At 47.6% G+C, this 71,334-nt stretch overlaps 2 protein-coding genes across 2 annotated transcripts; one reads left to right on the top strand and one right to left on the bottom strand.

Annotated features, from left to right (window-relative positions):
- Positions 1 to 19,131: 19,131 nt before the first annotated feature.
- On the bottom strand, positions 19,132 to 39,663 carry RPP38 (ribonuclease P/MRP subunit p38). The gene is made up of 2 exons (XM_078664400.1): positions 39,511 to 39,663; positions 19,132 to 20,188 (listed from the first exon to the last, which is right to left on the bottom strand). The coding sequence occupies exon 2, from the start codon at positions 20,164 to 20,166 to the stop codon at positions 19,264 to 19,266; it is 903 nt and encodes a 300-aa protein (XP_078520526.1). The 5' UTR covers positions 20,167 to 20,188; positions 39,511 to 39,663; the 3' UTR covers positions 19,132 to 19,263.
- An 11,027-nt stretch (positions 39,664 to 50,690) lies between these two features.
- On the top strand, positions 50,691 to 52,893 carry LOC144785554 (uncharacterized). Its single transcript, XM_078664399.1, has 2 exons — positions 50,691 to 51,326; positions 51,615 to 52,893. The coding sequence occupies exons 1-2, from the start codon at positions 50,903 to 50,905 to the stop codon at positions 52,676 to 52,678; spliced, it is 1,488 nt and encodes a 495-aa protein (XP_078520525.1). The 5' UTR covers positions 50,691 to 50,902; the 3' UTR covers positions 52,679 to 52,893.
- Positions 52,894 to 71,334: the final 18,441 nt, after the last annotated feature.

Raw genomic sequence — 71,334 nt, 5'->3', positions numbered from 1 at the left:
AGGTGGTTCTGTGTAAGGCGGAGGTGGGTGGGGAGAGAATTCCAGGTCTTGGCCGCTAAGTAGGAGAAGGATCTTCCCCCCATGGTGGATCTTTGGATGCGTGGAATTGCGGCGAGGGCTTGATTGGACGATCTTAGTTGGCGGGAGGGGGTGTAAAAAGACAGGCGCGTGTTGAGGAATTCGGGTCCTAGGTCGTAGAGGGCTTTGTGTGCGTGGGTGAGGAGGCGGAACGTTATTCTCTTGTTGACGGGGAGCCAGTGGAGGTCTTTCAGGTGACCGGAAATGTGAGCCTGGCGGGGGATGTCTAGGATAAGTCTGGCCAAGGCGTTTTGGATGCGTTGGAGTTTTTTCTGTAGTTTGGCTGTGGTTCCGGCGTAAAGGGTGTTTCCGTAGTCCAGTCGGCTTGTGACCAGTGCATGGGTGACCGTCTTTCTTGTTTCGGTGGGGATCCAACGGAAGATTTTTTTGACCATACGTAGGATGTTGAAGCAAGATGATGAGACGGCGTTGACTTGTCTGGTCATCGAGAGGGAGGAGTCCAGGATGAAGCCCAGGTTCCCAGGGCCGGTGGCCACCATGAGTCGTCCCAGGCGGAGGGGGATGATCCTAAGATGAGGACTTCAGTTTTGTCCAAGTTCAGTTTTAAACGGCTGTTCTTCATCCATTGAGCTACTTCTTTCATCCCTTCGTGTAGGTTGGTTTTGGCGGTGTTTGGGTCTCTGGTGAGGGAGAGGATCAACTGAGTGTCGTCCGCGTAGGAGATGATGTTGAGGTTGTGTTGGCGCGCGATGGATGCGAGGGGACTCATGTATACGTTGAAGAGGGTGGGACTCAGTGATGATCCTTGTGGTACGCCGCAGATGACTTCGGTGGCTTCTGATCTAAAAGGGGGAGGCGGACTCTCTGCGTTCTTCCGGCGAGGAACGAGATGATCCAGTCCAGTGCTTTTCCTTGTATTCCGACGTTGCTGAGGCGTTGTATAAGGGTGCTATGACAGACTGTGTTGAAGGCTGCGGAGAGGTCAAGTAGGATGAGGGCAGCTGTTTCTCCGTTGTCCAGTAGAGTTCAAATGTCGTCTGTTGCTGCGATGAGGGCGGTCTCGGTGCTGTGTTTGGCTCTGAAGCCGGACTGTGAAGGGTCAAGGGCTTTGTTGGATTCGAGGAAGGCGGCGAGCTGATTGTTGACGGCTTTTTCGATGATTTTTGCAGGGAATGGGAGGAGCGAGATGGGGCGGTAGTTCTTAAGTTCAGTAGGGTCTGCTGTGGGTTTCTTCAGGAGGGCGCTGAGTTCGGCATGTTTCCAGCTTTCTGGGAAGGTAGCGGAGTTGAGGGAGCAGTTGATGACGTCTCGGAGATGGGGTGCGATAATGGAGTCAGCTTTGTTGAAAATGTGGTGGGGGCATGGGTCGGTTGGCGATCCTGAGTTGATGGTGTTCATTAGGCGGATGGTGTCTTCAGTGGTGATTGGGTTCCAGGCGCAAAGGTTGTTGGAGGGGGGTTTTAGTTCGGAGGTGGGTGGGGTGGACTGGTTTCCAAAGCTGTTATGTATGTCAGCGATTTTGTTGTGGAAGAATGAGGCTAGAGAGTCGCAGAGGTCTTGGGAGGGAGTGATGTCGTTGGTGCCGGCGGTGGGGTTGGTAAACTCTTTGACGATGTTGAATAGTTCCTTGCTGTTGTGGGCGTTGTTGTTGAGTCGATCCTTGAATGCTGATTTCTTGGTGGATCGGATCAGCTGGTGGTGTTTGCGGGTGGCGTTCTTGAGGGTGGCCAGGTTGTCAGTGGTTGGGTTTTTTCGCCAGGCTTTCTCGAGGGTGCGACAGATCTTCTTGGATTTCTTAAGGTCATCATTGAACCAGGGGGCTTTTTTGCTACCTTGCTTAGTTTGATTGTTTTTCAAGGGTGCTAATTCGTCAGCACTGTGGGTGATCCATTGTGTGAGGTTGGTGGCTGCTTGGTTTGGGTCCGATGAATTGGCAGGAGGGTTTTGGTGGAGTGATGTGAAGCGCTGGTCGGTGGTGATTTTGTTCCAGTTTCTGCGGGGAATTGGTTGTGGGTGGTTGTGGGTCGTAGTCTTTTTGTAGTTGAAGTGAACGCAGCTGTGGTCCGTCCAATGGAGAGCTGTGGTGTGATTGAAGGAGATGTGCTTGCTGGAGGTGAAGATTGGGTCGAGCGTGTGCCCGGCATAGTGGGTGGGGGTGTCAACAAGTTGTTTGAGTCCGAGATTGGCGAGGTTGTCTAGAAGGGTGGTGGTGTTGCTGTCGTTGTTCTTTTCCAGGTGGAAGTTGAGGTCTCCCAGTAGAATGTAGTCCTCGGAGGGGAGGGCGTGTGGGCTGATGAAGTCAGGGATGTATTCGCTGAATTGTGTGCGGGGTCCTGGTGGCCTGTAGAGGAGGGTGCCTCTGAGTGTGGACTTGGGGTCGGTGTGGATCTGGAAGTGAAGGTGTTCGGCGGCTGCGAGGTTATCGTCGGAACTGGTCGTGATACGGATGGTGTTCTTGTGGACGATGGCGATGCCTCCTCCTTTTTCGGATGATCTTGTAGCCGTCGGGATGGCTATGGCGATGTCGGGCGCTGATAAGGCGTTCATCCAGGTTTCTGTAAGAAAGGCGACGTCCGGCGATGTGGTGTCGAGTAGGTTCCAAAGTTCAATGGCGTGTCTGTGGACCGAGCGGGTGTTGAGCAGGATGCACTTCAGGTGGTTGTTGTCGGAGCTCTGTTTGGAGTTTGTGGATTTGGTGTGGGTCCTAATGCAGTCAAACTTGCAGGAGTGGCAGGTGAAGGGTCCATGGGTGTGTCCTGGGGCGGCTTGGTAGCAGTTTGGGAGTCTGCCGGGGTTAAGTGCTGAGAGGGTTGCGGCTTCGTACGTTATGCGGGTAGAGTGGAGTTTGCGGGGAACAGGGGGTCTGGCACTGGGCGTGGTCCAGGCGCGGACGGGCGTAGACAGGCTTACCTTTGGCGCGCCTTCGGCACGCATGGGGCACGTCCGCTGCACGTGGACGCTGCGCGTCTGTTGCTCTGACATATGTAGATAGTGGAGGGGGGCGGAGCGAGGGAGGAGCAGCTGGGAGGCGGGAGTGGGGTGGAGGGACGGGCTGGGAGGCAAACGAACAACAAAATGGCAGCAGAGACGAAAGCGAAACAAGGCGAGATTGGGGCACAGTCTGGGAAGTCGCAATGATGTGGGCAGAGGCACCGGCACAATCTGGCAAAAATTATTAAACAAGCAGTGCAATCTAGCGCTACGATATAAATCTGGCACAAGTTAATAAGCAGTCAATGCGATATAGCGCTACGATATAAATCTGGCACAAGTCAATATGCAGTCAATGCGGTATAGCGCTACGAAATAAATCTGGCACAAGTCAATATGCAGGCAATGTGAGCAATGCACAGAATGCTTAGATTTAGCAGTGAGCAGTCAAGCGCTACGATAGCGGGGAGCGTGGGGAGCGACCGCTTCTGCACGAGTCAGGACGGTCACCTTACCGAATCAGACCGGGTTTCTACCCCTAACCCTTGCTACACCACTATGTGTGGTAGGAGTATACCTAACAATTCTACTAATCAGTTAGTTCCGGCATTGTCCCATCCTTCACCTGGCATCATTCTAAACGTCAAGGACATACTAGATGCAACACTGTCCCCAGAAATGCTGCCCTGAAAAGACCTTGTATCAAGAGAGGGTTGAAACGTCGTCGACACTAACAAGAGAGAGCCTTATTGTTTATTTTTCCATTGTGTTCATGCTCGTCCTTTTGATATAACCAATAACCTGTTCCGTGCCTTTTCACAAATTTTCTCTTAGTACTCACCTAGATAGGTTATGGTCACTTCACTGGGGCTCACAAATCACCTGTTGATGTGCAGCTAATGCCATTTGTCGAATTCGTTTGTGTATAAGGAAATACAGCTGTGGTTGAGACTGTTACTGCAGAATACATTCTTCTTACTTCGGCTGAAGTAAGCATCAATTTAACGAAGTTGTGTTGGACTTCTTTAAGAAATTTTAATGAGTTTGTTGAAATTTACTAAGGTATTATACTGTGATCTATAAAAAGGTCAGAAATTGCATTTTTCCAAATTGATTAAATCTGAGCACGTTAAATCTAGCTTGCATATATTATATTGCCTTCATAAATGAGTTCCTTGTGAACATTGTTTTTTGCTTAAATTATATTGGATGGAGAGTCTGAAAATGTTAAAAAAATATTATTAACTTTATTGGAAAAAAAATTGGCACTTTTATTACACAGCTTGACTAGCTGGAATAGTCAGTGCGCGTGGGTTGGCTAGAGAGTTTACTATTTTAAAAAGCTCTTTAGGCGAGTTTTCGGCCGATTGGATTCTCATAGTAAAATAGTCTTGTTTTGTGCTTTTAAGCAGCTGTTTGTAATGTGCCAGGCCCATTTTATACACTTTTTTTTCTCTTTTCCTTGTATTCCTTCCTCCAATTTCTTTCCAGGAGTTTGCAGGCCATCTTTTGGTCCCTCAGCTCCTTCAAATACCAGGAGGAGGAAGGCTGCTGTCTTGTATGGCTAAGGCGTTTTATAGGTGCTAGCTTATTATATATGGTCAAAGGGATACTGTTGAGAATGACTGAGTCCTTGACTGGGTGTGTGAGATAGAGGAAGCGTGCACAAGATTGGGTGCATGAGTAAAAGTGTCGGTGAGGAGGAAGGGTGAGGTTTTAGTGATCTAATGTACAAGTATATCTGTGCATCTTTGCGATTCCTGCATGCGCTCATATCTAGAGGGTCTGGTGTGAATGAATACAAAATCAAAGTGAATTTATCAGAAACCGTACATATTTATCTTAAATGTACTGTAACGCACTAAAGCATAATAAATACATTACAATTTTATCATGCTTGATATTGGTTCATATTTGCCTTGAGGTTTTGGTAGGCTGCAGGTGCATTTCTGTATTCGTTTAAGGGCATATTTTAATGAAAGGGAAACATAGAAATCAAGGAATTCTGGTTTCATAATTGCACCATGGAGAAGCACATGAGAATAACACCACAATAAAGAAAACAAAACATCAAGGGCCATATGTATCAACATTCCGTTTTGCGATTCCTAAATAGCGATTTTTAAGGAATCGCTATTTAGAAATCGCAAAATGGTATGTATGTACAAATTCGCTTCTTTTTAGCGATTCCTTAAAATTCCTTAATTGCGATTAGAAAATTGCTAATCGCAATTAAGGAATAATTTCCCATTCATTTCTATGGGCCTGGAGGCCCATAGGAATGAAGGGGAAATTTGCGATTCGCAATTTGCTAATCGCAAATTGTGAATATTTTCAAGGGTGCAGGGGTGTCCAAAGGACACCCTGTTGCACCCCTGAAATCTGCATGGGTGCACATGTGGCGCACATACATGCCCTAAGGGCATGTCTGTGCGTCACATGGCACTTTGAAAAATGAAAAAATATTTAATAAAAATAAATAAATAAATAAAAAAATATTTAATATCGCAACTCACCACCAACTAGAAGTTGGTGGTAATTTGCGATTCCTTAAGGCCAATTTGCTATTTTTTTTTGCTTCTTACATTGCATTTAAGGAATCGCAAAATTTGCGATTCCTTAAATGCAATCGCAAAATAAAGAATCGCAAATTTTGTGATTCCTTATTTTGAACCACGTTTTGCTTAATACATACCATTTAGCAAATTCGCATTCTGCGAATTTCGGCCTTTGCGAATGTAAATTTGCTTGATACATATGGCCCATAGACAAGGTAATTCAGAAAAGTCATTATGCACAACTGGGCTTTGTTCATTCGGTAAAACCTTTAGACAGGTTACCCCAGAAGCACTTGTTCTGATGTTCCAAAGAAGAACTAGGGAATTACTTTAAAACACAGAGGTATGTAGCACAATGAAACATTCTAGGGACAGCAGGACTGTTGGGTATTGTCCTCCATTGTTCCATGCAGCATGCCTTGTATAAGCACTTTAGTGTTTCCCTCCGCTCCATTCAATTTTTATCTGAAAGGGTTATATGAATAGAATTATACTAATGGTTCCGGTCCAAGGCAGTTGCTGTTTGCTGCAGAGAGCCAGCTAATCTTAGGTAGTGCCTGCTCTCTCCCTTTTACGTATTAAGTGCATCTTTATAAGTGACAAGACACCACATCCGGTTTCCTCTCTGTTCTGAAAGCTGCGACGCCCTGTTCAGAACAACTTCCTGCTTACTTGAAGTTGGTTACATGACATGGGCAATGTCAGGGCAGCAGTTCTGCCTCACCCTCGGTGTTCTCAATGCTGCATGTTCCCAGGAGGTACAGGCACCTTGGTTTGTCATTTTGCAAACAAAGGCACCAATGATTTGTCTGACCGGTTATCGCTCGAGACGAGTGTGAAAAATATTCTTCAGCATCTTTAACGTGTGGTCACTGAGAAGCACCAAACACACAGAAGCTGGTCGGAGGATGCTTGCAATAAGTCTAACCACATGCAAGCGCTCGCGGTAACATTCAAACACACATTTATTTTGCCCGTCATGCCACCTCAGAAAAAACCTAGCCAGAAGCAAATCAGGCTTGACCGCACTCCAATAGGAACAGTCCAGCACTAACTGCAAAGCCAGGTCTTCCCTGAACTGAAACATAAGCATCCCAGGTTTCGCCCTAATTATCAGAGGCGGCTGCTGTGAAATTATAGTGGTGAGGGAGCTCTTGGGGTGAATTTTTTGACCCAGGGAACGGCACTGCCAGAAACATGCAATGCCCCTGGGCTCAACGCCAAAGCTCGCAATCGTGGTCTGTTCCAAATAGTGTTTATAACGTGCTTCGTCAGAGAGCTCTGGAGTTGCGAGTTTCCACGAGTGCCTGTCAGAGAGTCAAAAGAAACATTTAATTAAAACGAAAAAGTTTAAACTTGTACTTTTCCGCTGCCTCTGTGCTCCGCTCTGGCACCAGCATAGTGCCAATATCGGCGCACACACCATCCCCCCAAACTACAAGAACCCCATCAAAATAACTGGACAAGACAACTTGTTGTTGGGAAAAAGTAGTCGCAGGTTTATTAGCATATCATTGCTAAAACATGGTGGGTTAACTTACAGATGATCCAAGGCAAGCCGCCCCTCGCAGCTTGCCACCTGATAGGCCAAGTAGCCCGCGGCCTTGGCCATACGGTGCTTAGTGGTTGTGGTGAGAGGGTAGCCCCTCACCTGTCCGGTGAACCATTGGTCCACCCTCTAGCTCACACCCCCCCCTACGAGGGGCGGAGCGTTCAAGCAACCCCCGGTTGTCCAGGTAACCAACCGCCCGTAGGATAACGGGGCGCCGTCGCACCCCCAGGGTCCACCGCACGGATCTCCCAGGGATAATAGGCCTCAGCACCCTTTGTGCTTCTGCATAGGGTACTCCTAAGTACCTTTCGCCTCTGGATCATCATGTAACTCCTCCTGCAACACAAATAACAATTTATTAAATCATAGCACCCCCCCCCCCGCCACTCGAGATGTAGGGCAAGCGGCAGGGAGGGCAACATCGAGGGCAGCGAGAACAAAAGAGACTGCTCGGAGGCGTGGGGGAGATATAAATACCTTGTCCCCCACGCCCCCCAATAAAGCGCGATGACGTCATGGCCATGGCAGCGGCCTCCGGCCGCTGGACCCCTGAGGGCTGGTGCGCCGGCCATCCTGTGGCACTACAGTGCCCGCCCTCTTATGAGGGTCACCTGCGGCGACGTGTCGGGCGGCCTGCATAGTGCCAATATTGGCGCGCACACCATCCCCCCAAACTACAAGAACCCCATCAAAAAAACTGGACAAGACAACTTGTTGTTGGGAAAAAGTAGTCGCAGGTTTATTAGCATATCATTGCTAAAACATGGTGGGTTAACTTACAGATGATCCAAGGCAAGCCGCCCCTCGCAGCTTGCCACCTGATAGGCCAAGTAGCCCGCGGCCTTGGCCATACGGTGCTTAGCGGTTGTGGTGAGAGGGTAGCCCCTCACCTGTCCGGTGAACCATTGGTCCACCCTCTAGCTCACGCCCCCCCCCCTACGAGGGGCGGAGCGTTCAAGCAACCCCCGGTTGTAGGATAACGGGGCGCCGTCGCACCCCCAGGGTCCACCGCACGGATCTCCCAGGGATAATAGGCCTCAGCACCCTTTGTGCTTCTGCATAGGGTACTCCTAAGTACCTTTCGCCTCTGGATCATCATGTAACTCCTCCACAGCCCTGGATGTGGCGACCGTCACAGGCAGGGCCCCCCACCATATCTACCTCCTATATGCAGCCTGAAGAGCTTAGTGCCTCCTGAATGTCCAGAAGAAATAAGTCCATGCCTAGATTGGACAGGTGGACGCCTTCTTCGTCAAGGCAACCAGGGGCTTTGGCATGTAGATCCCCATGCCGAATGAAACCGAAGCCCATCAGCTCCGCGAATTTACGCATAGCGCAGTTTACTTTTCTTTGCGCCCCTTCTACTGCTTGCCCAGAGCGAGCACCCAACCACCACCGGCGTGGTGTGATTTCTGACCACCAAAGCTCACAAGGACCCAATAAATTGCTGATTTTGATGATGTTTACTTTCATGTCCCTTAAGAGAAATCTTTTCCCCAGGCAAGGCAGGTCGTTCCCTCCCACGTGCAGGATGAGCACGTCTGGGGGCTGAGCGTTCCCTTGTAATTCACGTGTTAGCAAGCCAAGCACCCCGCTCCATCGTAAGCCAGTGACTCCATGCCAAAGAAACCGACGCCAAGTCACTTCGTCCGCTCATGAGTCTGCCTTGTTTGCTTCTGCTTTTAGCCTAGCCTTCTTTGGCGCATTTAGAATCTCTGAGCTGGTGGCCAAGTCCAAACATGACGTGTCAGGGGTAGCATTGGCTCTGGCGGATGTACGGGTTTTGGGAGACACACTCAAGATTACTCTGCGCCAATCCAAGACTGATCAGAGGGGCAGGGGGGTTGAACTGTGGCTACAAAGCCTTGGCGCGCCAAACTTTTGCCCCGTAAGCCTCCTGTTGGATTACCTGGCCATTCGTCCTCAAGGGTTGGGTTACCTCCTCTTACATGCAGATGGCACGCCCTTGACCAAATTCCAGGTAGAACAGGTAATGCACGCATGCTTGTTGGCAGCAGGTGTCTCAACGGTGGGCAAAAAGTAGAGTTCCCATTCCTTCCGCATAGGCGCAGCCACGACTGCAGCCTCATGAGCGGACGAAGTGACTTGGGGCAAGCACAGGATCATACTCTGTAGAGTACCAAAGTCAATGGGTGATCTGCTATCAGGCTCCTTATGTTCTCCCCTAGCCCATCCTTTCAATGCTGACCTGGTGACAAATGCCCTGGTGGGGTCCGCCTGTCCTAACAACTTGGCCTTGTGACCGATAGCTGCTATGTGTCCAGAGATCCACGAATGGCTCTTGTTGTTGTCCTTAGCCCACAGGATGAAGGCCTGCACTTTCAATTCTGCCGCCTCCCCTGCAACTTCCCAGGTTCCCACGGTGGCACAAAATTTTTTAACACAAGCCTTGTATCTGTTAATCGTGGTCTTTGCCAGGGACATCTCCCCCAGAGCCCTCATCCTGTTCACCACTTCAGCAGGTACCAGAGGTGCGCAGGGAAAGGGGTGGCTTCCTCTCTCGCTCTTGGCCAGGCATCTCGGAACCGTTGCCACTGAAAACGAGAGAGAGCGTCAGCGGCGATGTTCTTGATGCCCTGAATGTGACGCGCCCTGCATTCCACATTGTTATACAAGCAAGCGCGCACCAGCTCGCGCAACAAACACAGAACCAAGGGGCAAGAGGCAGAGTGGGAGTTGATGGCCTGAACCACCGCTAGATTATCCGACCACAGCAGAACCCTTTTGGCAGACAGGATGGTGGGCCAAAGGTGGAAGGCCACCACGATGGGGAAGAGCTCCAAGACTGCAATCTTAGCAGTCACTTTTTTCTTGATCCACGCATTGGGCCACTTCTCTGTGCACCAGTCCCTGTCTAGAATGGCCCCAAATCCGTGCCTGCCGGAAGCGTCCGTGAACAGAGCAAGGTCAGTGCTGCCCGCCCAAGGAGCCCTCCATATCACTGCCCCATTGAAATCTCGCAGGAACTCTGCCCATACTGCCAAATCATGTCGAATACCTTTACTGAGCCTGACCATGTGGTGTTTGTTGGAGATGTTAGAAGTAGCCCTAGCAAGTCTTCTGGCAAAGACCCTACCTGCTGGAATTATTCTAGCAGCAAAGTTGAGCAGGCCTAGGATGCACTGGATACTGCCCAGGGAAGCTTTGTCAAGCCCTACCAGCGCCCGAATCCTGCAAGACAGGTCGCGCACCTTCTCCTCCGGCAATCTGGATTCCCCTGCAATTGTGTCAATCTCAATGCCCAGAAAGGTCAGGATTTGAGCTGGCCCGACTGTCTTACCGGGGGCCAGGGGTATCCCCAAATGGTCTGTAAGGCGGACAAAATTTTCCAGGGCCCGTGAGCACCGCTGTGTCCCGTCACTCCCGATGAACAGAAAGTCATCCAAGTAATGAGTCACCCCTTCTACACCGTACGTGTCTTGGAGTGCCCATTGCAAGAAACAACTGAAAGTTTCAAAGTATGCACAGGACACCGCGCAACCCATGGGCATGCATTTGTCATAGTAAAACATGCCGTCGAGCTTGAAACCTAGCAGGTGATAGCTGCTCGGGTGGACTGGTAGTAACCTGAATGCTGATTCGATGTCAGCTTTGGCTAACCAGGCCCCTCTGCCCGCTCTCCTGATCAGGTCCAATGCTACATCCAGCGTGGCATAAGACACAGAGCATGCTTCCACATCCAGCCCGTCGTTGACCGAAGTCCCTTTAAGGTAGGGGAGGTGGTGAATCAGCCTAAACGCACCTGGTTCCTTCTCGGGCACGACCCCCAAGGGAGATACCACAAAGTTCTCTAAAGGTGGGTGCAGGAAAGGACCCCCTACTCTGTCCAGAGCTCTCTCTTTCTCAACCTTTGTTCTTACTACCTCTGGTTGTTCCTTGGCAGATTTCAGGTTATCAGCATCCCTGCTTCCCAGCGAACCCGAGTAAGGAATCCTAAAACCTTCGTGGAAACCCACTAACAGCAAGCGGCTGTCCGTCTCTAAGGGGTAACGCCTTAGAAAAGTCCGTCTCTAAGGGGTAACGCCTTAGAAAAGGAGTAATGTTTTCAAGTATCACAGGAGACCCTCCCAGGGCCACCTGCCGGTGTGGACTTGTTGAGGGAGAGGAAGCGACTGGGGGAACAGGGTGCCCAGAAAGCTCGCTGACATGAAAATGCTGAGACACAGAGGGCGTGGGGGGGGAGGAACCAAACCTGGGGAGCTGACGCCTGACCCCAACTTACTGCCCCCCTTTGTTCGCTGGCTGGGAGCTCTGCTTGGATTGGCAAGATGCTGAGGTCGCGGGGTGTGGCCCCCCGCAGGTGTTACATGCATGGACAAACTTACATGTTTTCCCCCAGGAGCAAGACCCATTATTGAACAAGCGGCAGGTGCCGGGAGGAGAACACTTGAAGCCACCACTGGCACCACCTCCCCTGCGTCCCCCCCGAAAGGAATGCTTTCCTTTGCCCCGAAAAAAGGAAGTACCCCCCGAAGAAGCCTGCCCACTAGTAGTGCTGCTAGCTGGCACCACTGGAAGTTGGCCCTGAGCTCCCATGTGCTCCATCCATAGCTGCACTTCCTTCTGATCCCAGTTCATCTCTGGGCACTGAGGCATTTTTCTACGGAACTCCCTGTCGTAGTTGATCCACCCGTTTCCACCCCATTTCAATGCCTCATTGTGTATGATCCTGGAGTATTGAACAAGGCCTGGGCCCTGCTCGGGAAATCGTTCCATTGTGACAGCCGCTAATATTGAGAAAGCCTCTAGCCAGTTACCAATGTTTTTCTCAGGCCAGGGCTGGTACTTGACCTTTTTATCCTCTTCCTTAACGCCAAACTTCCTAGCATCCAAGCCCTCCTGCCCTAACATGAGAAGGGTGAAAATGTCGATGAACTCCCGTCTCCATATTGCCTCTTTGGCGATCGCAGGAACAGGCGTAGGGACGGGAGCAGTCAGAGTGCTGCTGACTGGGGGCAACACGGAGGGAGCGCTAGCGGGAACAGCGGGAGAGTTAGCCCCCGTAGTGGTCGGCGCTGGAGTGGTGGCGTCGGACTTAACCGGCGCTGCCCCGGTAGCCGCCCCACTCGAGCGAGCCGCCGGTGGTGAGGCAATAATCACTGCCTCCCCTTGCTTAGGTAGAGAGGCAGCCGCAACTGAATCCCCCTGTTTTGCCGCCTGCCCAGAAGACCAAACATACTCTGCGCCCAAGCCAGTCCCTTCAGCTTGGCCAGCTCCAAGAAGTCAGCCCACACTGCGTCCTGGGAGGTGCCCAGCAACGAGTCCTCCACCTGGGTATTTTCCTGGAAGAGGGGGGGGGAATTCTGGTTGTCCATTCGGACTTCGCAACGCTTGCCCGTACTATCCCAGTGATGCAACAAGCGGAAAGAAAGATTCGAGCGGCACGGAGGACTCCGAGAGTGAGCGTGAGAAGAGGCTATGGAGGGAAAAGGCGGACGTTAGTAGGAGTACTTGTAATAAACAATTTCTATGGGCCACAACTGACCAGCTCTCCTTTCCCCTATTGCCTCCCTGGCAACCCCCAGCAGCTTGTTCTACCAGTGTACCTGTCACTGGACCACACGCATCCACCTGTCCCCTTTTGTTTGATCGTCCGCTGATGACTTTTTACTTTCAATCTGAAAAATAAACAACAGTGTTACAACGTCCCTTCCCACTATAGATCTCCTTGGTTTGTTGCGCGCATTCCAGCTTTTAAGTGCCTTGACGCTGTGTTTCTGCTCCTTCCACTCCCGGCTTCCCCAGCCGTGTGCATTTCATCCTGCAAGATATGGATGTTAGTGCCACATACATGAATTCAATATCATCCCTTGTAAGTTTCTTTGCATTCCTCAAAAGCCATAAACCCTCCATAGCTTTCCCATGGCTACGCGCCCCGGGGGAAACCCGTTCCCAGTGCCTGATGGTACGGGCGCCGAAGTAGCCGTGGGGGGCCCCCTCTCTGCTCGTAAAATCCCCAGCGACGCCAGTAGTTAGCATCGAGGGCAGCGAGAACAAAAGAGACTGCTCGGAGGCGTGGGGGAGACATAAATACCTTGTCCCCCACGCCCCCCCAATAAAGCGCGATGACGTCATGGCCATGGCAGCGGCCTCTGGCCGCTGGACCCCTGAGGGCTGGTGCGCCGGCCATCCTGTGGCACTACGGTGCCCGCCCTCTTATGAGGGTCACCTGCGGCGACGTGTCGGGCGGCCTGCAGTTCGTGGCTCCAGCACAGGCTCCCAGAGCTTAGTGAACTCCCCTAACCAATCCAGATGCTGCTCTCATGCTGGCAATACTCTTATCCAGTATAAAAAAAGCGCCAGGATTGGTTGGAGCGGGCTGCCTTGGCACTCACTCAGGGACTGGGAGCCTGTGCCTGTTCTCCTTTCGGCTGTGCAACCAGTGGTAGAAGTGGGCGGGGACGGAAGGGCACGGCGTGCCCCTACTTCTAAAAATTGTTTCAGTCCGTTCCCCTACTTCTTATTTTCAAAAAAGCATCCCCGGACAGCAAGAATAGTCTGACTTAATTAGAAAACGACAACTTTTTTCATTCAGATTCCAGGGGCTCCTTGCACTTCTCTGTTGAACTCCGAGGCTGCAGCAGCCCCTCCCTGAGCTCTCTCAGGCTGAGGGCAGGCCCATTGTCATTCCGATTGAGGCTGATTATCCCTTTTCGAATGACAATGCGCCCGCACTCTGCCTTTAGCATATCATGCTGAGTTAGTGACTACAGAGGAGCTTTTCCCAGACAGAGTACTGTGGGGAACATGACACCTTGTGTGATTAGTTAATGTTGTACATGGAGTGAACGGGGCAGGAGCAGTGAACGGGGCAGGAGCAGTGAACGGGGCAGGAGAGGCGACAGGGCAGGAGAGGTGACGAAGAAGGAGAGGCAACAGGGCAGGAGAGGTGACCGGGCACAAGAAGTGATGGGCAGGTGACATGACAGGCAGGTGATGTGATGGGCAGGAGAGGGGATGGGGCAGGAGAGGGGACGGGGCAGGAGAGGGGACGGGGCAGGTGAAGTGACGAAACAGTAGAAGTAATGGGGCAGGAGCGGTGATTAGGCATGAGGAGCAGTGAACGGGGCAGGAGCAGTGAACGGGGCAGGAGCAGTGAACGAGGCAGGAGCAGTGAACGAGGCAGGAGCAGTGAACGAGGCAGGAGCAGTGAACGAGGCAGGAGCAGTGAACAGAGGAGAAGTGAGGGGACAGGAGAAGTGAGGGGACAGGAGAAGTGAGGGGGCAGGAGAAGTGAGGGGGCAGGAGAGGCGAGGGGGCAGGAGAGGCGAGGGGGCAGGAGAGGCGAGGGGGCAGGAGAGGCGAGGGGGCAGGAGAGGCGAGGGGGCAGGAGAGGCGAGGGGGCAGGAGAGGCGAGGGGGCAGGAGAGGCGAGGGGGCAGGAGAGGCGAGGGGGCAGGAGAGGCGAGGGGGCAGGAGAGGTGAGGGGGCAGGAGAGGCGAGGTGAGGGGGCAGGAGAGGCGAGGTGAGGGGGCAGGAGAGGCGAGGGGGCAGGAGAGGCGAGGGGGCAGGAGAGGCGAGGGGGCAGGAGAGGCGAGGGGGCAGGAGAGGCGAGGGGGCAGGAGAGGCGAGGGGGCAGGAGAGGCGAGGGGGCAGGAGAGGCGAGGGGGCAGGAGAGGCGAGGGGGCAGGAGAGGCGAGGGGGCAGGAGAGGCGAGGGGGCAGGAGAGGTGAGGGGGCAGGAGAGGTGAGGGGGCAGGAGAGGTGAGGGGGCAGGAGAGGTGAGGGGGCAGGAGAGGTGAGGGGGCAGGAGAGGTGAGGGGGCAGGAGCGGTGACGGGGCAGGAGCGGTGACGGGGCAGGAGCGGTGACGGGGCAGGAGCGGTGACGGGGCAGGAGCGGTGAACGGGGCAGGAGCGGTGAACGGGGCAGGAGCGGTGAACGGGGCAGGAGCGGTGAACGGGGCAGGAGCGGTGAACGGGACAGGAGCGGTGAACGGGACAGGAGCGGTGAACGGGGCAGGAGCGGTGAACGGGGCAGGAGAGGTGAACGGGGCAGGAGAGGTGAACGGGGCAGGAGCGGTGAACGGGGCAGGAGCAGTGAACGGACAGGAGCAGTGAACGGACAGGAGCAGTGAACGGACAGGAGCAGTGAACGGACAGGAGCAGTGAACGGACAGGAGCAGTGAACGGACAGGAGCAGTGAACGGACAGGAGCAGTGAACGGACAGGAGCAGTGAACGGGGCAGGAGCAGTGAACGGGGCAGGAGCAGTGAACGGGGCAGGAGCAGTGAACGGGGCAGGAGCAGTGAACGGGGCAGGAGCAGTGAACGGGGCAGGAGCAGTGAACGGGGCAGGAGCAATGAACGGGGCAGGAGTAGTGAACGGGGCAGGAGCAGTGAACGGGGCAGAAGTGACGGGACAGGAAAAGAGACAGGGCAGGAGAGGCGCCAGGGAAGGAAAGGTGACGGACAGGTGACGTGACGGGGCAGGAGAGGTGACGGGGCAGGAAAAATGACGAAGCAGGAGAAGTGATGGGGCAGGAGCGGTGATTAGGCATGAGCAAGTGCGGTAACCGGGCAGGAGCGGTGAACGGGGCAGGAGCGGTGAACGGGGCAGGAGCGGTGAACGGGGCAGGAGCAGTGAACGGGGCAGGAGCAGTGAACGGGGCTGGAGCAGTGAACGGGCAGGAGCAGTGAACGGGGCAGGAGCAGTGAACGGGGCAGGAGCAGTGAATGGGGCAGAAGTGGCGGGGCAGGAGCAGTGAACGGGACAGAAAAAGGGACAGAGCAGGAGATCCGACAGGGCAGGAGATCCGACAGGGCAGGAGAGGCGCCAGGGAAGGAGAGGCGCCAGGGAAGGAGAGGCGCCAGGGAAAGAGAGGTGACCGGGCAGAAGAAGTGATGGGTAGGAGAAGTGACGGGGCAGGAGAAGTGACGGGGCAGGAGAAGTGACAGGGCAGAAGCAGTGATTAGGCATGATCAGGAGCAGTAACTAGGCAGGAGCGGGGAACGGACAGGAGCAGTGAACGGGGCAGGAGCGGTGAACGGGGCAGGCGCGGTGAACGGGGCAGGCGCGGTGAACGGGGCAGGCGCGGTGAACGGGGCAGGCGCGGTGAACGGGGCAGGATCGGTGAACAGGGCAGAAGAAGTGGCGGGCCAGGAGAAGGGAGGGGGCAGGGGAATTGACGAAGCAGGAGTGTTGATCGAGCATGACCAAGAGTACTGACTGGACAGGAGCAGTGAAAGGGCAGGAGCAGGCGCCAGGGAAGGAGAGGCACCAGGGAAGGAGAGGTGACCGGGCAGGAGAAGTGAGAGGCAGGAGAAGTGATGGGCAGGAGAAGTGACGGGACGTACCATGCATATCAAAGAACAATATGTTACGTGCATAGTTCAGTGGGTACTGCTTTGTGTTCACTTCCTGAATGAAAGGACACTTGAAAACATATGGCCTGGCAGTTCAGGCTGGACTGTTCCCATTGGGTGGAGGATCAAGAATGATTTTTATATGGCTGGGTCCAAACTGGAATGGCATGGTGAGCAAAGAAACAATGTATTTAGGCCCATATCTCTGTACTGGGGTGAATGTATGATATTGTTCAGCATTCTGTCCACCAGTTGCTCTTTTTGCTATATTATGATTGAGCAGCTAGCTGGCTGACATGAATATGAAGAAGCCTTTGTGGGTGTCCGTGAGTCTAGATTCTCCTGAAGAGTCCCTTTCTCTTCCAAGCCCTGCTTAACACATGTGTACAGGAGGAGCCCTGTATTCATGACCTCAATGTTTGAGACAAAAAATAATCATGGATTTCCGAACAATGAGAGTAAAAGCATTAAGGTAACATGTTGTTCCTGCTTATATAATTCACACGCTTTACATAAACCTGTATTCCCTAGGAGTGCTTGCTTTTTCCGGAATTAAACCTCAAATAAACATGTTTATCATTGTTTTAATTAAATAACTTTATAAGCTGTAACTGGTCAGTGAAAAGCTAAACGTACTAAAAATTGGTATGTTTTGCTATTTCTAGCCACACCCTTGACTCCGCCCACTGATTCAATCTTCGGTTATTCCCAACCCCTGATTCTCCACCCACAGTTCCCCTACTTTTTTTTCCCCACTTCGACCACTGTGTGCAACACAGCTCAGGTTGGAGAGATTTAAAGTGCACATGTCGGGCTGGTCCTCATAAGTTAGCCAGCCAAACCAACATGCGCACTTGCAGTGCCCACCACTCCTCCTCCCTGCTGCTCTTCATCTCGAGCAATGGCCCACCCTGACCTTGGGCTTGTATGGCAAGATGAAAAATATAACTGTAATAAAAGTATTTTATTACCATTTTATTTTTTATGTTTGCTGTGCTCCCAGCAGTGAAGCGACGCTCCTCCGCACTGATGGAGGAGCCACTGCTACTGATTCCAGCTTTTCAGTCAGGTATAGCTTGGTTCCAATAGCTCAGTGAGCAAGGGACCCATGACTGGGAATACCCATAGCCATTTAGGGAGGAATATCAAACACACAAAAGTTGATGGGAAGATGATTGCAATATGTCTAACCACTGGCAAACGCTTGGGGTAGCATTCCAACCTGTTGGTTTTTTGGGGCACAAAACCACCTCAGATTAGCCCCAGCAACATGCAAATCAGTCTTGACCCTGTACAAACGGGAAATTCCAGCCTGAACTGCCAGGCCAGGATCCTTGCTTACTGGGCCACTGGAATCAAGCTGCACCCGACTGAAGAGCCCCAATCATAGCGAAACTGGTCTTGGGTTGCTTGTTTTCGGGTTCAGAGAAGACCTGGCTTTGATGTTCAGGCTGAAATATTCCTGATGGAGCGGGTCGGGACTGATTTGCATGTTGCTGGGTCTAATTACAGGTGGCATAGCTGGCAAAAGTACAATAGGTTGGAATGCTACCCTGAGCAATCACCAGCAGTTAGACTTAATGCAAGCATTCTCCCATTAATTTTTGTGTTTGATGTCAGTCCTAAGTGACTAAGGGTATGCCCAGGCGTGGGCCCCTTTCTCACTGTGCCATTGAAATCAAGCTGAACCAGACTGAAGTGCCCCAATAATGGCAGGGTTGCTTGTGTCCGGATTCAGGGAGGACCCGGCTTGGCAGTTCAGGCTGGATGGTTCCTGTTGGAGCGAGGTTAAGACTGATTTGCATATGGCTAGGTCTGATCTCAGGTGGTATGATGGACAAAAGAACGATGAGCTGGAATGCTACCCCAAGAGATTGCCAGAGGTTTGACTTATTGCAAGCATCCTTCCATCACCATCATTTTTTGTGTTTGATGTCACTGAGAAGCATAACAGTACTGTCAAACTAGTCACAGGCAGGGTCGGTCTTGCTCTCTCAATCAGGAAATAGTCGCTGTGGCCTCTTCATAAAGAAGCTAACCTTTTTGCAGAGAAGTTGCCATTTGAATACTGCAGGAAGGATCCACACTCCTTTAAATTACTCTAACTGCACTGTCGCTGAGATGCAGCAACATGTAAGGGGGATCCAGCCACTTCCTACTGAGGGGTCCAACAGAAGACAATGCCCTCACTACTTGAAGAGACAACGCTCCCCAAAATACACGAACGATCCCAGCGAGTTGCTTTAAACCCTCATACTCTTCTTGCATATCTCAGGCAGCTCATCAGTTTGAGTTCCACCAATTGATGTCAACAGAATGACTGTGGAAACATGAACTTGGCTACTTCTAGAGATGTGTGGCATTTGTTTGCAAGTCTATCTGGAATACTTGTGGTAAAGATTTCTGGTTCAAATTGCCAATATACAGGCAAAATCTTACTAAGAGTGTCTTCACCTTCATTGTCAAATGATTTTAAATGAGAAGCACAAAAGTAAAATCCTTTCTCGCCCCGGTGTAAAGCAATGGAAAAAACAACTTCCCTGTACCGTATCATAGTAAAGTGTTATTTGCCTTTTGCACAAGAGTCCAGTCAGCACTGCATTCTTTACCACTGCTCTTTGCCGACATTCCCTAGTGAAAAATGTCAGTTATGTATTTACATAATTAGACAAAAGGACAAATATGTACAATCAAGGTCAAATAGATAATGCAAAAAGAATGTCTCAGTCTATTTTGAAAAAATATTTACTGGATTTATTTGAAAAAAGTAGACCAACGTATGTCTTAATACACTGAAAATAAATTGCACGTTCACTTTGGTACACACTGGAAAACGAAAATAAGGCTTCATGGTGTGTTAACTACTTCTTAGAAATACTTTTCTTTATTTTGGGTGGTTTCCTTATTCTGTTGGGATTTGGAACCAGCTTTTTTATTTTCAATGGCTGTAAGGTTATTCCAGGTGTAGGTCTGGTCTCACTAGTCTCTATAAGACTTTCGTCTTGTTTTCGTTTAAGACTTTTTTGGGAAATGTTCACTGAACCCTCGGTGGCATCATTCATTTGCTCTTCCTCAGGAGCAGAAGTCTTTGTTTTATTTTCAACTGCTGTGTGATTAATCCACGCAATCTGGTGAGGAGGCACCTTTTTCTTTATGGCTTCCACTTCATCAGTAAAATGACTAGAGTTTTTTCTGAATCCCAGAGCCAAAATGGATTTTAAACCAAGAACAGGTGCCAGGCTCTCGCTGAGACGCGGGACCTGGCAAGCGGGCACAGCACGGCTGGCACTTAGTGCAATAAGGTGCATGGTGATCAGCGGAGGCTTGGCAGATTTGCACACAAGCACCAAATGCAGTTCATTCTTTTCCAAAGCTCGAGTGACTTCATTGATCCCAATGGCAAGCTGCTTCCTAAGATCAAAGTGCGTCCACCCAGGTTTATTTGAAGCCTCCTCTAAAGAAGATGTTTCTACCCCAGCAACTTCTGCTCCCTTCTTTTCAAGGTCTACTTCACTTGGGTTACTCTGGTCTTTTGTTTCTCCTTTTCCTTTTTTAGATGATAACTTTCTTGGCCTTTTTGGAGCCTCAATCTTTTGGAATCCAAGTTGTTTGAACTTTTCTTGCAATGTCTGAAGTATAAAGTGCATATCCTCTCCCACCACTGTATTCCACTTGATCGTGTATGGGTTGTCTAAAGATGTTTTCACAGGCAGAGGTTTGACTTTCGGTATGGATTTTTTTTTAACAGTTGCAGTGGTCGCCATCTTACTCAGCTATCCACCTGAACTGTGAAGCAAAAACAAACATGGTCAAGATATGCCCTTCAAACAACCAGACTACCTTACAGCCAATGTAATCGTTGAGAAAACTGAGCCCTTCTTAAAACGACGAATGAGTTTACTGATTTCCCCGTTTGAAAGGAGAGTATTTAGCATTACTCAATCGACTGATAGTTTGACTCTATAGAACAACATACAGAAAACAAGCATTGGCAAAGCCACCAGGTCGCACCTTTGGGACCTACTGACTTTAATGGTTTTTAGCCTTGCTGCACAACCTCCCTGATGCTATGCAGCATGGCTAATTGAGTAAGAAAAACCACATGAAGTAGCTGTTTATTTTATTTTTAGATGCCGATGAGGTGGAACGTGGGGGAAGCAACATGTAGAGCGCAGATGGGGGTGGAAGGAACATGGAGGGCACGGATGGGGTCAAGCAAACGACAAGAAGAAAGCGCAATGCGGAGCGTGGCGTGGGAAGAAAAGAAAATGGGCAAGAGCAATATGGAGCTGGGGAAGCATACAAGGGTGACACATCATGTAGGAAAGTGGGAGAGAAGCACACGGGCAACAGAGAGAAACAAGGAGTGTAGGAGAAACAAGCATACAATGGAGAGAGCTGGAAAAACACATCCACTCTTGCGGACTGATGAACCAAACGAAAAAAATAGTGCTTGAAAAGCAAACAGTGGAAGGACGCAAGCCAGGTGTCCATGCTCCAGGGGAGTGACAAACACAAGAAGAGGAAGTAAAACCCACACAAGTTAAAGTATAAGAAACAATCAAATCAGAGAGACCACGCCAACCAGTGGTAAGCAATGGGGAAGGGGCACTTGGCACACAGTAATGTCACAATATGTCTTGCAAAAGACAGTGTATGGCTGTCTAGTAGGGAAGACCTAAATATGTCAAAATGTGGATTTTATTCTACAACTCAGTGCTTTCCTTTGTTATATAAATATAGGATGTAAATGGATATATGAAATCTGCAATTAAAAAATGTGAATCGTGTAAAAATTTACTTTTCAAACAGTCACACGAGATAGAATTTGAAATTTGGAAAGGTATATCAAACAGGAAAGATAAGTGTGTGACCTATGCTGATATTCAAGTTAGCATACTGGAAAGCATTACACACAGACAATGGAAAAACACGATGGTTTGCGGAGTTGTTTTTAATCAACATATCCATTTGTGTACGATTTGCATACATCATGAGACATCCATGCACATTTTCTGACTGCAGCCACCCTACCCCACAATGTATGCATTTGTCAAAATGACGGGAAAACGCAACAAGGATGGGTAGAATTGTTCTATTATAAAGACCTTTACCTTTAACCAGGTGAGAAAACTGCACACTGGGTTCACTTTTGTAGTAAGTCACTACCTCCATTATTTCCTATGGGGTGATGTTACAGTACCAGTGGTTGGCCATGTGTAGTGCTAGAGTTACATCAAAAGTGCAAGTTACTACAAAAGTTCAGTTTGATAATACGGAAAAGTAGTAAACTTATTTCAAAGTATAAACTTACTTAAAAGTTTATCACCTTTGTGAATCAAACCCATTCGATATAAATGTATTGTGCTTCCCAAAATACAAGAGTAACATGCCTACTTAGTGAAATAGCATAATGAATGAAACATTTCCTAGTGACATATGCATGTATCCTTAATCATTATTCAGCTAAGGTTGATGTAGAGCCTTTCATACATCATCCTATCTTGTGTTGATAAATACTCAGTATAATCGACTTAAAAGACATATGTTACAGGTTTAGTTATCTAAAAACAGTCCATATTACATTCCATTTAGTAATCCCAAATCTACCCATCTTTCGAACATGGTAAGTCAAAAAGTAAATATATTGCTTCCGGCAAATATGGCTAGATAAGCCACAAAGTAGCAGTTTTCAAAGCCGTGCAAGGCAACAAACACAGCCCCCTAATAGAAGTCTAAAAGTTTCACTATGGTGTTTTAGGAATTGATTAAACACAGCAAGCTCTGTGTTTCTCTTCGATCTACACAACAGGCTCTTCCTGGCGGCACAGACATTTTTTTTCTTTTTATTTGACGATCTGAGTAGGATCGGAAAAGAAAGAAAAAGATGCGCAAACTCTTTTTTTGGGCAGGTAGCATGAAAGCAACACAGCAGACGTTGGGGAGCCAACAAATAAGCAGGTTGAGCCCAGCCAAGGGTCTGGGTCGGGTCTTACAGCAAATAGCCTTGGACATATTTGCTATGCAAATCATGCAACAAACAGCATGTAAAATATGATGAAGTCTCTTCAAAACTAAAAAAACATTCCTTTGACAATAAAAGGGCAAATTATAACACTGCACTGAGAAGCACTTATTAAAAGTGATAATTTTTTTTTTTTATAGCTGGTAGTCTGAACTCCTATTTGATAGTGCTTGAAAGAGTTTGGGGAAATAGAATATTTGCCTAAATTCACACAATTTTAGAGGGAAGCTGTGATTTATCTAGGATTTCTGGTTTCACTTTGTATAAATCAGCAGGCAAATAGGTGTCCATTTGTCTTCCCTTATGTTAAGGCTTAGTTTTTATCCCTTATCGCAGTTTTTTACATAACGCAAACTCGATTGGAAGGCGGAGCAGTTTACATGAGCACTAGTTACATGACACTAGGTCACATGCATTATTTATAGGCATGGGGAGATGTTAAGACGAGACTTGACCCCGATTTCCCAGCTTTGACCTTAATGCTACATCCTGGGTAGCGGGACAGACCCAAGCAGAATCCACAAGAAAGCTCTGTCAGGGAGTCAGCCTACCACTCTCCGTGCACAATTTATTGCCTTTATTCCAACTACAGAAAAAAGCAGATAAAATTATCATATTTATTACAGAAGATATGTTTAACAACAATTGACGTGACTGCAACATAAAAAATGCTATTGCCCAAGAACGTCTGACAAACCGTGCCTGACAATATTGAAATGCCTGATTCTTTTTAGGAGGAAGTTTACCTCAGTTTGTAATCACTTGTTGCCTGGCACAAATCAAAACAAGCATTTACAATGCAACGGTCTCGCCTTTGCAAAAGTTAGCGCTTTTGGCATTGTAAATGACAAATGTTTTATTTATGTGTTGGTTTTGGAAACAGATAAATAAATGGCATTGTCATGAGCAGTAGAGAGTGAGTAGTAGAGAGTGAGTAGTAGAGAGAGTAGTAGAGAGAGTAATAGTGAGTAGTAGAGAGAGTAGTAGTGAGTAGTAGAGAGTGAGTAGAGAGTAGTAAGTGAGTAGTAAGTGAGTAGTAGAGTGTGTAGTAGAGAGTAGTGAGTGTGTAGTAGAGAGTAGTGAGTGTGTAGTAGAGACTAGTGAGTGTGTAGTAGAGAGTGTGTAGTAGAGAGTGTGTAGTAGAGAGTGTGTAGTAGAGAGTGTGTAGTAGAGAGTGTGTAGTAGAGAGTGAGCAGTAGAGAGTGAGCAGTAGAGACTAGTGAGTGTGTAGTAGAGTGGTGAGTGTGTAGTAGAGTGGTGAGTGTGTAGTAGAGTGTGTAGTAGAGTGTGTAGGAGAATGTGTAGTAGGGAGTGTAGTAGAGTGTGTAGTAGAGAGTGTGTAGTAGAGAGTAGTGAGTGTGTAGTAGAGAGTGTGTAATACAGAATGTGAAGTAGAGAGATTGAAGTAGAGAGATTGAAGTAGAGAGATTGAGGTAGAGAGATTGAATTAGAGAGATTGAGGTAGAGAGATTGAGGTAGAGAGATTGAGGTAGAGAGTGTGGGGTAGAGAGTGTGGAGTAGAGAGTGGAGAGTCTGTAGTAGAGTGTAGTAGAAAGTAGTGAGTGTGTAGTAGAGTAGTAGAGAATGTGTAGTAGAGTAGTAGAGAGTAGTAGAGGGTGTGTAGTAGAGTGTGTAGTAGAGCGTGTGTGTAGCAGAGTGTGTAGTAGTGTTGTAGAGTGTGTAGTAGAGAGTGTGTAGTAGAGAGTGTGTAATGTAGAGTGTGTAATGTAGAGTGTGTAATGTAGAGTGTGTAGTAGAGTGTGTAGTAGAGTGTGTAGTAGAGTGTGTAGTAGAGTGTGTAGTAGAGTGTGTAGTAGAGTGTGTAGTAGAGTGTGTAGTAGAGAGTGTAGTAAGTAGTGACTGTAGTAGATAGTGTGTAGTAGAGAGTGTCTAGTATAGAGTGTGTCGAAGAGAGTAGTGGCTGTAGTAGTGAGTGTGTAGTGAGTGTGTAGTAGAGTGTGTAGTAGAGAGTAGTGACTGTAGTAGAGAGTGTGTAGTAGTGTGTAGTAGAGAGTAGTGACTGTAGTAGAGTGTGTAGTACAGTGTGTAGTAGAGAGTAGTGACTGTAGTAGATAGTGTGTAGTAGAGAGTGTCTAGTATAGAGTGTGTCGAAGAGAGTAGTGGCTGTAGTAGTGAGTGTGTAGTGAGTGTGTAGTAGAGAGTAGTGACTGTAGTAGAGAGTGGGTAGTAGTGTGTAGTAGAGAGTAGTGACTGTAGTAGAGTGTGTAGTACAGTGTGTAGTAGAGAGTAGCGACTGTAGTAGAGAGTGTGTAGTAGAGTGTGTAGTAGAGAGTGTGTAGTAGAGTGTGTAGTAGAGAGTAGAGTGCGTAGCAGAGAGTAGTGACTGTAGTAGAGAGTGTGTAGTAGAGTGTGTAGTAGAGTGTGTAGTAGAGAGTGTGTAGTAGAGTGTAGTAGAGAGTAGAGTGCGTAGCAGAGAGTAGTGACTGTAGTAGAGAGTGTGTAGCAGAATGTGTAGTAGAGAGTAGTGACTGTAGTAGGGAGTGTGTAGTAGAGAGTAGTGACTGTAGTAGAGAGTGTGTAGTAGAGAGTGTGTAGTAGAGAGTGTGCAGTGATTTGAGTTTTACATCAAATTAAAAACGGGAACGGAACAAACTCATCCTATACATTATTGTGGTAGGTGCCCACGCATATAGGGTTAAATGATGCGTTAGATGCCACAGGTCCCACCAACACGCTTCCTTTATGATAGGAGAATGCCCAACATCGCGGAGATTTGCTCTCTGCTCTTCCCGGATATTTGTATTTTCAAATGTATAATGTTATCCTGCTAAACGAAGACGATGCTCAAACTATAAAAGAAGAGGGTTTCACAGATATGTTAGTCCTTCCGGGCAAACGAAATGACCCAAAGAAAGATCAAGTGACAGTTTAGAGCTCCAAGTGAGTCTTAATAAAATCAGTGTCTGGAACGCATAGCATCAAAAAACGAGCGGGGCATCAAACTGCAGTGTCATTCAATCAAAGCTTCAAGGCTTCTGAGCGCTAGCCGAGAATTATTTTTTGTGAAGCACTAATCACTGTGGAAGGTGCCCCTGCTATCCCAGATGTGAGAAGTCAGTCTGATATGAAAATAAGCAGTATTTGGAATGAATGTATTTGGCAGGGGGAAGGTGGGGCGGCGCAAGACCGTACTGACGAGTGAACAGGAGCCATTTTGTACCGAGTGATTCTGCCTGTGTGCATGTAGACAAACCAGGCAGCAGCATGAGCATGTGATTCGGTAAAATAACAAGCATTTACAATGCAATGGTTTTGCCTTTGTTAAAGTTAGAGCTATTGGCATTGCTCTTGACACTCTGAAGCTCCACTCTGCACTCTGAAGCTCCACTCTGCACTCTGAAGCTCCACTCTGCACTCTGAAGCTCCACTCTGCACTCTGAAGCTCCACTCTGAAGCTCCACTCTGAAGCTCCACTCTGAAGCTCCACTCTGAAGCTCCACTCTGAAGCTGCACTCTGAAGCTCCACTCTGAAGCTCCACTCTGAAGCTCCACTCTGCACTCTGAAGCTCCACTCTGAATCTGCACTCTGAATCTGCACTCTGCACTATGAAGCTCCACTCTGAAGCTCCACTCTGCACTCTGAAGCTCCACTCTGAAGCTCCACTCTGCACTCTGAAGCTCCACTCTGAAGCTCCACTCTGAATCTGCACTCTGCACTATGAAGCTCCACTCTGAAGCTCCACTCTGCACTATGAAGCTCCACTCTGAAGCTCCACTCTGCACTCTGAAGCTCCACTCTGAAGCTCCACTCTGCACTCTGAAGCTCCACTCTGAAGCTCCACTCTGAAGCTCCACTCTGAAGCTCCACTCTGAAGCTCCACTCTGAAGCTCCACTCTGAAGCTCCACTCTGCACTCTGAAGCTCCACTCTGAAGCTCCACTCTGCACTCTGAAGCTCCACTCTGAAGCTCCACTCTGAAGCTCCACTCTGAAGCTCCACTCTGAAGCTCCACTCTGAAGCTCCACTCTGAAGCTCCACTCTGAAGCTCCACTCTGAAGCTCCACTCTGAAGCTCCACTCTGAAGCTCCACTCTGAAGCTCCACTCTGAAGCTCCACTCTGCACTCTGAAGCTCCACTCTGCACTCTGAAGCTCCACTCTGCACTCTGAAGCTCCACTCTGCACTCTGAAGCTCCACTCTGCACTCTGAAGCTCCACTCTGCACTCTGAAGCTCCACTCTGCACTCTGAAGCTCCACTCTGCACTCTGAAGCTCCACTCTGCACTCTGAAGCTCAACTCTGAAGCTCCACTCTGCACTCTGAAGCTCCACTCTGCACTCTGAAGCTCCACTCTGCACTCTGAAGCTCCACTCTGCACTCTGAAGCTCCACTCTGCACTCTGAAGCTCCACTCTGCACTCTGAAGCTCAACTCTGAAGCTCCACTCTGCACTCTGAAGCTCCACTCTGCACTCTGAAGCTCCACTCTGAAGCTCCACTCTGAAGCTCCACTCTGAAGCTCCACTCTGAAGCTCCACTCTGAAGCTCCACTCTGAAGCTCCACTCTGAAGCTCCACTCTGAAGCTCCACTCTGAAGCTCCACTCTGAAGCTCCACTCTGAAGCTCCACTCTGAAGCTCCACTCTGCACTCTGAAGCTCCACTCTGAAGCTCCACTCTGAAGCTCCACTCTGAAGCTCCACTCTGAAGCTCCACTCTGAAGCTCCACTCTGCACTCTGAAGCTCCACTCTGAAGCTCCACTCTGAAGCTCCACTCTGAAGCTCCACTCTGAAGCTCCACTCTGAAGCTCCACTCTGAAGCTCCACTCTGAAGCTCCACTCTGAAGCTCCACTCTGAAGCTCCACTCTGAAGCTCCACTCTGAAGCTCCACTCTGCACTCTGAAGCTCCACTCTGAAGCTCCACTCTGAAGCTCCACTCTGAAGCTCCACTCGGAAGCTCCACTCGGAAGCTCCACTCGGAAGCTCCACTCGGAAGCTCCACTCGGAAGCTCCACTCGGAAGCTCCACTCGGAAGCTCCACTCGGAAGCTCCACTCGGAAGCTCCACTCGGAAGCTCCACTCGGAAGCGGCAAAGATCGGAGCATCACGGAACTAAAACAAATATAAACAAGGCAGTGAGTGCAGCACCGCCTTAGCAGTGGGATAGTAGCCTTGATAACATCGGAGCAGCCCCTGCGCCCGGCCTCAAAACAATAAAGGCAACTCTAGAATGCAGATTTACCTGTATCCCGCAAGTGATGTACGCAGATGGGAAAGAAACAAATAGCAACCTTGGAGAGCTGGCGGGGCAGGCAAACACAGCATCGGGAGACGCAATATAAATAAAATAACAGCTAGTATCAAATTATACAAAAGCCCAACGTAACGAATTGCTCAAAAAAGTCAAACATCATGTGTACATGAAGACGCAATATAAATAAAAAAAAAAAAAACAGCCACCAACAGATTAAAGAAAAGCCCCTCCATAGCGGATCGGTAAATAAACTCCAAACGCATCTGTTTATGCAGCATCACACAACCCACATGCCCGTAATATTAAACAAAAAAGTCCAGAGGCAATAATTATCAAGAAATAAAGATTATTTCAAAGTTACCTTGGCGGGGCTTGCTGGGCTTGCTTGTGTGCTTCCCAGAGAGACAGGAGATTGGGAAACGCGCGCGCGCGGCCGGCGCCGATCGCTTTCCAGAGCGTGCGCGTGACATCTCCTGTCTCCTGGGAAGCATAGCCGATGACTATAGTATCGCGCCTGCGCGATGCGCATATGGCTTCGCCATATGCATCGCAGGCGCGAGACCTAAAAATAAATACGAAGCGCTATCAGATATCCTGAAAGATTTTTTTTCCTCATGAAAGACAAGGTAGCTGCTTGGCTGCAATCGGACTAGAATTGGGGAACTGTGTGTGAGCATTAATAAAGCAGAGAAAAAAATAGGTGTGCAACTAGCAGCTATTTTCCTTTGCTGCAGAACAGTGGGGCCTTCCTGTTGTGGATGTAAACTGGCAGCATCCTGGAGTGAATACTAGAGGATAACTTTTTTGGGAGGCAGGGACCTAGAAAGCAGGAGTAGAAACAAAAAGAAAAAGTACCCAATTCCCAGTCTGAGCAGCAGAAGGACCCTAATAAAGTAATTTATCAGTACTTGGTCCATGCTCCATCAAAGGGACAAACACACGAAGAAGAAAATTAAACCAGCACGCATTGACCAATGAGAAGCAAGGAAACACGAGTTACAATGAAACCAACTAATGGTAAATAATGGGTGGGTTCTAAACTCGATTTAATCAGTTTTGCTTTGCTAACAAAAACATCTTGCAAGCAACAGTGCATGCACTGTATCAGGCGAGACCTAAAAAAGGGCTCACATATAACTAAACAATTAATTGGTCCCACAATATCAAGGGTAACTTTGTATAACATTTAGTCTGTGAGCCTGAGTGAAGAAGAAAGAAAAAAAAAAACATATACACTGTGTGTGTTATCTAAGTGAACACTGGCAAGTTACTACAGATATGTGCTAGATCTGGCATCTTTTGGTGCGTTTCCCTGTCTTTTTTCTTTCTGACCTCCTGGTTTTTGCTGGTTTAGTGTCTCCGCGCACTTTCTCATTGCTGTCCTGTGATAACGTGCAATTGCTCCTATTCTCAATTGGATTATGGATTGCTATTTCCAGGATTGCCATATTTGACTTACTGGTAAGGCGCGAGTAAAGTGCACAAAGAATACCAGGGCCTGCAAATCAAATGCTGCTAGTGGGCCTGCAGCACTGATTGTGCCACCCACAAAAGCAGCTTTTCAAAAGGTTCTCAGACCTTCCACTGCACCCACTTGCCAAACCCTAACCTTCCCTTTTATTACATGCGAGTCACCCCTAAGTAGGCCTAAGGTACCCCTATGGGCATGGTGCAGTGTATGTAAAAGGTAGGACATGTCCTGATAGTGAACTACAGTGCAATTAGTTTTTCACTGTTAAAAGGTTCTGTCCCACAGGATAGAATGGGGAATATTATGTCACATTTTACAAGTATATCTTCCCATTGGGGCAAGATGGAGGAATGGAGTTTAGTATGTCTGAACTCAAAATGTAGAAATGCATATTTTAGTAAAGATGATTTTTATGTTCTGTGTTTGAAAATACCACTTTTAGAAAGTATGAATTTTCTTGCTTAGCCATCCTGTGTGCCTCTGCTTGGCAGTGGATTGGCTGTCTGGCTTTGGAGGGGCTGGGGATATGCATTCTCTTCAGACAGCCACTGGGGATTGGGGGGGGGGGGGGGGGTTGAGGTATGTGCTGCCTTTCCTGGATGAGTCAGGGCTGGGCTGAATAGACCTGGGCTGAATTTAGAGTAGTGGGAGGAGATTTCCTTGCACCTGAATGGGCCTAGTCTGCCTGGGACAATGCGGTCTCCACCTCCTGCCGGGACACTGGGCCAGAGAGGACCAAACTGGTTTGGACTAAGCACAGACACTCTCTGCTCAAGAGAACAAAGAGAAATGCAGTATAAATATTTGGACCCAGGTCACAGAACTTTAGAACTCGCTTGCATCAAGGAACCTGCCAAGAAGAAGAGGTGGACGAAATGCTAGTATGATTACTGCCCCCTTGCTGTATTGTTGCTTTGTTGGGTTGGCCTGCAGTTGTTGCTTCTGCCGTGAAAGGACAAGACTGAACTTTCTTCACTTGTCTCGGAGTATCTCCGAGGGCTTGAAATTGAGCTTGCCTCTTGTTCACGAAGTCTCAGGGACAGTAAAGACTTCACTTACCTCTGGGTACCGCCTCTGGAACCGTGGGTTTCAATTGCCACAGAGGGCGAAAGCCGCAGATACAGATACCGCTACACACTCTGTGACCCTGGTCTCACAGGCGACGCCGCACATAGCCTCCACCAAGCGCTGCTTGCACCACGACTTGTGGGCACCGCACTTCGCACCGCCTTGTTTCACTCCGCCGCTCTGGTCTCACCGACAACATCGCTGCTCGCCGACCTCGACACCCGAGACCGCACCGTGATTTGGGGGGCACCGCTCGTATGTTACACGACGCACCACCCCGTCCCACTCCGCAGTCTGGGCCGACCGATGCCAACTCCCACTAACTGGCACTGTCGCTTGCACCATGACCTGTCAGCACCGCCACGAGCACCGCCTTGAGCACCGCCTCAATCCGCACCGCAGCCCTGGTGTCACCAACGCTTCTGGATGACTATCACTGCACCGTTGCCTGTACCGCGACTGGAGGGCGCCGCACCACTGCGCTTCACACCACAACGGTTACCACAACCGGTACACACCGACGGGGTCTAAAAGACCCAAAGTTACTTTTTACGAGTCTGCTGACACTAACGACGGTCCGCACCGTTGTGGTCAGCCGGAACTGTTGGATTCTGTTGTTTTCAGCAACACAGTAGCCCCAGACGGAGCTACCAGCTTCAAGGAACTGCCCGTTCGAGTTATACTTGCAAAGTGCCTATTTTTGAATACTGTGTGTTGATCTTGCATCGTTTTGGTCTAGCTTGCACAGATAAATATTGGTTATTTTTCTAAAACTAGTGTGGTGTCCTTTTGTAGTGTTTGTACTGTCCTACTGTTGGTTATGTGCAAATGCTTTACACACAGCCTCTGAAATAAGCCTGACTGCTCGTGTCAAGCTACCAAGGGGGTAAGCAGGGGTTCTTTTAGGAGTGTATTTCCCTTATCCTGACTAGAAGGAAGTGCTCCTCTTTGGACAAAGGACCAAACCATTGTCAACTAGTAGAGACCCCAATTTTGAAGCAAGAAAACAAGAGTGACAATGAAACCAACCAATGGTAAGTAATGGGTGGGCTCTAAACTCAATTTAAGCAGTTTTGATTTGTTAACAAAACATCTTGCAAGCATTCGCACATGCTTTGCATCAGGCGAGACCTACAAAAGGGCTCATATATAGCTAAAATATTAATTGGTCCCACAATATAAAGGTCAACTATGCATCACATTTAGTCTGTGAGCCTGTGTGAAGAATACAAAAATAAAGAACACATACACTGTGTGTGTTATCTAAGTGAACAATGGCAAGTTCCAACAGATACGTTACAATGGTTTCAGAAGGATTTAAAATAAATGATGTAGTGTCTGCTGTCTGTCATCTGTTCTCTAACGGCTAGCAGCCACAATTATTTCTTTCTTAGAAATGCAATGTATGTCCCGAGCGGCTGATGAGACGTTTCAGCCCTGTCACAGGCTCTGCACTTCTCATCAGAAAATCTCTGAATTTTGCAGTGGTACTGGAAGAACCCTACTAGGTATAGATATTGTGTTTAATGCCCGACATGTTTGAGACTTTTGGTACTGAGTGTCTCAAATTTGTACATCTTCTGAAACAGTGGTTGCTGTAGCACCAGAGCATCAGTTTTACTGTGCATGATGCCATTAATTCCGTGTAAGAACCCACTTCTTGAATAATTCAGATCTGGTAATGGCATTTTTTTTTTGCACTGACTTCTACTAAGCAGGTCAGCTTCACCGCATGGAACGATGCATGTGAGCGGAATACAAAACACAGTGGTCCCAGGGAAAAACTTTCAATCAATTATTACTTAGTACTCAATATTTTAAATACACTTCAACAATTTGGGTAGCAAAATTCTTTATAAAGAGCGTCAAAAGGTAATTACAATTCATAATATTTCAAATTATACAGTTGCTCCACATCCAGTGGAAAGGGTGAGAATAGGAGTGCTCGTGAGTAGGTGAGGAGTTTGAGAACTACACGTGAAGAATGATATTTACAATATATACAATGGTCACAAGGATGTTCTGAATGTGGCCTGTCTGGAGGTGTTGAATGTCATTAGTTAATTTCACAATTCTGTAGATACATCATTGAATTCCTATGTTATCTAGATGTGGAAGAGAAATCCACTCCAGGTAGATGGATATTGGAAAGTTGACGTTTTGACCCCTAAAAGTTGGGCGGGCCACTTGAACCTCGCAGGGGGTCTTCATCAGGACAGAATGGGAGCAATCTTTTTCCCAACACTCAAAATTGCATTGGGAAACGAGGCTACTTGTATAGGGCTGGTGGCTCCAATCAAGAAGGACGGAATTGGCCCCTTGTGGGGTGAAGGGAAGCAATGTGCAATTTTCAATTATTCATGTATGGGCAGCACCGCAAGTAGCAAGGGCAATGATTGTCTGGTACTTCTGGTAACCGAGGAAATCGGATGCAAGTCCAGGCCTTGAAAAATCCACTCAGCCTCTCGCATTTGCAAGTGGAAGTTTAGCAGGTCGAGTTATTTTTAGCACTTACACAACCCTGGTAGCGAATAAGCTTAAGCTGGAAGAAACAGGTGTTCTGTTCCTTCAGAAAGTGAATAAGCAAATAAAACGCTTTTAAATCGTGTTTTATCTTGACACGTTTGCCAACTGTTCAAGGGCAGAGGTCAAATGTTAGTTTGTCTTTTTACTAATTGTTGCTCATGTGTTCTTGGAAAATGGTGTTTAATTTTCTCATTTTACAGTTAATGCTTTTTGTCAAGTGGGCTATTAAATGCAGTCAAATATCCGTTTTTTCTCTAGAACAACATTTGAGCAACTTGTAAATGAATAGTACAAGTAGATCAAAAATTATGAAAGAACTTTTTTGTAAGATTTAAATTGGAAGAAAACAAAATCCGAACACTTTACTTGGTGATGTGCAAATGACAAATATTTGCAGAAACTTTATTTTCAAACATGGTACACTATATAGTTTTAAAACCACATGTCAGTGACAAATTCTGTGGCCATTTCAATGTAAAATCTGCTGAATAAAAATTACAGCGAGTTGCTACTTTTTGCTTTAGTTATGAATTTATTAAAAGTGACAGTTTTTAAACATGATGTGAGATACATTCTTTGCAAAGCCTGATGACATTGCATTGAATGAACGAAGAGGCAAGTCTGCAGTCAAGGTTATCTTATATGTGGCTAGATTTGCATTCTATATGGAGCTAATGTTTAGTCTATTAAATCAAACAAAAGCATTTTCTGTACAGCAGATGTGCTGAATTTGCATATTTGAAAGTGCTCTCTTATGTGATTAAGAAGAAAATGGCGTCTCAGTGAATTAAAATACTTGCCCAGGATCACATAATTTGAAACCAGTTAATGGGTCTAGAGCATTAAAATTAGGTTGAGTAGATTATTTAAGTCACTAGACCTGCAGGTCTAGTAAAAATTTTGGGATTCGTTGAGCCCTGAAGTCTTAATCAGGTGGAAAAAAGCAACCCAAATGACAGCTGTGGCATTTCGTGTCAGTGGGGAGCTGGCTCGTCCATGAGCTCATGGGTGCAGGAAACAGACACTGGCATGGTACTTTAAAGAACGCAGTTGGGTGATGATGCAAGCTGCCGACTGGATCAATGTTTATTTTTTAAGGTTAACACCACTGAATATATGGAATGCAGGCTGCTACCTGTGTACGGCAGCTTGAATCTTCCCAAAAAATTTCAACAACACTCTACATGCTAAGTAGACCGTATGACCGGCGGTTGGGCATAATGCTGCAGGATGACTGTGGGCATATGCACCCAGTAAGCAGAACTCAAGGGCTGCCACACAGTTAAGCTTTGGTAGGGAACACAATTCTATCTACCAGATGTAACAGAATTACAGCATATGAAACAGTGAACATCAAATTCCAAGCGTGCTTGGTTTTTCTTGAAAAGTATGTGGTTCTGTGACAGGGTGTGGGCACTGTGGAGGGTCTGGTTCCTTGTCTTCAGTGGAATTAAGCCATTTCCACCAAGTCCTATGATTGCCGTTTTGTCTCGGGAATATACCCTGCATGGTATACAGGAAATTTCTCATGCTTGAGTGCCAGATGTATGTAAAACTGATATTCTAGCTTTTCTTTTGTCACTAGCATCAGGCCATCCTAGCTAAGGCCTGACCCTAACAATGCAAAGTTCATCACCTGTCCTCCAACCTTTGGAAGGGCACCAAATGTGCCCTTATAGAATACAGTAACTACTATCACTGTCATGGGTGCATCCCGTAAAGCAGTGGCGCTGTGTGCGTTTTGAAGTTCATTCATTTAGGACACCTCTGGTTATAGCATGCAACAAAGAAGGTGGTGGAAGGATTGCTTGGATTAATCTCAGCTGCTGTTGATCGCTCAAGCCACATTAAAGACCATTATTTTTCATCCACTAAGCCACTCCAGACAGATAGTGATATGCAAATCAGTCTTGATTCTGCTCCAATATTCACGGTCTAGCATTACTGCCAGGCCGGGTTCCCACAACCAACCCAGACCAGTTTCAACCTAATATGGTTTCATCAGTAAGGTATAGCTGAAGCTCTATTATGGTCCAGTCAGCACAGAACCCACGTTTGGGCATACCAGCTACACTTACGGTACCTAATGTAACAAACAACAAGATGATGAAAGGAATACTTTAATTAAATCCTTGCCACTGGTAAGAGTTTCCCCATGCAGTGAAGTGTACTGCCTGCATTCCTTTGGCTGGAGAGTGAAGACACAGACACTGCTGAACGGTGATGAAAAAAAGGGGCTACCTTTAGAAATTCATTAAGATTTCAAGCAAGTATCTACTGATTAGTTCTTGTTGAGCAATGCCATTTGGTAGAAGGTAGGGGGTGAAATGTGGGTCTGCAGTTTTTGTTCACAGTGATAAAGTTTCCAGGTCAGGCTTGGAACTTTGTCTCCAATTACTGCTTCAGGAAGGCTAATGATAGCCAGGTGTAGAGATCACACACTTCATTGTGCCCCTTGTGCGGGTACTACTGCTTGGAATCAGCCGTAGTTCTACTTGCTGTGAAAAGCATCTCTTTACACACATGGTGTATATGGAGAGCAGCCTGGGAATTAAATCGGAAATGGACCAGTTTTGAACCATGTGACGTGGATCCACATGCCTCGTTTGGAAAAGGTGTAATAAAATTGGGATCCAAACAACCCCATTCTGTTCCAGTCCCAGGTACTTCTTGACCAACGACGGCAGTGGTTCTCAGAGTACTCGAAGACTGATGTGGCTGATGTGGGTGAAGCTTGCCTGACAGCCACTCTCCTAGAGGTGAGGTGCCATCACCTGAAGTCAACATTTTCTGCTGGACGAGCTGAGGTAGTAACTGCCTGATGCATCTGGTAGCCGACTGCCTGGTAGAGAGAGCGCGAGGAATGTGCCCAGCCCTGTAGGAGAAAAGGATGTTCTGGAGGCAAAATCTAACCTTTTCTAAGTGATCCAGGAGAGACCTGGTCCTCCTGGAGTATTTGTGCAATTTGTGAGGAATTGTAAATAAGTCTTTTTCACAAAGAATGATTCTATAGCGCCGAATATGCCTGTTGTGGCCTGAGTGACTGGTCCTGCCACCATAACAAGAACAAAAGTGACCAAATTCCCACAGAAAGCCCAAATTGACCACAGGCTGCAATAGCCCCCGGTCTCACCAGAGGGCTCAGCTTGAGATGCCTGTGACCTCCAGGCTGAGTGCCCGTCTGCAGACAAACCCCGGATGACTGCCGTGGCAAAAATGCTGCTTCCACGTTCACCTGCCTTCTACAGCCAAATTAGTAAACATTGCCCTGTGTGCAGTAACTGCAGTGTTATCCTGCAATGGAGAAGTCCACCGCATGAGGGAGAGTATGCCACCTTCACCCACCACAAAGATCAGAGGGCCACCAAACTCCAACAGATAAACACCAGGGCTTAACAGCACCAGGAGACAAGAAAGACTGAGGAACAAAGGTGATTCCATCATGCCATGCTTTGGACTTTCGACACAAAAGGTGCTAGAGACATTGAACTTAGTTGCCTAAATTAAAGCTTGAGATCCTTTGAGCTATCTGCACCAGAGCCTAAGCCTTGCTTATGCCCATAGCATAGAGCATATGGTAATAGTGGAATCTCGATCCCAGGGAAAAGAGAATACAGTTACAGTGGCGGAAAGGGGATTGTAGTGCCTCGCTGTTTAAGGAACTTGCAACAGCCCTGTATGATAGGTCAACTGGATGGTTTAGTATTTCGTTTTGCTGTGCTGTGGAATTAAAAGGGTTTTCTTTTTTTATAAAAATAAGCGAGGGCTGGACATCACATTATTATATATGGTGTTTCACTATTGAGTTGAGATCCTGCCCCCCACTACTTCCTACAGAAGCATGTCACTTCTTGCCTTTGTTACCATGATAGTGAAGTCTGGAAAATTGTTGTACCTGGCCCCGTCTGCAGATTGATAGACCAATAAGATACATACAACAGTCACACAAAAAAAGGGGGGAGAACAATAAACTTAAAGACATAACCAAGCTGCCATATATCTTCTCCTGTCTAGTCAAAGCATGGCTTTGACAGCACAACCCCCCCCCCCCCATCACCACACACACGCATTTTGAGATGGCAACTGAAGAATAAACAGTTGCAGACAGAATATTTCTCTCTGTAGCCATGCTGCACATTGTCGGTCTGGGCTAACTGGAGAAAATGAAAGACCGCAATTAAATAATTAGAAAAAAGGAAGGGAGCCCAAAGCCTCTACCAAATGTGCCCCATAGTTCCAGCTTTTCAAGGAGTCACTTGTGAAGTGTAGCATGATTTCAGACAGGCACATTCTGTCCCCATGCTGGATCTTCATTGTCTGCAGAAACATTTAAAACAGAAACTCATACCTTTAAATCTTATGATTACTCATGCATATATGTGTGTGTGTGTGGGTTCAGTTTAATTTAAGCTGTACCAAGTGTATTTAAGAAACTCCATGGCCTAACACTAATTGAATAACCATACTAGATATACTGAACATAAAGGAATAACCTCTGGTTTTAAACAGAAGAGAGAAGAATGCAGCTTGTGTCTGAACTACACAATATGCAATACTGTATTCAGATACCACCTTGGCCACTTAATAAAATTATGTGATCCACAGCCGATCATTTTACTTCACTACGTATCATTTACCGTAACCATCCAGTTTGAAACTACATGAAAATAATTCCGTACAGGACCTGCAATTTACAAAAACCTCACTAATATATGGTTGTTATAACTTAATAACAAAATTCCGTAAACCGAGAACATGACATACTGACCCACTTCAGGTAGGTCGTGGCAATGTTGCCAGGACAGGAGGGTATGTTTGAATGTTCCATATTTAAAAAATATTACTTTCAATAAATGTGTTGTGACTTAACTATTAAATGAATACATCAAATAGAGGGACGAGGAAAGGTTGTCCTATCTGTTCCCCGGAACTCAGTAGAGATTATCAAAAATGGATAGGACACTTGTTACCACTTATACCAAGAGAAATATATTGTAAAATATATTGTGAAACCCTCATAAACGTTGTGTATAACGAGAAGCGGTATATCTTATTCTCCGCCCCACATAAACGTTTTGGCAGCAATCATCGGGTTTGACAAAATTGTGTATTGCCTAGCCTCGCCCGAGGCTTTCTCTGGTTTTTTCGTGGCAGTCTCCAGAGATAAAAAATTCGAATAACCCCAACAGAAAAGGCACAAAAAGGGATAAAATAGTTTCCAACCGATTAAGATACTCTTTATTATTAGTATCGGTGGACAACTAGTTTAAAAGAAGTTGGTATGCTCGCTGGAAAATTAGGAATCCATAGCATATATTAGTAGTATTGACAAAACGTCGACATATTTCTGCTCTGTTGGCCCGTGGGTCTAAGAGCATTCGTCAGGACAAAAAACAACAATAAACAGAGATCTACCTATCACTATTTGTGATGTAGGGGGGTAGAGGTGTAATTTACAATCTTACCCTTACGTGGTTCTATGTAGTCACCTCTAAATCAGGTGAACTTAAGTGTGCGAACCTTAATTGTGTTTAGAAAAAGGTTCCCTCAGGAGGTCCCAGGCCGCAGCGGAAATGTGTTCCGCGTCTTGTGCTGGCTCTGCGTCCAGGAGGCAGAGCCAGCACAAGACGCGGGTAAGGGTAAGATTGTAAATTACACCTCTACCCCCCTACATCACAAATAGTGATAGGTAGATCTCTGTTTATTGTTGTTTTTTGTCCTGACGAATGCTCTTAGACCCACGGGCCAACAGAGCAGAAATATGTCGACGTTTTGTCAATACTACTAATATATGCTATGGATTCCTAATTTTCCAGCGAGCATACCAACTTCTTTTAAACTAGTTGTCCACCGATACTAATAATAAAGAGTATCTTAATCGGTTGGAAACTATTTTATCCCTTTTTGTGCCTTTTCTGTTGGGGTTATTCGAATTTTTTATCTCTGGAGACTGCCACGAAAAAACCAGAGAAAGCCTCGGGCGAGGCTAGGCAATACACAATTTTGTCAAACCCGATGATTGCTGCCAAAACGTTTATGTGGGGCGGAGAATAAGATATACCGCTTCTCGTTATACACAACGTTTATGAGGGTTTCACAATATATTTTACAATATATTTCTCTTGGTATAAGTGGTAACAAGAATCGTGACTTAACTATTGCCATTCCTTTTCCTTAGCTACACCTTCCCCACTGTTCAGCCAGGATGAGTGCTGGAGTGCTTGGTGATGTGTAGAATGATGGATGCTTGGTGATGTCTTAGAATGCATGTGTGCCTGGTGATATGCGGATTGTGAGTTGGATTGTGCAGGCTGAGCAGCAGGGAGGCTGCTCCTGTGGGGCTATCCACTATCTAGATACTATCCGTTATCATCCATCGACTTACCTGGAACTTACCTTGTAACTTAGCTTAAATAAACCATCTATAGAATATACAACTCGGTTAATGGACTAAGTATTACAACAAAAGGTCACTTGATTCAGTGACATAATCGCTTGAACTTACAGAGGTACTCAAAACCCTTCAAAATACAGGTTTTCATTTTCAAGTTTATATTATACTTTTTCAGGACATCTGTTGTCTTATTTATATCTTTACATGAATCGGTTCGAAACGTAGCTCATAGAGGCAAACCTGCCATGACTGGGCTCCCCAAGGATGGCCGTGCGCCCCCAGAAACATAGTGTCTCCTACGCAATTGCACCAATTCGGTATCTTAGACTCCTCGATGCGAAGCCAGAACTCGCGGCACACCTGCTGCCAGCCCACCCACTGCAGGCGAGATTTTCATCAAATAACCGAACCCACCTCCAAAGCCCCTCTGATAGCCTCGCAGTCGTAAGCAGCTTCAGCCAGAGATGGCACGGAGAGGCATGTGGAAAGCTTTCTTATTGCCACTTTCATGGGAAATTTCTGATAGGTCAGAAACACATGCTCCGCCCCGGAACAAGCAGTCCACTCACCCGGAAAGAGATCTCTTTCCGCTTTGCCCCGGAAGAGGCCGTGCCTGAAGCGATCACCAGCCACACACTAGCCGCTGTTTTTTAGGACACAACATATTTTCAGTTGCATTTTCCCCCCTCCTGAAACGTAGTCGACTCTGGAACCCCTTCAGGGTTGTAAACGTTTCCGGTCCGCATGACTGTCGATTTTTTCCTAATCTGAACTGCTTTTAATCTAGGCTGAGCGGTAGCCTGAGAGAGTGCTTTGGCGTCGGGCTTCGTGTCACTTTGTAGTAAATGATGCCAAGCCTCAAATTGTCGTGGTGTCAGCTGGGGCGATAGCGGAGGGTTTTGGGGAGAGGTGCGCCAACACAGGGACGGCTACCCAAACCAAGGGTCTGGTTAGGCTCGAAAAGCCTGTTCACAGGCTGAACTATAAAAATATTTAAGCATATAAATGGTGTAACAAACCACATGCAACAATATGATAACGTCTCTTCAAAACGTGAAAGCGTTTTTCCTTATATCAGTTTGCATGACAGCAGAGAGGCGTTTATTAAAATGTATAGGTATTTACCTCTTACCTACCTGACAGCCAAAGCTGTGTGGTTGAGAATTTCCTTTGGCGAGCTTAACAAGAATTTATGTGCTTATAGCCCGCCCATTAGTTGGCTTTATTGCACTCTTATTTGATGGCTTTCCTTGTCAATTTGTGTGTTTTTCCCTCACATACATGAAGCCTTCTTATTACCTTTTAACTTGGCTGACTTGTGTCCTTCTGCTGCTCACTTTTAGGTAATTACTTTTTTCTTTTTGGTTAAGTTCTCCATGAGTGTGCACAAGTGTTTCAACTCGTGTTCTATTCCTCTGGCATAACCTCTGCCAGGTGCTTGATGTGTGTTTTGCATTCTACCACGTGTGCTTCCCCACCTTGCTCTCTTCACCGAACCCCCTGCAATCCATGTTGCTCTCTCCATTGTGTGCTTCTACCCCCAAAAACCACCTCACCCTCCTGCGCACCATGTTGCTCTTTCCTTTGTATGTTTCCCCGCTCTATGATGCTTTCCTCTCTGTGTGCTTCTCCGTCTGCAAAAAACTCCTGCTCTCTGTGTTGCTCTCTATCCCTCTTATGCTTTTCTCTGCAATCCCAAACTGCTCCTTGCTGCTTCTCCCTGCTGTGTTTCCCCTACGTTTAAAGTTGCCCCCCCGAGCTCCTCTTGCTCTCTTCCTTGTAGGTTTTTCTTTTCTTTCTCCTGTGGGAAAATAACCCCGCGCTCCTTTTTAGGTCTCGGCCTGCGTGGGCTGCACTTGCGCAGTCTCGCCGGCGAGATTTTATGTCTTAGAGTAGGGGGGCTTGAACCCGCCCCTCTTCTCCATTGGCTGGCTTCCTAAATGGAGGCCAGCCATTGGAGGAGAGGGGCGTCTGTCCATTCCAGCCCCGTGTTTTTGGGATTGAGGGGCGTGTTTTTTCAGGTTCTTTCTCTCCTCTTCCCATTGGTAGTCAATCAATCAATCAATCAAGGCATTTGTATAGTGCGCTACTCACCCGGAGGGTCTCAAGGCGCTTGGGGGGGGGGGGGGGGGTCCGCTACCGCTCGAACAGCCAGGTCTTGAGTTGCTTCCTGAAGGAGAGGTGGTCTTGGGTCAGGCGGAGGTGGATGGGGAGGGAGTTCCACGTCTTGGCCGCCAGGTAGGAGAAGGATTTTCCTCCCGCTTTGGCTCTTCGGATGCGGGGAACGGCGACGAGGGCGTGGCTGGTCGATCGTAGCTGGCGGGTTGGAGTGTAGAAGGTCAGGCGGTCGTTGAGGTATCTGGGGCCTTGGTTGTGTAGAGATTTGTGTGCGTGGGTGAGGAGTCGGAACGTGATTCTCTTGCTGACGGGGAGCCAGTGCAGGTCTCTCAGGTGTCCGGCGATGTGGCTGTGTCGGGGGATGTCCAGGATGATTCGTGCTGAGGCGTTCTGAATGCGCTGGAGTCTCTTCTGGAGTTTGGCTGTGGTTCCGGCGTAGAGGGAGTTCCCGTAGTCCAGTCGGCTGGTGACGAGCGCCTGGGTGACCGTCTTCCTGGTTTCGGTGGGGATCCACCGGAAGATCTTCTGTAGCATGCGTAGGATGTTGAAGCAGGACGAGGAGACGGCGTTGACTTGTCTGGTCATCGAGAGGGAGGAGTCTAGGATGAAGCCCAGGTTGCGTGCGTGGTCTGTTGGTTTGGGTGCGCTGCCCAGGGCAGGGGGCCACCAGGAGTCGTCCCAGGCGGAGGGTGATGATCCCAGGATGAGGACTTCCGTCTTATCTGAGTTCAGTTTCAGGCGGCTGTTCATCATCCACTCGGCTACGTCTTTCATCCCTTCGTGTAGGTTGGTTCAGGCGGTTGCTGGGTCGTTGGTGAGGGAGAGGATCAGCTGGGTGTCGTCGGCGTAGGAGATGATGTTGAGGTTGTGTTGGCGTGCGATGGCCGCGAGGGGGCTCATGTAGATGTTGAACAGCGTGGGGCTGAGCGATGATCCTTGTGGTACGCCGCAGATGACTTCGGTGGCCTCTGATCTGAACGGGGGGAGGCGGACTCTCTGGGTTCTTCCGGCGAGGAAGGAGATGATCCACTCCAGTGCTTTCTCCTGGATTCCGATGTTGCTGAGGCGCTGCACTAGGGTGTGGTGACAGACCGTGTCGAACGCCGCGGAGACGTCCAGGAGGATGAGTGCCGCTGTTTCCCCTTTGTCGAGCAGGGTTCGGATGTCGTCAGTGGCTGCGATGAGGGCGGTCTCGGTGCTGTGGTTGGCTCTGAAGCCGGACTGCGAGTGGTCGAGGGATCCATTCGTCTCGAGGAAGGCGGCCAGCTGTCTGTTGACGGTCTTCGCGATGACTTTGGCAGGAAAAAGAAGGAGCGAGATGGGGCGGTAGTTTTTGAGGGCGGTGGGGTCCCCTGATGGTTTCTTCAGTAGGGCACTGAGTTCGGCGTGTTTCCAGCTCTCTGGGAAGGTGGCGGTGTCGAAGGAGGTGTTGATGATGTCCCGGAGATGGGGTGCGATGATGGAGTCGGCCTTGTTGAAGACGTGGTGAGGGCAGGGGTCGGTTGGTGATCCGGCGTGGATGGAGTTCATTGTGCGGATGGTGTCTTCGATGTTGATCGGGGTCCAGGCGCGGAGGGTGGTGGTGGGGGGCGTTGGTGTGGTCGTAGGGTGCGTCGGCTGTGTGCTGAAACTGTTGTGTATATCTGCGATCTTGCTGTGGAAGAACGAGGCGGGCGAGTTGCAGAGGTCTTGCGATGGGGTGATGTTGTTGTTTCCGGCGCTAGGGTTCGAGAGCTCTTTGACGATGTTGAAGAGTTCCTTGCAGTTGTGGGCGTTGTTGTCTAGTCGTTCCTTGAATGCGGTTTTCTTGGTGGTGTGGATCAGCTGGTGGTGTTTTCGAGTGGCGAGCTTGAGGGTGGTCATGTTGTCTGGTGTCGGGTCTCTGCGCCAGGCTTTCTCGAGGGTTCGGCAGTTCTTCTTAGAGCTCTTGAGTTCATCGGTGAACCAGGATGCTTTCTTGTTGCCGGGTCTGGCGGGGGGGTCTTCAATGGTGCGAGGTCGTCTGCGCAGTTGCTGATCCACCTTGTGAGGTTGTTAGCGGCTTGGTTGGGATTCATTGAGCTGGCGGGAGGGTTATGGCTGAGGGATGTGCCGAGCTGGACGGCTGTGATCTTGTTCCAGCTTCTGCGGGGAACCTGTTGCGGGTGGTGGTGGAGCGTGGTCCTTCTGAAGCTCAAGTGGACGCAGCTGTGGTCTGTCCAGTGGAGTCCGGTGGCGTGGCTGAAGGAGATGTCCTTGCTGGAGGAGAGGACGGGGTCAAGCGTGTGGCCGGCATAGTGGGTGGGGGTGGTCACCAGTTGTTTGAGTCCGAGGTTGTCCAGCAAGGTGGTGGTGTTGCGGTCGTTGTTGTTCTCCAGGTGGAAGTTGAGGTCCCCGAGGAGGATGTAGTCCGCGGAGGGGAGGGCGTGCGGGCTGATAAAGTCGGCGATGTCTTCGCTGAATTGGGTGCGTGGTCCCGGGGGGTCTGTAGATGAGGGTGCCTCTGAGGGTGGTCTTGGGGTCGGTGTGTATCTGGAAGTGTAGGTGTTCGGCAGCGGCGAAGGTGTCGTCGGAGCTGGTCGTGATACGGATGGTGTTCTTGTGGACGATGGCAATGCCTCCTCCTGTCTGGTTGAAGCGGTCCTTCCGGGTGATCTTGTGTCCGGGATGGAGATGGCGATGTCGGGCGCTGAGGAGGCGTTCATCCAGGTTTCCGTGAGGAAGGTGACGTCTGGGGCTGTGGAGTCGAGGAGGTTCCAGAGTTCGACGGCGTGTCTGTGGACGGAGCGGGTGTGGAGCAGGATGCACTTCAGGTGGTTGCTGCTGGTGTTTGGCTTGGCGGGTGCGGTGCAGGTCCGGGTGTAGGTGAACTTGCAAGATTGGCAGGTGAAGGGTCCGTTGGTGCGTCCTGGGGTGGCTCGGTGGCAGCCGGGGGTCCGGCCGGTGTTGAGTGCGTTGAGGGTGGCTGAGTCATAGGTCCGGCGGGTGGGCTGGCCTCTGCGGGGTCCAGTGGTTCTGGCGCTGGTCGCGGTCCAGGCGCGGACGGGCTTACCTTTGGCACACAATCGGCGCGCCCGCTGCGCGTACGCATGCACTCTGCCATAAGGAGGGTGGGGGGCGAGGGAGGAGCAGCTGGGAGGCAGGAGCGGGGTGGCGAGTGGGGGGGAGCGTGCGGCGATGCTGAAGGGAGCGGGGGTGGGGCCGCGGGGGAGCAGCGGCAGGGAGCGGGGTGGGGCAGGGAACAACGAGGACAATGGGGCAGACTTATCGGGCAACACGAGAAAAACGAGAAAACGGCAGCAGAATAAGCAGCTGACACGAGTACAACAAGCAGGCACAGGGACAGTCAAGGACAGGGGCCAAACCAAGACAGGGGCAGTCTAGACTCGGCAGCGGCAGTGGGAGGGGATCGGGCACACTCGGGGTGGCCACGCGGCAAGAGGAGCAACCGGACCGACCAAGTCAGGTCAGGTCACAGCTCCTTGCCCCGTGAGCCACTCTTTATGTACCTTTGTGGGAGGGAGGAGCAGCTGGGAGTCGGGAGCAGGGTGGCGAGTGGGGGGGAGCGTGCGGAGATGCTGGAGGGAGCAGGGGTGGGGCCGCGGGGGAGCAGCGGCAGGGAGCGGGGTGGGGCAGGGAACAACGAGGACAATGGGGCAGACTTACCGGGCAACACGAGAAAAACGAGAAAACGGCAGCAGAATAAGCAGCTGACACGAGTACAACAAGCAGGCACAGGGACAGTCAAGGACAATGGCCAAACCAAGACAGGGGCAGTCTAGACTCGGCAGCGGGAGGGGATCGGGCACACTCGGGGTGGCCACGCGGCAAGAGGAGCGACCGGACCGACCAAGTCAGGTCAGGTCACAGCTCCTTGCCCCGTGAGCCACTCTTTATGTACCTTTGTGGGAGGGAGGAGCAGCTGGGAGGTGGGAGCGGGGTGGCGAGTGGGGGGGGAGCGTGCGGAGATGCTGGAGGGAGCGGGGGTGGGGCCGCGGGGGAGCAGCGGGAGCGGGGTGGGGCAGGGAACAACGAGGACAATGGGGCAGACTTACTGGGCAACACGAGAAAAACAAGAAAACAGCAGCAGAATAAGCAGCTGACACGAGTACAACAAGCAGGCACAGGGACAGTCAGGGACAGGGGCCAAACCAAGACAGGGGCAGTCTAGACTCGGCAGCGGGAGGGGATGGGGCACACTCGGGGTGGCCATGCGGCAAGAGGAGCGACCGGACCGACCAAGTCAGGTCAGGTCAATGGTCCTGATAACACAAGACCTAAGTGCAATTAGACACTGATCTAGTGTGATCGGATACACTAACAAGATTCATCCTGGTCAAAAGATTGTATCTTCTGACTTAGTCCTGTGAGTCCCAATCCACCACAGGAGTACACTTCTAAATCCCCCAAGGATCTCAGGGAAAACCTTTAGACAGTTGCAGGGTGTCGGGCAGAGGCCATACAGCAGGATCCATTCCAGGTCCTGGTGCCACTGGTCAGCTGGGCAGTTGCAGGAAAAGGCCTCTTGTAGTTTGTTGTTGCCCTGTAATTTTAACAGGAAGCCAGCCTTGTGACCCGCAGAGTCTACATAATCTTTTCTCGGTGTCACGGCTCGCGGCGCTTGCCACGACCGGCCGTTCCCGCAGACACACACGGGAGGCCGGAATACTCACTTCGGGCGGAAGTCGAGTACCCGGTCTAGTCACCGGGCAGCAAGGCACAGAAGCACTTCCGGGGGAAAACGCATAAACCTTGCGTTTCCCGCCGGCTGAGTGCTTCGGATTCCAGATTCTTACTGGGATTCAGCTTGCCGAGACCTGCATGTCCGGAGAAGAGCCGCGCAGGAGCGCTTGTGTAACTGTCACGTCAGCTGCCCTTCGGAGCTCTCCTCAGTCCCAGACTTCACGGAGGCAAGCCGTGTTGGAGCGCTACTTTGTTTCAGTTGACTTCTAAGAGGCAAGCCGCGCTGGAGCGCTACATTGTCTCAGACTGCGCCATTCAGGAGCGCTTGTGTATTTCTTCACCTGTATTTTCTTCACCTGGGGGTTCCAGGAAAAAGCCATTTTTGTTTTCTTAACCCTTGGTGCGCAGGAGCGCCCTAAGGGTGTTTATTGCACCTGGATTGTGTTTTGGGTGTTATACTTTAGGTTTCCCACCGCGCAGGAGCGCTATAGGGAAATAACTCAGCCTACAGACCCGGGTTCCCTTCCAGGGATACCACAAGTTGAGTGGTTGTTTCCAGTTTTCAGCTAAACAAGCTTCCACCAGCTACTCTAATCCCAACACATTTCCCTGTACTCTCCCTGATAGGGAATCTAAGAAAGTGGATACATTTCGCAAACATGTTTTTTCTTCAACTAGTTTGGCCCTCCAATCTGTTACCACCAGCTGTGTGTTGGGAAGCTACTCAAAAGCCCTTTAAGATTCTGTGGCATAAGTACTACCTGGGGTGTCCGAAAACCTTTGCCCTGTACTTTCTTTAGTGATTCAAGATGGTTGTGATGCTGCCAAGTTCACAATTTGTTGGGACTCGGACACTACCGAGTCGATCAGGCAAGCCATAGGCACCAGCATTGCCATTCGCCACCATGCGTGGTTGTAATCAACTGGGTTTCCAGGCGAAGTCTAGTCCTCCTTAATAGACATGCCTTTTGCTGGGACAAACCTATCTGGGGAGAAAGCTGATCCCACTCTCTATCGCCATCTGGCCCTTTCCTCCCACCTCGCCAACTGCAACAGTTCCACCATTTATCTGCAGCTTTGGCCGAGGCATCCCTTGCCCCCAACCCATCCAGCCCCCACAGGGAACCCAGCAGTTTTTTGGTAGAAACCGTGGTGCCCACTGCCCCGCATTCAAGGTTAGTGCTCCGTCCAGCCTAACTTCCTCCTCTGGCTCCACCTGCCAAACCTCTTTAGAGTGCCCTTGCAGAGATAATAACACCTGGTGGAAGGCAGAATCCACCACATTTTACCAAGCTGGCAAGCGATCACAGCAGACAGGTGAGTCATACAGATTGTTTGCAATGGATATACTTTGCCCTTCTCGCTTCTCTGCACCTTCCACCGTCCCCTCAGTGTCTGACAGAGAGCCACCTCTCCATTTTGCGGCAGGAAGTGCAGGCCCTTTTGGCCAATGGGGCTGTGGAGAGGGTGCTGGTGCCAGAAGTAGGTTGTGGTTGTTATTCCTGCTATTTTCTGGTGCACATTTTTTGTTGTAACACTTTTCGCCCTACGTGGGATGGGTATGCCCAGACTTGGGTCCCTTGCTCACTGTACCACTAGATTCAAGCTAGCCTGGCTGAAGAACCGGTTCCAGGATGCTTGTTTCCGGTCCAGGGAGGACCTGGCCTGGCAGTTCGGTCTGGACTGTTCGTGTTAGATCTGTCAGCCCTAGGGTGGTCCTCCCCTACATTTTTTTGCCTCTTTATTGACAGCCATTTTTGTTGGACATAGGACTCTTGTGCCTTACCGCTGCTAAACAGTGCTGAGGTGCAGGTGTTCTCTCCTAAAAACATGGTTGCCACGTCAACGCTGACCGTCTCTCTAGGTTTTTCCGCCTTAGTGACGAGAACTCCCTAGAGGTTGGGTAGCTCTCCCCACTTTCAGCTGGCGGGGACGCGTGTTAGACCTGTCAGCCCTAGGGTAGTCCTCCCCTACATTTTTTCCCTTTTTGCCTCGTTATTGACTGCCATTTTGTTGGACATAGGACTCTGGGCACCTTACTGCTGCTAAACAGTGCTGAGGTGCAGGTTCTCTTTCCTAAAAACATGGTTGCCAAAGGCCCCTACTACTGCGGTGAGGCCACTGTCCTGTCTGCGCACTAGTTGTTGGAATAGCGCTGGGACTTAATGCTACTGTAACCTTGACCGTCCCGCCTCTTGTCACCATAGACAGACACCACAGAGTCCCTAGATTCTTCCAGAACCTTCCAACCCCCCCCCCAACTTGCCGCCTTTTTGGAGGGTCACCTGACTTAGGGGTATAAAAGAAAAGGAGGGAACCCCATAGCTCAGTGACACTACTGGACCTGGAGACCCCCTGTAAGAGTGGAGGCTGCAGCGCTAGGAGGATTGCTACACTACTGAGGCTGACCACTCCCAGGAACTGCTGCCCCAAGATAGCTGAGCCGTTCTGCCTGCCAACTGATCTCGCCCTGCAAGGGGGATGTCGGGTGAAGCCCTGTTTAAGCTAGATTCCACAGGAGCTAAGATAAATACCCCTAACTTCCAAAAAACAGCACCCAGAATGCAATATAAAACACACTCTTAGTAACTGTTCTCTAAAAGTATGGGGGAATAAACCAGGGAGTGTCCACCACTCTCCCCATACGTAGATGGATGCGCTGGTGGTAATGGTCTGTCAGGAGCAACAGGTACTGTAAAGAAATAGTAAGTGTGGTAACAATAATGTACAATACTTTTCAAAACACACTATACTCTTGTAAACATTTACATGTGTTCAGTTCTCATGCTCCACTTACCCAAAGGTAGTCCTTCAATGGCCTGAAAATTTATGGAGCCACAGATGATGTCACACTGGCTGAGGTCGTCAGTAGTGAGCACTAATTAGGGAACTATCTCAGAGGGGGTACTCTCACACAACATCCATACTAGGGGAAAGTAAGTGGAGGGAACAACAGAAATGAGAGGTCTCACTAAAAAGAAACATAGAAGCGAAACCCCCTCATAAAAAAAATACACAAATAGGAGGCTAGGTTCGTCTCTGATGGCAACTGGAGAGACACAGACCACTAAAAGGGGAAAAGAAAGGGAGTTGAGATGTTCCGACCGGCTCCCAGAAAATTATGAGAGCAGAGCAGACGCTCACTCAAGAGGTGTGCCATCCGGCTCTGGGAGGAGAAACATAGTGGAACAGCAACACACTCGATGCGGGCAAAGAGGAATTCCGTCTGGCTCTGGGGGATACAGAGCGGAACAGAAACACACTTGTGGGAATCAGGCAGGGCAGGAAAAACCTTTGATAAATGATAAAATAGGTTAGCGGAGCTCGGTCTTGAGAAAAGAAAGCAAATATGGGGAAGTAAATATGCTTCGAACAAAGCAACAAGCGGGAAACAATGCGGGAAATGCAGGAAGGAAAGGCGTGGAATACTACAAACCAAGATTCCTTCCGAGCAGGAGAATGCGAGGAAAGGCTCCGTAACGGTAACTCCGCGCGGGAACAACCAGGAAGCAAGGTGGGGGCATGGTCACGAAAGAATCAGCAAGCCAAGCAACGGCTTGCATTGAGAGGCATCCCTTTACGTGCTTTAGGGAGCATCTCAAAATTACATACAACAAAGGGAAGCCCAGCCCTGAACACATGTCAATATCTTCCCTGATATCGGCTATCCCTAACAGTTCTCCCCCTCAAAGGCCTCCTCACTGGTCGTGGTTTAGTTGGATGGAGAGTATGAAACCTCCTAATCAATCTAGGAGCATGGATGTTTTCTGCAGGCTCCCAGAATCTGTCTTCAGGGGTATGACCAACCCAATCTATGAGATATTGTAGTTTACCCCTATGCCTACGAGAGTCCAATATTTTATGTACTTCATATTCTTCTTCTCCGTCTATGATCACGGGAGGGGTGGCATTTCGGGCTTTTGAGGGAGTGTATACTTCTTGATTATACAGGGTGAATTTTCATTTGTGTGGGTAACTGCAGTTTTAACATGACAGGAGTTATGATCTTTTGTATGGGAAAAGGACCTATGAACCGGGGCTGTAATTTTTTAGGACCTTCTAATCTCAGGTTTCTAGTGGATAACCAAACTTTTTCTCCTACTGTATATGTGGGTTCTAATCTCCGGTGTTTATCTGCCTGAGGTTTCATAGCTTCTTTGGCTTTACTTAATTCTTCTTTAGCTAATTCCCAGACCAACTTGATGTTCTTATGATGTTCTTCGAGGGCCGGGATACTGTCTAATTCCGTGGGGAATAGGATAGGCAAAGTTCGTGGATGTTGTGCATAATTGAAAAAGAAAGGAGAGATTCTGATAGAGGGGTGTGTGGTGTTATTGTAGGCAAATTCTGCTAAAGGGAGAATCTGAACCCATGTGGTTGAAAGACTAGTTATTAAACAACGTAAATACTGCTCTAGTGTCTGATTGGTTCTTTTGGTTTGACCATCTGTCTGTGGATGGTAGGGCGTGGAGAGTCTATGGTCAATACCTAGAACAAAACACATCCCTTGCCAGAACTTGGATACAAATTGAGGACCTCGGTCTGAGATAATAACAGATGGCAAACCATGTAGACGTACTACCTGTTCTAAAAAGATGTGGACTAGGGGCCAGATGTAGGTAATTTGATTTGACAGATTCTTAAATACCGAATTTAACCGAATCTGTATTTAAAAATCGGTAAATGATATGTAGGAAAAAAATCGGTATATTATACCGATCGGTATTTACCGATCGGTATTGCCAATGCATTCCTATGGGCCAAAAGGCCCATAGGAATGCATTGGAAAAAGCGATCGGTAAATACCGATCGGTAAATACCGATCAGTATTTAACGAATTGGGCAGCAAACAAAAGTGAAACTTAACACAACAGCCAATCAGGTGCAACCACCCTCCCCCTTCCTACCAGGAAGTGGATACACAGGCAGCTGCAACTAATTAGAAGGTTCTGGAAAGGCTGTTGGAGCAGAGAGACTGGGAGGAGCAGCAGCAGCAGACAGAGCTGTGTTAATTTAAAACATCAACATGGCAAGCAGCCAGGAACCTGAGCAGGCTGAAAGGAAAAGAAAGTTAAAATTCAGTAGCATGGAGCTCCAAGTCCTTGTTGAGGAGGTGGTAAAGGTACACCACAGACGTTTTGGAAAGGTGTCCCTTACTGTGCCTGAATCAGCAAAAAGGAAGATTTGGCTGGAAATCTTACAGAAAGTAAATGCAGTGGGAGTGACCACCAGAGTCATTGAAGATTTAAAAAAGAGGTTCTATGACCTAAGGTGGCTCACAAAGAAAAAATTGGCTGACCACCACAAACAGGCCTCGAAAACAGGTGGAGGTGGGAACACTGCACCCCCCCTCACTGACCTGGAGGAGCTGGTAGCCACAACCCTGGAGGCTGAAAGCGTCCATGGACTGGGAGAAGTGGACAGCTCTGTGAAATCTGCAACTAAAAAAGGTAAGAAGCATGCACAGCAATCCCCCTCACACCCACCATCCATCCCTCACCCCTTGCAGCTAAGTTACCCCAGTTCCAGTGTGTCTGTGCAAAACTGTAGCAATGCATCATGTATACGTAGTCAGTTATTGAAAGACCATGTCACACAGCACTGTTACCAACAAGTAATTTAAATGAATGCAGACAAAATGAAGGGCAGGCAGCATGTACAAAGTGCAATGTCATATGTTTAATTGTAGTGGATGTGACACATTTGCACTTAGCTGATATGTGCTCATATGTCCACAGGTCACACATCCAGAAGGCAGTCTGAGGAGGCAGAAGGCACGGCACCCGAGAGGGATGACAGTCAGGAGCCAGGGCCCAGTGCATCACAGGACAAAGGTGTTCCAAGTGGGCAGCCACCCTCCCAAGAATCTGACATCAGTGAACAAATGCATGGCTCACCAATTCCCTCACAGTCACCACTATTTGTCTCTTCACCCGAAATGCCTGCATCCCTTGTAGTAGAAACACCTGCTGCAAACCCTAGCAGGAGGCATGTCGTTTCCCCACGGCTGGAAATGGAGATAGCTGCTGATGAAATGGTGGGTGAAGACTCACCAAACTTGTCTCAAGCTGACATCACTGCCACACTGCAGCCCAGCACAGAGCCTGTACCAGTTACCACTAGACGCCGCACAGTACAAGGGAGGAGTGTAGGTGCACGTGGGGAGGGGTCCAGCGTCTTCCAGGGCCTGGAGGGAACCATGGTCAGGATTCAGAGGATGCAGGGCAAGGGCATCATGTCCTGTCAGAGACAAATGCGTAACATGAACATCAACATGCAGGAAATTGGCACGGGCATCAGGGAGCTGGTGGAGGCTAACAAAAGCATGGCAACAGGCATACATGAGCTGGTGGAGGTTAACACAAGCATGGCAACAGGCATACATGAAATGTCCCAATCCATGGAGCTACTCTGCTCAAAACTGGACTCTGAAATCATATCAAGGCGCAGGGAGAAGCAGCGCGCACAGAGAACAGAGATATCCATCCACCAGCTGGCAACAGCCACGTCCCTGCTATGCAGGCGTAGCATCAATAATCAGGAAGTCCTGACTCATAATAGCAACCAGTTGACAAGGGGCATAGCTGGAATGACCGGTGCGCTGGAGGTCCTACTCAGTGCACAAAGTTCTGCTATTGACGTGCCGGACACTGAAGCTAGCACCAGTAGGAGCAGCACAGCTAGCCCCCATGGCGTAGAGCCAAGGAGGAGCAGCAGGCGACAGGGTGAGGCTACAGGCCAAACGCCCAGTGAACAGGCTGAGCCACAGACACCTGCCAGTGCAAAGCGTGGCCGAAAATGAACAGTTGTAACTATGGCCTACTGCCATTGGACATTTGATTCATAGTTAATAAAGTTTCATTTGCACATTTGTGCCATTTCAACCTGCCTAGTGACAATGTACAACTACGGTGGGTGGATTCAACACCTGTCTGAGTGTGTTTGCTCACTGTGAGCATTGCTGTCAAATGCTTACTGTTGCACTTTTGTTCTTTAACATATCTTTAAAAAATCTAATTAAACAGAAGCTTGTGCTTTCACTATAGCTCAGTGTCTTCACTTACTCAGAAATAATTTCATGTTATGTCATCACGTCTGTATCTGCCATCACTTGGTGTTGACACCCCAGCAGGTTGTCTTTCAGGCACAGCAATGTTGTCGTCATGATCCTCATAGTCAGATAACTCCACCTCAGTCCCCTTCTTAACAGCCAGATTGTGCAACATAGCACAGGCAGCAATGATCTTACAGCAGGTGATGGGGGTATACTGCCTTGCACCTCCGCTCTTGTGCAAGCATCTAAACCTGCTTTTCCAGATACCAAATGTTCTCTCAACAACATTGCGTGTGCTCTTGTGTGCCCGGTTGTATCTCCTTTGGCTGGGTGTTGAGGGGTTGAGGTAGGGGGTGAGTATGAATTAGCGGAGGGCATATGCACTGTCTCCTAAAATGAAAAGGGAATTATTTACTCACATGCATACATGTACTGCTTATTGCAATAGGTGTAATAGGTGTTGCACACTGTCTCTTACCTAGGAGGTAGCCTTCACCAAATTCCCCTGCAGTCAGGCGTGCATAGATGCCACTGTTTTGAAATATATATGAGTCGTGGGTACTTCCCGGGAATTTTGCTACAAGGTCTGTGATGAAGTTCTTTGCATTGCAAATCACCTGCACGTTGATGGTGTGGCTTGACTTCCTATTGCGGTAAATGTATTCTGTGGCAGCAGGGGGACAGATGGGGATGTGCGTGCCATCAATGCATCCGATGATATGGGGAAATCTTGCCATCTGGTAGAAGTCAGATTTGGTTTGAACCAGTTCAGCATGGGTGGATGGAAAAGAAATGTAATGCTCCATCCTATGCAACATGGCGTCAAGGAAATTGTGAAAAAACCTTGAGAGGCTGCTCTGGCTCACCCCTCCCACCGCAGCAACCACGCTCTGGTAGCTCCCTGACGCCAGCAGGTGGATGCTGCACAGCACCTGTACATGTGTTGGGATTGCATGTGCCCTTGGGGTGGGGTGCTCCAACAGTGGTTTTAGGTCCCTGATGAGCTCCAAGATGGTGTCTGGAGCCAACCTGTACCTTTGCAGTATCTCTTCCTCTGTGAGCATGAACAGGGTCACCCTCTGCCTGTAAACCTGCTCCTGTCTCAGCCATTCCCTCTCTCCTTCCTCCTGTAGCCGTAGCCGTCTTGCAATGACATAAAATGCCGCCATTGTGCAAACAGAATTGCATTTTGGGTCCATTTTTATAGGCTGCACCTGGTTACCACCTGATTTGAATCCATGGTAAATACCGACTCTTAAATACCGATTTTGGTGCAAATTCAGTATTTCAGAGCCTCCCTACATCTCAATCTTCAATTGTAACTATTCTTAATTACCGATTCGGTAATTTACCGATCGGTAACTTTACCGATCAGTAAGTTTACCGATCAGTAAGTTTACCGATCGGTAAGTTTACCGATCGGTAATTTTTCCAATTCGGTATTTTACCGATCGGTAAGTTTACCGATTCGGTAAATTTACCGATTCGGCCTATTTTCTTTCATCTACATACCGATCGCTCAATACCGGTCGGTAACGGCCGAAAATCTGTATTTTCGGCCGTTACCGACCGGTAAAAGCCTACCTACATCTGGCCCTAGGTCTTTAAAGGATGGTATCTGTTTCAAGGGAATAAAATGAGCCATCTTGGCTAGCATGTCTACTACCACATAGATGGTGTTAAAGCCTTGACAACAGGGAAGATCTGTAATGAAGTCCATGCTAATGGAATGCCATGGCGAAGGTGGGATAGCAATGGTCTTTAACAGTCCAGTAGGTGCACAATGGGACACGTTTTGCCGAGCACAGGTTGAACATGCTTGAACAAAAGCAGATACATCTCTTATCATGTTTCCCCACCAAAACCATCGTTGACAGGTATTGATAGTCTTGGTACCTCCAGGGTGTTCTGCTAGGGAGCTAGCGTGACACCATTCTATTATTTGCTGTTGTAGGGAGAGAGTAGGTACATATAGCTTATTCGCATGATAGTATAACCCATCCTTAACGGTGTTTAACGGTTTCTCTTTCCACTCAGCCTGGGAAATAAGAGCATATTGATCTCTCAGTTCATCTAGGAAACTTTTATAGTTATGTGCCTCCGCCCCTATGATCTTATGTGCAGGAATAACAGGGAAAGAGTCTTCTTTTGAGACAGATGTAGGATACCCAAGCCATGATAATGCATCTGCTTTACCCTGTTGAGGTCCTGGACGATAGGTAATGACAAAATCATACTCACTAAAAAAAGATACCCATCGCATCTGTCTCGGAGTGAGAGCTCGTGCCGATCTAAAGAACTGGAGAGTTCTGTGATCTGAATAGATGGTGATGACATGTGGAGAACCTAGTAAATAATGTCTCCATTCCTGAAAGGCTAGTTTAATAGCCAATAACTCTCTTTCCCCGATGGTGTAATTTTGTTCTGCGGGTAACAAAGTTTTGGAAGAGTAGGCTACAGGGTGTAGTTGTCCAGAATGCTTATCTCTTTGGGATAAGACTCCCCCACACAGCATATTGTGAAGCATCCGCTTCTACAAAATACGGCTGTGTATTGTCAGCATGTTTGATAACAGGAGCGGAGGTGAATTTGCTCTTTAATGACCGAAAAACTTGTTCTGCTTCCTCAGTCCATACAAATGACACCCCCCTTTTCAATAGTCTAGTGATGGGAGTGATTAACTCGGAGGAGTGGTCAATAAATCTTCTATAGAAGTTTGCAAATCCTAGAAAGGACTGGATTTCTTTTACAGAACTGGGACTAGGCCAATTAACCAATGCCTCGATTTTTGGGGGATCCATTTGAATACCTTCAGGAGAGATTATGAACCCCAAAAAGTCTATCTGTGTAGTATGAAAGGTGCATTTATCCAGTTTGGCAAACAATTGATTCTCCTGCAGTTTGCTCAATATTTTCTTTACCTGCATAATGTGTTCTTGTTCAGATTGTGAGCATATCAGAATGTCATTTATGTATACTATCACAAGGTACGCGGGGTTGGACCTGTGGATGCGAATAGAGTAACAACTCCAATTAGTCACCAGTTAGCAAATATGTTACAAGTTTCTTCACCTCATTTGATAATGGCTGTAACTCTAAGGTTTCGAGGTATAATGTTGGATGGAGTCAATGTCATAGTAGATTCTGGAGCAACTGGTAACTTTTGCGATCTCAAATTTGCTGGTCAGATCGGATTACAATCTATACAAAAGGAGAAGAGCGAGAAGGTCCGAGCAGTGGATGGCACTGAATTGACTTCTGGACCAATTACCAGCCATACTGAATTGGTACACATGACCACTATTGAAGGCCATCAAGAGACATTACAGTTTAATTTAATAGACGCTCCTCAAATCCAACTAATCTTAGGTCTCCCGTGGCTGACGGAACACAACCCGTTGATTGATTGGGGAGCCCGTACTATTTAATTAAATTCAGAATACTGCACCAAACATTGTTTTAAAGGTTCGACTCATTCTAAGATGACTCCGGCTACTCAGTTATGCACCAATGGAGGTTCAGTATGTGTGATCCAAACTACAGACATACCAGAACCTTATCAGGATTTTGCAGATGTTTTTGACGAAGTTAAAGCTGAAACCTTACCCCCCCCCATAGACCTTACGACTGCAAAATTGACCTGGAACCTGGCGCGAACCTACCATGCAGCAGAGTATATGCCTTAACTGAAAAGGAGAATGTCCACTTGAAGGACTACTTAACAAAAAATTTGGAAAACGGTTTTATTAGACCTTCCCAGTCCTCTGTCTCTTCCCCCGTTTTTTTTGTACCAAAGAAGGGGGGGGGAATCTTAGGACTTGCATTGACTTTAGGGCTATCAACAAGATCATGGTTAAAAATCGATACCCGTTACCTCTCATTTCAGTACTGATTGATCAAGTCAAGGAAGCCAAGATTTACACTCGTTTAGATTTAAGAGGAGCGTATCATTTGATCAGACTCCGCGAAGGAGACGAGTGGAAGACAGCGTTCAGAACCAAATTTGGGCTCTACGAATACCTAGTAATGCCCTATGGTCTTTATAATGCTCCTGCGACCTTCCAGTACTTCATTAATGATGAGTTGAGCGACTTTATTGACCAATGTGCTATAGTCTACATCGATGACATCCTGATTTATTCTAACACCATTGAAGAACATTGTGACCAGGTCAGAGCTGTTCTCCAACGACTACGGGAGAACTCTCTATACGTCAAGTTGGAGAAATGTCTATTCAATACTGACTCAGTGGAATTTCTTGGCTTTTTACTTTCGCCTAATGGTGTTCAAATGGATGAACAAAAAGTGCACGCGATAACGGACTGGAAATCCCCCACATGTATCAAGGATGTTCAAAGCTTTATTAGATTCTCCAATTTTTACAGAAGATTTATTCATGATTTCTCATCTAAGATACTCCCTTTGACTCGTCTTTTGAAAAAAGGTGTTTCGTTCCAATGGTCTGAGGAAGCGGAAGAAGCCTTCCAGTTGATGAAGAAGAGTTTCACTACTGCACCAGTGTTACTTCATGCAGATCCTTCTGAGCCTTTATATTTGGAGACAGACGCTTCCGATTTAGCCATTGGAAGAATACTTCCTCAGAGGCATAAGGACACTGGACAACTGCATCCGGTAGCGTATCGATCACGCAAGCTTAACCCTGCAGAATGCAACAATACGATTACCGAAAAAGAACTTCTGGCGATCAAGGACTCCTTCAAGGATTGGAGGCATTACCTCATGGGGGCTAAGCATACTGTAACGGTGTTTACAGATCACCGAAACCTAAACTTTTTACGATCTGCTCGTACACTCACACCACGTCAGTTGCGTTGGTCTTTGTACTTCGCTGACTTTGATTTTGTTATCACCTTTTGTCCTGGATCTAAAAATGGAAAGGCTGATGTACTTTCAAGACTTGATACAGACAATCAATCTCCTGTCATTGACAATCAACCAATCATTCCCGACACCAAATTCATTGGAGCGATTTCCTTGGAACCTTTTGAGCATCATGTGTGGAACTTGATATCGGAACTCGATTTGGAAACTTGGGCCACCGAAGATTCTCAACGTTCCATCCGCAATGGCCTTCCTTATCAGGATTCTGCCTTGTATTTACCCACCAAGAACCTCAAGTTAAAAGCAATGCAGGAATGTCATGACAGTCCATTGGCTGGTCACAGGGGCATCTTAAAAACTGAAGATCTACTTAAATGAAAATTCTGGTGGCCATATATGTGCCGTGATGTTCGCCAATACGTTTTGGGATGTGAACTTTGTGCACGGGGAAAATCGGATAGACAGGCCCCCAAAGGTTTTTTGCAACCCATGTCCACTCCTCCATATCCCTGGCACACAGTCTTGTTGGATCTGATTGTGGATTTACCTTCTTCCCATGGTTATGATACCATTCTTTTCGTGGCTGACACCTTTAGCAAAATGGCACACTTTGTACCCTTTAAGGGTACTCCCACTTCTAAACAGCTGTCACAACTTTTCAATCAACACATAATTCGTCTTCATGGGATTCCTAAAGTACTCGTTTAAGATAGGGGTTCCCAGTTCCTCTCCCGGTTTTGGAAGGCCTACATCAAGGGTCTTAACATTGACCACCGTTACTCCACTAGTTTTCACCCAGAAACTGATGGTCAGACTGAACGCATTAATCAGGAATTAGAACAACACCTCAGACTTTATTTGTTAGATGACGAAGGTGATTGGCCTGATCATTAGTGGACGGCGGAGTTTGCCTATAATATTGCCCTTAATGTATCCACAAGCTGCTCCCCCTTCTTTACAAATTCTGGCAGACATCCTAACTCCCTTGCTAATTTTGACGAGGTTACCATCCCTGCGGTTCAAGGTATTGCCAACCAATTAACTAAGATCCATCGCACAGTAACTCAGAATTTGTCGTCGCGAAGGCTCGTTACAAACACTTCACTGACCGAAAATGTAAAAAGGCTCCTGAGCTTTATGTAGGTGATTTAGTCTGGTTGTGCACAAAAAATCTCAGACTCAAAGGTCCTCGTAAATTTCGACCTCGTTTTACGGGTCCTTACCCAATTGAGAAAGTCATAAACCCAGTCACCTATCGACTATCCCAGTACTACGAAAATTCATCCTGTCTTCCATGTTTCTCTCCTGAAGCCAATTCATCCAGGGTTGCGTAGGTCTTCTCCTCCTACTCCTTTCCTCCTTCACGGTGAGACTGAATATGAAGTTAAAAGAATTCTAGATTCAAAAGTCATTCGCAATGAACTCTTTTACCTCATTGACTGGAAGGGTTATGGACCTGATGAGCGTTCTTGGGAAAAGAGTACAGATGTCCATGCTCCCCGCTTAATTACAGCCTTCCATGCCAAATTCCCTGCCAAACCCCGAAAGGAGGAAACCCCGTTGGGAGGGGGTACTGTCAGTAATCACGGGAGGTTTCCTCCTCATACCTCCTCGGCGGCTTCTACCCTCTGATTCCAAACTCAAAGAGTCATTCATCCATTAAGTTGGAATGCTAGTTGGCACCGCAGAAACTCCAACATGGCTGCCAACCTTTTTTCACTGCAACAGCTTAATGCTGTTTAGCAGTCTAGTCCTCCATGCAATCAAGGTCTGGTGAAGTGCTCACCAACATTCTACTGCGCACTTCACCGAAGATTCCTTCAGGAGAGCATCTGAAAAAGGAGCGTCATGTTAGTTAGTCAGGGTAGAATCGAATTACCCGGGTTTAGCTTCGTCGGTAAGGTCACAGTTGTCAAATAAAAGGTTAGTGCATAAATTTGAGCATTCTTCCTGAAGAAATAAACATTTAAAATACATTTCCCTTGTTGAGAATAATTGTGTAAACCTGAGGAAATAAAGGTTGTTTTTTCATAGAGTAGAGTTGTTTAAATGACAGCCAAGCACAGCCTTTATTCAGGAAATAAATGTACTAAGAAATATTCTCTAGTCAAGTTGACACGGGCGTGACCTTTCAACACGTCGTGTCTCAGAGATTATTTATGAGCCTCATTAGAGAAATAATTCTTTCGAAGGTTTAATGCTTGCACATTTTCCCTTCGTGCAACATTAAACCTTATATTTAAAAGATAATAATTGAATATTCGAAGCGAGCATTTCATCTTCATGCTGCTCGAGTTAAAAGCTTATCAATCATTCACTTTGACACTCGCAGTTAATTAGTTCTAGGAACCAAGTTTGTCTTTTGCCTAATGGAAGAATAAACACGTGTAAAAGCTTTTGGCACTGCGTGTTTATTCTTCAGAACCACAATAATTTGAGTTCTTGGCTTCTCAGAGCTAAAGGTTTCTCAACAGAAATACTTTTAGCAACCAAGGCAAATCCTCTCATTAGCCCTTAATAAAAACATTTAATATGCGCCCCCACCTAGTAATAAGATTCTATAAAATAAGTTTGGAGGTTTGGTTTTTGGAGAGAAGTGAAAGACTCGCCCAAACAATTCAGAACCCAAATTATAAGTCACTACGTCTACTTGTTAAGTGGGTATGCCTTAGGAAGAAACCCCAAGATACCATATACCAGAATAGAAAGAAGAACATTACGTACTTGTTTTTTCTCATGATGATAGAGCACAGAAGAAAGTCAAAGGGCCTATAAAGAAAAGAACAAGAGACTTAGTGAAGACTTCTTTTAGTGAAAAAAGATACAGACATTAAGAGAAGTAAGAAGAGAGGCTAGCCCCAAAACTACTTTCTGGTAAGGTAAGTTATTCATATGTCTAATAGGAAAGTAAGTTAAATGCAAACAGAAAAAGTTATATGAGTACTTGTTGTTTTAGCCTGAATAAAACAGAAGAAGAAGAAGAAGACCGGAAGAAACAGAGCAGGCACAGTTTTGGAACGGTCTCTTCTCTATCCCAATCCCCTTTTCCCCCTTAGTACTTACCTGCTAAGGAGTAAACAATCAACCTGGCAGTGGGGTTCTGAGAGGGGCATTGGGACTTAGCGGCATTCCACTCCTGTGTGGTTCCTGACTGTATATAGCAACCCCTTGACACTTATGCAAGATGTTCTTAGGTTTTAAGATCTGATTTATTCCTGTACTTGAAGAATCGATCTCGTCTTTCTTCAAGCAGTCTAGTTTTCCTGCACCAGGGAACTACTAGCAACATTCTTGGAAGGCGCGCGAGGACAAACGGGACAGTCTTTAGCATAATGCCCTCCTTTCCCGCAATATAAGCAAAGATTGTTTTTTCTTCTTTTATCTTTTTCCTCCACGACAGGGGGCCTCTTAACCCACCAATTTGCATGGGTTCTGAGCTATCCTTGGGTTCCTTTTTCTCAGAGCGGACATTACATATTTGGAAGAAAGTAAGTTAAATGCAAACAGAAAAAGTTATATGAGTACTTGTTGTTTTAGCCTGAATAAAACAGAAGAAGAAGAAGACCGGAAGAAACAGAGCAGGCAGAGTTTTGGAGCGGTCTCTTCTCTATCCCAATCCCCTTTTCCCCCTTAGTACTTACCTGCTAAGGAGTAAACAATCAACCTGGCAGTGGGGTTCTGAGAGGGGCATTGGGATTTAGCGGCATTCCACTCCTGTGTGGTTCCTGGCTGTATATAGCAACCCCTTGACACTTATGCAAGATGTTCTTAGGTTTTAAGATCTGATTTATTCCTGTACTTGAAGAATCGATCTCGTCTTTCTTCAAGCAGTCTAGTTTTCCTGCACCAGGGAACTACTAGCAACATTCTTGGAAGGCGCGCGAGGACAAACGGGACAGTCTTTAGCATAATGCCCTCCTTTCCCGCAATATAAGCAAAGATTGTTTTTTCTTCTTTTATCTTTTTCCTCCACGACAGGGGGCCTCTTAACCCACCAATTTGCATGGGTTCTGAGCTATCCTTGGGTTCCTTTTTCTCAGAGCGGACATTACATATTTGGGAGGACCAAGACGAAATTTTTCTCCTTTTCTTTCATGTAGTCTGTGATCCAATTTAACCATTAATTCGATAAAAGAAGGACAGTCTTCCGGAGGATTCACAATCTGGGATAAAAGATCTTTTAGTTCATTGCAGAGTCCTCAATAGAATAAGGATGTTCTCTTATCCTCGGGCCAGTGTGTCTCTGTGGCTAATCTATTAAACCTGGTGATATACGAAAGGAGATCTTTAGGCCCTTGTTTCAGGTTGAGAAGGGCATTATCACTGGCCTGCATATACATGTGTTTAGCAAATAGACGCTTCATTTTTTCTTGAAACAAGGTGAAATTATATAACAAAGGATCGTTGTTTTCCACCGAAGGGACCACCCATTCGGCAGTATTGCCTGCTAGATAGGATATGACAAAGGCTACTTTGGCTACATCATCTGGGAATGCAGATGCTTTACAGAATTTTTTTTATGGCATTGGTTCATGAAAATACTGAACTTTGCACTATCTCCAGAAAACCTTTCTGGCATGGCGAGAGGAACAGGGCTGGGGGTATGAACGGTAACCTGAACAGGGGGTATATCGCTGTCTCCTCTTGAAGAGGCTCCTGATTGGGAAGAGGGCATAGAAAAACGAGCTGGCTGGATGTAGTTCTTTCTAGTCTTTGTAATGGTACCTGGTTCTCTAGAGTCTGCTGTGTCTTGTGATTTCAGCTGCATAACTTCGGTCTGTAATCTTTGGTTTTCACTTCTTAACCTCCCTACTTCTGCTTGAAGATCCACTAGGGCTACAGCTAACTCTTCTACTGTAAGACTTTGTAATGTGGTGTGAAAACCCTGTTCTAAGGGTATACTTGCACTGTCGGGATTCATCTTCGCTCGGGTGGAAGATAATTTGTGGGCTTGGCTTTCTGTCGGGTGAGGCCCTGTTTAAGTCAGATTCCACAGGAGCGAAGATACATACCCCTAACTCCAAAAAAACAGCACCCAGAATGCAATATAAAACACACTCTTAGTAACTGTTCTCTAAAAGTATGGGGGAATAAACCAGGGAGTGTCCACCACGGATGTATGTCATGACAACGCTGGCTTTACCCCGCTCTGCCATTACGACGCATCCTTTACAACGCAAGTCGTTACAACGACTTGCGCTGTAGGCGCTGGATTGAGGAATAGTTTAATTTTCTATTCCAACTCCAGCCCACGTTACAGTAGGGAAGGTGTTGGAATAGAAAATATAACTATTCCTTGACCAACAGCACCCTCTAGCGCAAGTCGTTCTAACGACTTGCGTTGTAATAGCAGCATCGTAATGGCAGCGTGCATTGTCATGGCTGCCCACCGTCCACCACTCTCCCCATACGTGGATGGATGCGCTGGTGGTAATGGTCTGTCAGGAGCAAAAGGTACTGTAAAGAAATAGTAAGTGTGGTAACAATAATGCACAATACTCTCTAAAACAAACTATACTCTTTTAAACATTGACATGTGTTCCGTTCTCATGCTCCACTTACCCCAAGGTAGTACTTCAATGGCTTGAAAATGTATGGAGCCACAGATGATGTCACACTGGCTGAGGTCTTCAGTAGCGAGCACTAATTAGGGAACTATCTCAGAGGGGGTACTCTCACACAATATCCATACCAGGGGAAAGTAAGTGGAGGGAACAACAGAAATGAGAGGTCTCACTAAAAAGAAACGTAGAAGCAAAACCCCTCATAAAGAAAATACACAAATAGGAGGCTAGGTTTGTCTCTGATGGCAACTGGAGAGACACAGAACCACTAAAAGGGAAAAAGGAAGGAAGTTGAGGTGTTCCGACCAGCCCCCAGAAAACTATGAGAGCGGAGCAGACTCACACTCAAGAGGTGTGCCGTCTGGCTCTGGTAGGAGAAACAGAGCGGAACAGCAACACACTCGACGCGGGCAGCGAGGAGTTCCGTCCGGCTCTGGGGGATACAGAGCGGAACAGAAACAGTCTCGTGGGAATCAGGCAGGGCCGGAATAGCCTTCGGTAAATGATAAAATAATGCCTCTAAAAAAGGTTAGCGGAGCTCCATCTTGAGAAAAGAAAGCAAATGTGGGGAAGTAAATATGCTTTGAACGAAGCAACAAGCGGGAAACAATGCGGGCATTGCATGAAAGAAAGGCGTGGAAGCCTACAAATCAAGATTCCTTCCGAGCAGGAGAATGCTAAGAAAGACTCTGTAACGGTAACTCCACACGGGAACAACCAGGAAGCAAGGTGGGGGCGTGGTCACGAAAGAATCAGTAAGCCAAGCAACAGCTTGCGTTGAGAGGGGTCCCTTTATGTGCTTTAGGGAGCGTCTCAAAATTACATATAACAAAGCGAAGCCCAGCCCTGAACACATGTCAATATCTTCCCTGATATCGACAATCCCTAACAGGGGGAAGAGGTAACCTCTCCATGGTGCCTTCCCTGGGACTGCCATAATCTCTTCCCCTCTAACCAGAACTTGAAATTGATGCCCAGCGTGGTGTCCGCGAAGCGCTGTGTCCAAGAGCACCACTGCGGCCCCTGCGCTGTGAGAGGAGAAGTAATGCTCTGCCCGAGATCACCACCGGGGCCACTGCGCTGAGAGAGGAGAAGCGCTGCACCCAAGAACACCACCGCGGGCCCTGAGGTGAGAGAGGCGAAGCGCTAGGTGTTGGGAACTCACCGCCGCAGGCTGGGGAACCTCCTGAGAGCGCTGAGCGAGAAGACTGGTACTGTGGCCAAGATCACCGCCTCTGGCCGGGATACCTCCTGAGAGCGCTGAGCGAGAAGAGCGCTACTGTGGCTAAGATTACCGCCGCAGATCCTGAGTCGGAATGAGGGCCGCCGCATTCGCAGTCGTGGCCGGAATTCGCGAAGGAACATCCAGCCCCGGCGGGGGAGCGACATGCTGAGATTGGGTGCGAGAAGCAGAGCGTTACCTGGCAACCGGGACTCTGGCCGCATCATCGGCTGCATTACTGGGAATCCGTGTACTGATTGGCTCCAGGACGAAGAGCCCACCAGGAGATCTTGCGCTCACCCAGGCACTCGCGAGAGGGGCTCCAAGGAGTGCGGGAGCCCCGGAATCCTCCCGACTGGTTTGCCTGAAGCGGAGAGCCTCGGTGATGGCAGTGAATCAATCCGCCTCCCCCGGTGAAAGCCCCAAGTGAAGTGAGGAGTGGGCTGACTGGGGGGGGCGGTGTCCTGCACGTACTGGACCCGGCGCCGCATTGCTGCCTACATTCCCCCACAGTGATTGGACTGGTGAGTCATGTGAGCTGAGCTCTACGCTTACGAAAAGACTCCCGCACGTCTGCAGTGGGGATAGCCCCAGGGGCTCCTGGGGCCTGAGTACATCGTGAGGATAGACAGGCAGGGTTAGCCACTATGCTTATAATGTCTTCTACTGTAATGTTTTCCACAAAATGGTATTGAACCCTTGCATGAGAACTAATGCTTAAGTCGAATTGATGATACAGGAATTGTGTTGAGGATAGACAGGCAGAGGTAGCCACTATGCTTATAATGCCTTTTACTGTAATGTTTTCCACAAAATGGTATTGAACCCCTGCATGAGAACTAATGCTTAAGTCGTATTGATGATACAGGAATTGTGTACCTTACATACAGAGAGAACTGTACTGTTTTCAAACCTGACAAGAAGTGAGAAAAATATACTTGTTTTCCTACATAAATTTCGGATGGTGTCCCCTTGATTGTGTGTGCTTTACTGTGTCAATGTCGATGCGTGTTGCACAACTACGTTACACAGCGCCAAGCTACCTTGTTGGAATTGGTGGTCCCCACTTGGACTAGGGTGCAGACTCTGACCAACTGGAGACCCCGGTTCTAACATTGGTGTTCAGCGGTGGGATTAGGACTTGTGTTTGTGCAACACCCTACAGTGGCTCAGTGTGCGCCACAATCTTACACCTGATGTAATGTAAGCTCGAACTTCTCCCTGATTGCCTGATTGTAAGTGCTCTGGTTTAAAGCCTGTTGCTTAAGTCCTAGTGGTTTTCCCTGAAAACGTCCGAGGCCCTACCTAGCAAGATGGAATTCGAGCTGGCCAACCTGAAAGCATACACGGTGGTGCAGCTTAAGGGGTTTTGCGAGGGGAAAAGGGTGTTCTTCAAGCAAGGCGCCAAGAGGGAGGAGCTTTAAAAAACCTTGAGAGCATGGGCATTGGCCCCCCCGGAAGGGAGAGGGGACGAGGGGCAGGTAGAGCATGATGCTCCTAGAGAGCTGGACCTACTGCATATAGATACTAGCGTTAATGTATTGCCAGGAAGGCGTTCCAGGGAAGGCAGTAGTGTCTCAGTAAGGAGCTTGTCTGCAGAAGAGTTTGAGGACAGGAGGGAAGAGAGACAGCTTAAACTAGAGCTTGCCAGGTTAGAGAAGGAGCGTGAAGAGAAGAGGCTGGATATGGAGGAAAGAAATTGTCCATGAGCTCAGCCTGAAGGAGCTGGAAATCAAAGCCCTACAAATAGGCGCTAACAGCAACACAAATGGTGACAGCGTACCTACTTAAGCTTCACAGGAGTCCAGGTTCTATGTGCCTAAAGATGTTGTGGCTAGTTTTAATGTGGGGGACGATATCGACAAGTGGCTAGCGGCCTATGAGGTGTCTTTAAGAGCCCATGGGGTCCCCGAGAGTTATTGGGGGGGTGGCCTGTACATGTACATGCCTCTGGTGGGGAGGGGCACACTCCTGACATTAGACAAAGCAGACCATACCAACTATTCTGTTATGAGGGAAGTGTTACTTAAGAAGTTTGGTCTTACCCCTGAGAAGTATAGGCAGAAGTTTAGAAATAGACACAAACTTCCCACCCAGAACTGGGTAGATTTCCTGGATTACGCCTGCAAAGCATTGGAGGGTTGGGTGCGGGGCAGCGAGGTGACTGATGATGAAGGGCTGTATGATTTGTTCCTAAGAGAGCACCTTCTAGAGAAATGTTTTCCAGAGCTGCTCCAACACCTGGTGGACCGCAAGCTGACCGACCCAAGGGAGCTTATGGAAGTGGCGGATACCTGGGTCAGTACCAGGGTGTCCAACTAGGGATCTTGGGGGGGACCCCCAAAAGGGTGGACAAGGTTTCCCCCATTACAAAGAGGGGGAGATAAAAAAAGGAGTTCTCCAAAGGCCCCCAAAACAGATTGTGAGGGAGAGGGTTTGGATCCCAGCCCCAATCTGGCTACCAGAAGCCTACTTATCCTGACAGAAGTCAGCAGCCCCAAACGGTCCGGTGCTATGAGTGTGGGGAAAGCAGACACTACAAGGGGGATCCCCAGTGTCGTAAAAGGACCCTGGCCCCTACGGGAGGTAAGAACCCTGTGGTGGCTAGTGTAGCGCTGGGGAGGAGCTGTCCCTAGATAAGGGGTGTGAGTGGGCAGGATTGACCCTAGTATCCCTGGGAGATAGTGAGATGGTCCCACAGACCCAGGTGCCCTCAAATACCACCAAGTATCGGCAGAGAGTCCTCATCAACGGTCAGGGGGTGGAGGCTTTGAGGGACACAGGTGCCAGCATGGCTATGGTATTTGGTAAGGAGACAGCTGGTGTCCTCTGAGCAAGTGATTCAGGATGTATTCCACCCGGTTGTGATGGGTGACAACAGTGTGGGTCACTACCCCGTGGCCAAAGTTCCCTTCGAGTGGGGAGGGGTTTCAGGCCTTATGAGAGTTGCAGTAAGCCCTGCCATGTCAGTTGACTGTCTGTTGGGAAATGACCTTGAGCACACTGCCTGGAAGTAGGTAGAGTTCAAAGCACACACAGAGATGCTGGGATTACCAGAGTGGACCTGTGAGATTACACGGTCCATGGCTGCCCGGAAAGGGAGTCAACCAAGGCTGGAGCCTGAGACAATGGCCCAGCCCGCTGCTAACGAGGAAAACACTTTGGAGAACACACCCCGTGAGATGGATGGGGCACCTGCTGCGGTAGCACCGGAGTCCACGGAGGGTGAAATTGTTCCCGTGGGGGACTTGTTGACCCCTGTAGAATGGCAGGTGGAAGGAGGGCCTACCCGGGAAGAGCCTCCCTGCCTCGCGCCAAGCTACCTCATCGGAATTGGTGGTCCCTACTTGGACTGGGGTGCAGACTCTGGCCAACTGGAGACCCCGGTTCTAACAGTTCCCATGAGGCACAGGGCCAAGACTGATTTGCATATGGCTGGGTCCAAACTGGGGTGGTGTAGTGGGCAAAAGAACGATGGATTTAACCCAGATCTTTTGACTGGGGAGAATGATTGCATTGTCAGCATTCCGTCCATCATTTGTTTGTTGTAACACTGATCTCGGTAAAGTCAAAAGGATACGAAGAGCTATAAACAAATTAGTAAAACCATTTTCTAACTTGTTTTGGCACAGATAGTTCAGCACATATTTGGGTTTTGCATTTTTTTGTATTCAATTACTTATTCCTGAAGGTTCAGAGCAGAGAGCTGCTGAGTTAATGTCCTTTAGAAAGGATGGGGTTTCTCCAGGGGTACGCTGGGTTAGAGCTGATCCAATTTGAGACACAAATCCATGAGTTCTGTGGAAGTTTTCATCTTGAGGTCACTTATATTGTATAGAAAACCAAATAATCTTGCAATTTCATTCACCTGTGTGAATCGTTCTTTTACAGAACTAATTGCTGTGTCCAAAAAATGCAAAATAGTAATTTCTTCTGATCTTCTCTTTGCGGTCAGCGATGGGTTCCTCTTCTGATTCGTAAGGGAACACATTTTTTTTCCTCCTTATCTCTGGCTGAAAAATTGGCTCAATATTGATTTCTTCAGCTAGCTCTCGAGCATCAACCAAAACTCTCTCAAATTCCATGTCACTCCTCATGTTTTTTAAATGCTCCTCTTTGTTTTTAAGCTCACTGTTTTCTCAAGAGTAAAGTGCTTCTCTTGCAGAAGTTTACTGGTCAAATTGATTTGAAATAATATACTGTGCCATGTTACAACTGCCACAACAAACTTAAATGAAGATATGCTGTTTAAAGACCTTCCGCTTTAACCTTAGTCATGGTACCAGAAGAGCCTTTGAGAGTTGAATCTTCAGTAATTTCAAACAACGCATCATACACATGCAGTAACTGGTACCTGATGGGAGTTAAGGCATCGATCCTGCTTGACCACCGAGTATCACTCAGAGGGTTTATAGTCAAAGATTTTATATGACGTTTCAGTATATTTCATGGACGTGGAGACGCAGCAAAGAATACGTACAATTGTTGTATAACATCAAAAAAGGTTGTTGCTTCAGTGCAACACAAAGTAGCGTCTTTTACCACGAGGTTCAGGGTGCGGGAACTGCAGGGGACATAGAAGGCACACGGGTTAATATCCAGAATTTTCTCCTGCAGACCTATTTCCTTGCCCTTCATATTGCTCCCGTTATCATAACCCTGACCTCGTAGGTCTTCAATTGACAATGATAAGCTTTGGAGCTGATTTCTCATGACTCATTTCTCATGACTCATCAATTCACCTGTGGTTTTGGTTAGTGGTGCAAATCCTGAAAAGTGTTCTTTCATTTGCACGAGGCTGCTTTCATGGAATTCTTCATCAGAAGACTGAAAAGATTGCACGATGTCCACAAATTCTTATGATTATGGTCATTTGTTCTGTGCAGCTGATATCTGGGGTACAATGAAGAATGATTGAAAAATACTTTGCCTTTTTAACCAATGAAATTATTTTCTCTTTGATACCATTTGATACCACTTGGATCAGTTTGTTTTGAATAATGTTGCTAAATAGTGAGCATGTCTTCAACCCTTATTTTGTATTCTCCTGAGATGTTCAGTCATAATAGGATCAAACATGGTGAGCAAATCCATAATTTTAAGACAATTGCCATTGTCATGAGCATGAAGTTTATCACTGCTGCCACGGAAGGCCAAATTGTGTGCACCTAGAACTCTTACAAGAGATATTACACACTCTAAGATCTGATGCCTGTACTTTTCTTCTTCTTTAAGCTTTTTTGTTTTAACACTATCTATAGTTGAGTCTTGTTTTAGACTTGTATATAGGCCATACAGTTATGGAAGTTGGTAATACGTTCAACACTCTTTTGGTGTGAAGACAGAATCGCTGATATATTATGCCAATCGTTGCATCCATTCCGAGTGAGACTTGTAGTTGAACTTGAATTTCCGCCAAATACGTTACTGCAAAAACAGAAAACTTTATCGGTTGATACAGAATACTGGAGGTTACGATTTTTGTAAATCTATTTTAAGATCAATTTAGTGATTTCAACTAATTTCAAATATATCAAATAGTAAGATGGTATTTTTGCGTATACGTCAAATTTTAAGAATACAGCTAATTTGTTTGAGAAAAGACAGTAGTTTTTTTCTCGCTAAACAAAGATTTATTTCATCCGAATTCCTACTCCATTTTCTGAAGTAATATGAATAAATCCGGGAAATATACACTGCTATCCAATACATTTGTGGTCTACGCTACTAAATATCAGAGCATTGGAGCGGAGCTCGAAGCAGGAGGGTGGAGCAGTGGAGCAACAGATTTTTATCCATAGCACTGAAATTTGTAGTGCTCCGCTGCTCCTGTATTTTTTATTTTCATTAAAAGTTCATTAATAAATTAGATGAATTTGTTTTTTATTGATTCTCATTTATGATGATTATAAAACACACAATTTGATTTGTTGCAAAACTGAAAGTGTTTGACATAGGACAACCCTGCCAAGCAATACATAACCTAGCTTTTTTCATATTCGACATTTGAGTGTGCATGACATCCATGCTTGAAAAAAAATATTTAAAAAAAAATTATTATCAATTTTTTAACGAGAATGCGCATCTGTTGTGATGTATGAAATAAACGGTGTGATGTGTCCAGTTTTTTTGGACATACTGTATATTTAATATTAAATAAATAAGTTATATATTTTATATATTAAATAGTAAATAAATATAATTCCTATTAAAACTTTTTAATCGGAGCCCGTAGCGGAGCTGGAGCAAGTATTTTGATGTGGAGTGGAGCAAGTAAAAAAAAAATTCGCTCCAAATCTCTGCTAAATATGCTTACACTTTACACTTTACAGACACAGTATGAACACAATATGCTTTTGAAAGGCGGAGTTTCCCCGTTTTACATCTTGCTACACAGAATTTTTCAAATCGGCTTAATGTTCACAAAATAATTCATTTTCAGCGTTTGTTTTCTCCCGGCCATCACAAAATCTGAATTATTAAGCCGGTGCTCTCGCAGCCTTCACACTTATTCACAATTATATAGGTAGGTTGGTAGGAAATAATATAACATTAATAGTAACATCTCTTTTACATGAAACATGAATTGCACTTACTTTTTGGATATGCTGAAAGATAAGTACAAAACCTAGCTCTAGCACCACGACCATGCCTCAGGCACATTCGTTGTGCGGCTCAATACTGGGACTTCTGGCGCTGTCCCTTGTGGCGGCTCTCGACCGTCGGTGCTTTGTCCTAGAGGCTCTTCCTGTGTGATGATCTGGTGGAAGGCGGCG

This window comes from Lissotriton helveticus, chromosome 10 (assembly GCF_964261635.1).
Source record: "Lissotriton helveticus chromosome 10, aLisHel1.1, whole genome shotgun sequence".
Lineage (NCBI taxonomy): Eukaryota > Metazoa > Chordata > Amphibia > Caudata > Salamandridae > Lissotriton > Lissotriton helveticus.
The sequence above is the reverse complement of the archived record's forward strand: the minus strand, read 5'-3'. Positions and strand labels throughout refer to the sequence as shown.

Excerpts from the sequence above, each read along its gene's own strand:
- RPP38 (XM_078664400.1), bottom strand. The coding sequence starts at position 20,166 with ATGGCGACCACTGCAACTGTTAAAAAAAAATCCATACCGAAAGTCAAA.
- LOC144785554 (XM_078664399.1), top strand. The coding sequence starts at position 50,903 with ATGGCAAGCAGCCAGGAACCTGAGCAGGCTGAAAGGAAAAGAAAGTTA. Across the intron at positions 51,327-51,614 it reads GAAATCTGCAACTAAAAAAG|GTCACACATCCAGAAGGCAG; the intron begins GTAAGAAGCATG and ends ATATGTCCACAG.